General features: G+C 36.7%; 1 protein-coding gene across 1 annotated transcript; it reads right to left on the minus strand.

Annotated features, from left to right (window-relative positions):
* Positions 1 to 41,917: 41,917 nt before the first annotated feature.
* Positions 41,918 to 43,536, minus strand: LOC133779453 (uncharacterized). The gene is made up of 4 exons (XM_062219414.1): positions 43,489 to 43,536; positions 42,916 to 43,010; positions 42,714 to 42,831; positions 41,918 to 42,250 (listed from the first exon to the last, which is right to left on the minus strand). The coding sequence occupies exons 1-4, from the start codon at positions 43,534 to 43,536 to the stop codon at positions 41,918 to 41,920; spliced, it is 594 nt and encodes a 197-aa protein (XP_062075398.1).
* Positions 43,537 to 72,089: the final 28,553 nt, after the last annotated feature.

Consider the following 72,089-nt stretch of genomic DNA (forward strand, 5'->3'; position numbering starts at 1 on the left):
TATGCTTAGTGTGATTATAATGATAATCATTTGATAATGTTTATATAAAGTGTTATGTTTTCTTGCTGGGCCTTGGCTCATGGGTGCTTTATGGTGCAGGTAAAGGGAAAGAAAAGCTCACCTAGCCTTGAGTGGAGAGCTGATGTGGTGGTGTGTACATATACAGCCGCTTGACCACCACGGTCAAGGTGTTCTCAGAGGAACTAGGGGGTTTACCCTATTTTTGCCGCTTAGGTCGGCGGGATTGTAACTTTACAGCAGTAGTGACCATTTTGTACTGAGAACAGCTTGTAAACGTTTTGTTTAGCTCTGCAGAGCAGTTTGTAATGAAATCTCCATTTCCTTTTTATGGGTTTTATGCCTTAACCTGTTAATTACACTTAGAGCACGTTTTTGACCAAAGGACTCAGGTAGTGAGTCAAATTTCAGGTCCACCGTTCACCGTAACTGTTTTGGGGTAGCCAGGGCGTTACACATTTAGTGTCATTTTTCTCGAAGTTAGTGGGTTGTTACACACAGACTTAGTAAATGCATTATGTATCCATTTATGTAATAACAAACATCATTAAGAGAGGAATAATTATAATCAACTCTAATTAATGAGTTTAATCTCCCAAGCTACCTATAAATAGGGCTAGGGCACACTTTGTAAAGGATTCGATTCCCATTTTTTAGAGTGAGCACATACACTTCTTGAAAACCAAGAGAGCTTAAGCTTTGTAAGTTCTTCTTCACCATAAATACAAGTGACTCATGGACTAGGGTTAATTAATAACATGAACCACGTAAAATCTAATGTTCTTATTTAATTCTTTAAGCTTTTATTTTAATTTGGTAGTTGACGAAAAACGCAGTCAACATTTTGGTGCTTTCATTGAGAGCTTGAAGAAAGCAAGAGTTTCAACAATGGTAAAAACTCGAAATCGAACCGTCGTGAATGAAGATCTCCCAGTCGTAGTGGGAGGAGAGTAAGTCCTTCAACCTATCGTAGGCATTCCGGAGGTGGCAAATAACAATGGGTACGACAGAGATGGTGGAGATAGCGAGTCTTCATGTTCAACTCAGCCTAAACAACCACCAGAAGTGGTGGTTCTTAGGAGTCAAGTTGCCTCACAACAAAGAGAGATGGAGGCGCAAAAAAGCAACATCATTGCCTTATAAGAGATGGTTAACACCATGAGGGCCACGTTGGCAGCCCAAGGGCTACAGGTGTACCCCCAAGTCGAAGTGCCACCTGAGCAGCCAGTTGTTGTGCCACATGAACAGCTCGTTGACATACCACCTGTGCAACCAACCCATGTGGGGGAAGAAAGATCTAGGCCCTCCCACAAGCGAAAGAGAGATTGATAGGCTTCTGAGCCTCTTGAAATTCCTCCAAGGAGAATACGTGACCCGAAAGCAGTCCTCAGAGCCTTAGGAGACCCACAGGCCCGCATAGTCTGAGGAGCACAGGGCATTCTGCCCAGGCGTGCCGTAACGGAACGTGTGAGACCACAGGAGAGAGAATCCTTCGTGCCCCAAGAGCCTCAGGGAAACCCAGGGCTGGGAGCCAACAGGAGAGAAGTCTCCATGGACTGAGGAGGCCATTTCAGCATCTTGGTGAACAATGACTTCATTGAGTTAGACGGGGAAACATAAGTATGATTCTCTGAGGAAGGTTGTCGTGGGCAAGTGCAACCTGACTTGCGAGACAATCTCAATGCTCGCAAGAACAGGGTTGTGCCAGAGGACCCCCACTAAAGATACCCACAACTGGACCTCTGGGACAATTTGAATGCTCGAAGAAAAGAGGCGATGCCCGACCACGGGGCATACCCGACACAAAGTTCCAACAACGAACCTCTTCGAGAGGAACTAGAGAGTATGAAGAAAATAATTCTCAAGATGGCCAAGAGGTAGGGCAATGACCCAGACTCTAAAGACAGGGATGGAGAGCCATGTGCCGAGCACATTATTGAAGCCCCACTACCCAGAGGCTTCAAAATGCTTGACATCCCCCCGAAAAGTGAAATGACGGATCCATTCGACCATCTCTCTAAGTTCAACCGATTGATGTTCATGAATCGTGTCTCTAAGGACGCAAGATGTCATCGTTTCCCATTAACCTTGACGTGAGCAGCTGATGAGTGGTTTAAGAAGCACATGCTAGGTTTGATCCATTCCTAGTCCCAACTATCCTTCGAGTTTCGAAGATAGTTCATAGCGGCAAAAAATGTTAGCTTTGAGGTCAACGCCTTGGCCAACATCAAACAAGGGCCTTTCGAGACCTTAAAATCACATCAAGTGCTTCAAGGAAGAGACTGCAAGGACCAAAAGAGTAGATGATGGTAAGCACCTCATGGCTTTACAAGCTAGTATCTGACCAGGTTCTCTGTTATGGGACGACCAAAGGTGCAGATGCCATTGGCTCGACGACTGTATCCGTCGAGCCCAAGAATATATCCATTGGGAAGATTCCCAAATAGGAGCTTTTGGAGGAGTAGTCTCTGTTTCCACTTTAACCATCCCAACGGCTACAACGCTAAATTCCTCCCATTTCTCACCATATACTCCTACACAAACGAGTGTAATGAGTGTCCCGCTGTATAATCTTAATGCCATGCCCATGGGATACAGAGCATCTCCCACTAGATTCAACACTTATCAGCCTACTTTTAGTACTAGAGTAGTTGCTCCCTCCTAGTCAATGGCGCCTAGTGATGGCCCGAACGGTAGTAGACGAGGGAGTTAAAATAAAAGGAGTAAGAAAAAAAATTAAGCTAACGAAGAGAAGTACACATCCCGATACCTTGAATACATTAAACTAGTGGATACTAGGGAGAACATGTACTTATCTACCGAACAACAAGTTCATTACCGGAGAGAACGGGAGAAGAGAAAAGCATCAAAATTTTGCAAGTACCACAACGACATTGGGCACAACAGCAATGAATGCAGACAATTGTGAGATGAGATAGAGAATCTCATCAAGTTCAGGCATCTCCACTAGTACACCAGGGGTGATGCTCGCCCAGTGATAAGGGCATTTTGGATTATATATTTGTGGTCCTTTCTCACTTAGATATTGTTGATTTCTAGTGTTTTTATGTGTTTCAAGCTTTGTTTTACAAGTCTTTGATTTTTAGGCCACAAAGCATTTTATGAGAGTTTATTAACGAATTTTGTGTATTTTGGGGCTAGATATTGATGGGAGACAATAAGACTCAAGAAAATGAAGTTTAGAAAGAGTTTTTAGAAGTCCCTAAACCCGAGGTTTGAGGTGGAGTGTGAAGAAATTGAAGGAAAATGAGGAACAAAAAAACATCCTTATGGTCGCGGCCATTAATATCTCAAGTCATGGCCTCCAAGTCAGTGGGTAATGGCCGCAGCAAGGGAAATCAATGGTCGGGCCTGCCCCCGTGGATTCGCGAAAACACGTTTTATGGCCACGACCTGCGAAATTTTTTTAGCTTTAATTTTATTTTTTAAATGTATTTTCAAGGGGGCTATAAAAGTGAAACACCCTTGATAGCCAAGACCGTTACACTGTGTATTTTAAATAGTGTTAGAATAGCTAATCGAGTCATTTGGCCATAAACGTGCAACTAAACTTGATTAACGGTTTAGGGTTAAAATTTTTGGTCAAAAGGAATAGTTATGTCGTTAAAATGTCAAGTTGTACATGTGATCCCATAATAAACATTTACAAAGTAGTTTACAGTTCCAAAAGGGTAATTACAACTCAAAAAAATTACAACCAGCCAACCTAAGCGGCAAAATTAGGGTTGGACCCTAGTTCCTCTGAGAAACCCCCGCTGTGGTGGTTGAGCAGCTGCATATGTACACATTGCCACCAAAGCTTTCCAACTCATGGATGGTCCAGCTTCCCTTTTCCCTTACCAACACCACATAGCGTCTGTGAGCCAAGGCTCAACAAGAAAACTTAAACATGCTCATAAGCAGATAATAACATGTTAACATATCATAATAAGCATGCTTAGCAGTAATAACCTTACTCATGCATTCATTCCATTCATATAAATGACTACATCGTCATATGGGGGCTAGCTGCCCTAATTAAATGATAATGAATCATACCTGGGCTTGTTGCCCAAAATACATGATTAATGAATCATACTGGGGCTTGTTTCCCAAAATACATGATTAATGAATCATACTAGGGCTCAACCCTAGGATATGGGACTTATAAGTTACCCCGGGGCCCATTGCCCTATCTTCTGTGTAACCAGCCTTGGAGCTAGCCCAGCGTACCTGGCGCTTAATTTTCCATGGCCATTGGGTCGGACAAGCGTATGATACGCTCGTGATTAGGCCTAACCATATCGACCAGTGCTCAGCGCGCTATTGCTGCCCTTGACTTATAAGTCAATGCTTTCGACCAGCGTTCACCGCGCTATTGCCGTTCTTGACTTATAAGTAAAGTCTTTTCAATAAGATAATGCAGACAAGCATATATCATATAACAAATATCTAGATACAGAGCATTCAACATGCTTAATCAATAATCACAGGCATAATCATAATCATGCACATTCTCAGGGGCCCATGCCCTATTCATATCCTTGTTTAATAACCGAGCCAAGCCTTAATCACGTACATCACGTATTGGGTGCAGTTTTCTTACCTCAGGTCTGAGTGTAATGTATATTAAGAACGACCCTCTAGCACGATCCTGATTCTTTGCCCCTAGTGATAACCTAGTTATAACCAAGTATAGAATCTCGTCAATAATGAGCAAATAAAGGCTTTCAGACCAATTCCTAGCCTTCGGGACGTCAAATTCTACTAAATCGGGCAGTAGGATTGATCCCGAGCCCTTAGATTTGAGTTCTGCACTCAAAGCTCCCCCAGGGCTCAAAAACCCTTCAAGCGCTGCGACCCAAAAAAAAGAGCCATTACTTGCCCAAAGACAGAGAACCCAAGGCTCTCCTCTGTTTCCACACGTACTGCAACGCGCCACAACAGGCACCGCAACTCAAATGGGTTGAAGGCACCTACTTCTCCCTGCGTCCATGAGAACCACGACGCCCCAAGAACAAGGCCATAACTCGACATGAAAACTCAGTTTTTCTCCATTCTTCTCAAGCAAAATTCTTCTCCAAAAACCTATTCAAACATAGCTAAAACCCAACAGTAAAGTTCTCAATCACTCAACATCTTAAAACCATCAAAACCAAGTTACAAATGGATCAAAAACTCATCATAACCATAAAATCCAATCAAAGCTCAAGAAACTTAAGGAAACGAAAACTCAGAAACTTAAAGTTTAAATTACCTCTGATTAAGTTGTTTTCCAGCAAAATGCTCAGGCTATTAAGCTTCTAATCTTCCCTATAATCGATATGACTCTAACCCTGCTTGAATTTGAGATCTAAAACTTGAGTTTCCTTCGAAAATGCTAACGAGCATAAATGAGAGAATAAGAGAGAGAGAGAGAGAACGAGAGCGTTGAACATGTTTTTTGTTTATGTCAGATTAGTTAGGGTTCAAGTAACCTTAAGCAAGTCCTAAGGCTCGGGGTTACAAAAATGTCCCCGATGGTAAAATAGTCAAAATCCCCAGAACTCCCTCAAAGTCTCACTAACTCTGAATATATCCTAGAATATTCATTCCCATTGCCCAATATCCCAGTAATGTACTAAATACCCAAAATACCCATTGACTCACCCCAAGTCGAGTATTGGTCCCGTTGTGACTTTCCTGCTAACTTGCTCCTTAGGATCGCCTCGTGCCGAGTAACCCAAATATATCCACATAATATTGTGGTCTCACACATATATCACATATATGCACATATACTCCAAATATACCCATAATGGGCCAAATTATGAAAATTGTCCTTCTAATAAGAAATGGGCTCACCTACATATTTAATACACCTAAGCATGCATATCAAATCATATTATAATATAACTCACATAATCATACAATGATACACATGTATATGACATAAACACATAACATTCCATAGTTTGCCATCCTGGCCCCCTAATCAAGGCCCTAAGCCTTATTAGGTAATTTGAGACGTTACAAAAATTTCGTCCTCGAAATTTCACCTGAAAAGCTCGGGATACTGATTCTGCATATCTGACTCCAGCTCCCAGGTCGCTTCCTTGACCTTGCTATTCCTTCATAACACTTTAACCAAATGTATAATCTGTTGGGGTTTTATGCCCTAATTAAAACCCAATATCTTTGTAATCTCATTTATTATCAATAAAATAATAGAAATCATTTTTTGACTTGGTCAATGACTTTGCTCACAGGTTTTATTTTCATGATTATTTGTTTAATATAAACTTCTATTAAATCCCGTGCATATAGCTAATCATATTTATAGTGGCGTAATCACAATGGAATATAAATATGATTATATGTTCAAAATAAGTTATTCCTAAGATTAGTCTGTGCACAGGATTTACAGTGACTTGCCATTCTACGATATGATTTACTTACACATTGTAGTGTTATGTTCTTTCCAGAACATTAGCAAAGTAGATAAGATCGGATGTATTTGTTACATCGGACAGGATTGACATTGACAGTTGATAGGATAAGTAAACATAGCGTTATTATCTATTCTAGTCATATCATATAGTTGACCATAGGTCAATTCAATCTCAATTCTAAGTGGTTAGTATTATAACTGATTGTATTATTTGAGTTCTTTGACTTGTTCGTTACCAGCTTACCCTATGGACTAGCCAATACTTACATCTTAGGAACTCAGTAGTATAATTGAGTGGGAGTGTTAATCATAGATATGAACATATATAACTTCTGATGAAGAAGTAAAACGATGGTTTCCTTTTAGGTTGGTTCAAGGTGTTAAATGATAGAGATCTCATTTCAGTAATTAATATTAGTTTACTGAAATATCATTTACAAGGAACTAAGTGTTTTAAGGATAAAATACAATAAGGGGTAAAATAGTATTTTAGTCCCATCTCATTGTAGGTCGTCTATAGAGGATTGAGTGATAATTATGGTTGTAACAATGGATAAATAATAGCGTATCTATATTTGTTATAGAGCATTCTATGAATTCAAGAGTGCAATTCCGAGTCTTTAGTGGAGTCATGAGGAATTAATAAGTTAGTACATTTATTTGTTAGATTTATGATAATTTATTGGAGCTTGATTTCATAGGCCCATGGTCCCCACTGTACCTTGGATAAAATCATCTAGATAGTCTCAATTAATTGATTTAATTATCAATTAGAATCATCAAAGTTGATCGGGTCAATTTTGGATAGTTTCATGGAGTTATGTACTTTAGAGAAGAAAAGAGAAATTATGACAGATTTATTAATTAAGATAAATGGTGTTTACCCTAAAAAATACTACTCGCTGACGTGGCAAGATTCGTGTACATGTGGGTTGCACGTGACTGCATAGTGACTACATTCAGGTCAACCAATGACCTGGAGAGAAGTTTCTCGATGGAGTTAAGGATGATAACCGTACGACAAATGTGTTGAAGGTGCGACCAGGACTGGTCGTGGATATGAAGCCATATTCCAAATACAGTTATAAGATGGATATTTTAAAGATATTTAACCCTATTTCTATGTAAAGATTACATTTTCTGTTATCATTCAAATATGCATAAATCAAGGTATATTGGGCCCCGTCGGCCCATAAGTAGATTCTTGAGCCTATAAATAAGACTCAAGGGACTCTTTGAAGGGGGAGGGATTTTTGGAAAAAGAATTAGTGTTTTATATACACAAACTTTTGTAACTTTTTGGAGCTTGTGAAACTCAGTAAACCCTCGCTTGCTGATCGCAAGTTTCATAATACATTAATAACAACACAAAGTGGAAGTAGGTTATTACCAACATCTAGGACTGAATCACTATATATCCTAGTTTTGTTTAGTCATTTGCATTCAACTTACAAATAATTATCGTTTTTGGGGACTCCGTGTCGTTGGCTAATTCTTCAGTAAAAAAATTTGTATCTAAATTAATAAATAAGTTTAAATCAAGGTTCAAATTATAAATAATTAATTTGATAAAGGATTTAAATAATTATTTAATGAATTAAATCAATAGAAAATAATACATGCCTTTATTTTAAGTCCAATGAGCTTATAATCAAATGAGAAATTTTATGCGCCTAAAACCCATGATAATTTCGACCTAGGGCTGTTAATTGACTAATATTTTATTGTTTTTTAATTAAATAAATGACTTAATTGAGTCTATAAAAGGAATGCTAAGAGAGAGTTGAAAACACAAGTTTAGATTTCCGAAACACAAATTTTTGATAGGTTTTAGATTCTCTCTAAACATAAGTCCTTTTTCTAAGTCTTATTGTTCTTTTCTTTTCTTCTCTCTGTATCTATCTCATGTGTTGAGAATTTCCCACTCTAGTCTGGTGATTCTAAGGATACTTTGGAAGGCTGTGAAGAAAATTGAAGATCAGTTTAGTTTCTTGGTAATACTATGCGACGAAAAGGATACAAGGGTTAGAGAAACTGAAGGAATGATTCATTCATTTCGCTGCGTATAATGTAAGTATTCTTATCATTATTTCTCTTTGAATTCAGTTTTAGAAACATGTTCTAGGTTGTCTCATATGATCTTGTTTAATATTAGATCTACATGAAAATAAATAAAGATCATGTATAAGTTTTCCCAACAACTTGCCACAGAGCCTTCGGTAATCTTTATTTTCATGTATGAACATGTTAAAAATTGGATTATTTGATGTGTTTGAATAATTGGATGGTTTTACATGTTTTTTATGATTATTAGAAAATTTTAAGTTATTTTTGTTGTGTTTTCTATGCCATTAATTTTATATATACTTTATCTTATGTAAAACATGTTAAAAATTAATTAGAAAATGGTTTTGGTTGGAATTTTTTTGGCCTGGTTCCCATCCGTGCGCGCCCCGTGCGCACACGGGTATGGGTACTGTTCATAATTTTTTAATTTTTTTAAATTAAAAAAAAATAATAATAAAAATGTGAAAATTGATTATTTATAATCAAAGCCAAAAATATCAGATTTGCTTTTGCATTTAAAAATTGTTTTTTAAAATAAAATATTTTTGTTGATTGAGATTTAAATAATTAGATATTTTCTACAAATATTCAAATTCAAATTTAATTTTAATTTTTTTTAAATACTTGATATTAAAAAAAAATTTAATATATTAAAATATTAGAATTAAGATATCAGATATGTAAGATATTTCCTTTTAAATACTTGATATTTTTATTAAATCTTTATTTGAAAATCTAAATATCTGTTTACTCTATAGTTTTTTTTAATATTTAAATTATTTGAAATTTATAATTTGTTAGTTAGATATTTTCATGGATATTTGAATTTGTTCAGCTGTTTTAAGATATTTTAGGATTGTTATAACTATTAATATACATATTTTTAAAATAGTTAAAATATTAGTTTATAGTTGTAACAACACAAGATATTTTTGAAAAATAGTTAAGATATTGATTTTAAAATTTAAAATTGGTTAAATTTTTTAAAATATCACTTTTTCAACCAATTAATAGAATATTTTTTAATAAATGAGATTTAAATTAATTTTGGTTAATTGCTGATAAATCCTATTTAAATTAAATTAATATATATTTTTTCAAATTAACCTAAAACCAAGTTGATTGTTGACAAATGAAATTTAAATTAACTATTGTTAATTGTTGATAAATTTCATTTAAATTGACTTATTTTTTGTAAAAATTTAATTAATTCAAATTTTTTTGATAAATTCGAGAAATTAATTGCGGTATTTTTGCAAATGAAATAAATTGTGGTATTTTTGCATAAATTCATAGACTTGCTCATATAGTTACATGATTAGGCCCATCAAATTATAACATGTCTGTTTGCACTCTATGTGATATTTTTGCAATTGGGCTTATATTCATATAGTGGCCCATATGTTTGTTAGATATATGGATTTTGCCAAATAAATATTTATAAAATAATAGCTTTTATTTTGGCCCATTAGAAAATGTAAAATTTAAATTCTTCTCTTTTGGGTGATTCCACTTGTGAAGGCCCATTTGCTTTGCATGACTATAGTGGGCCTAATCAATTACTAACAATTAAGAAAATGAATGTTTAAATTTCTGTCTTTTGGACCTTGTATGGAAGTATGGGGGCCTTTGTAGTGGGAACGACATACTGGACGCAGCCCTCCTCCATACAAGCCCAATTGTTAATGCCCATTTACCTGAGATGGACTTAATTGTATAGCTTCGTTATATTAGTTAAACATAAATATTGATTAGCAACAAATTAATTCTAAATTAATTGAATTTGTTTCAATGTGACACTTTAGAATTAATAGGAAATTATAATACTTTGGTTTTAAAAAATTTAATCTTTTCAATTTTTTGGAGAACCTTAGTCATTAATTTTCTAACGATAAATAATAAAAATACTATTTTTAATTTTATAATGAGCTTATTTTAAGAATTATATTCGATCTCCACCGTTAGTTTAACAAAGTCAATAACTTAATGGGGCCTCGAGATGCTTTGATTCGTCCCCCTACGGAAGTGTTCATTAGTTATTTTGACAATGTTAGATTTCAAAAGATAGATAATTATAGGTCAAATTCTACTAGACTCACCCCTACGATGACTACTAGGACTAAATCTGTGATTATCGAAATCGTGTGTCTAGCTCATAAAATAAGAGATTTTTGTTTTCTTATTTTGATCGAATAGGTTGTTAATAATGGTGTCCATTATTAAATTAGTTTACTACTTTATCTAACTAGTGGTATTTTTGACTCTCGGCATCTAGGACAAGGAGATCATATTTTTTTATATATGTTGTGTTAATTCTTGAAATTTGTTTGAATAGGAGTTTTATTGAGAAAATGTGATTGATTTCTATTTTATAGATAATCGGTAGTTTTAAGTATGGCTGTATCTACTCCCATCCTTTGTCAACTTTCGATGGAGAAACTCACTGGAGAAAACTTCCTTAATTGGAAGCAGAATATCAACATAGAGTTGATTGGTGACAACTCTGAGTTCGTCATGATTGAGGAATCCCTAGAACGAGGACCGTGTCCGCACGTTCATGATGGCATCGTCAATGCTTGTGATGGCACCGTAAATGCTTGGATAGCACCGTCCCTGCACATACATGATGACATCGTGAATGCTCGAATGGCACCGTGTCCATACATTTGTGATCAACTCTACTATGGTTTGACACAGCTTATGAACGAGCTTTAGATTATTGAGCCTATCATGGGTGGACCTAGTAAAGGAGGAGAAAATAAGACTACTGCTGTTGCTGCTGATCCAGCTAAGACTAAAGCTAACCCAGCTTCGTCATTGAAAGTTGAAAACAAGATGAAAGGTGGACAAAACAACAACCCCAATCCTGCAAAGGTTGCAAAAACGAGTGCACATACGCCTAAGGGGATAAAGAAGAAAAGCAAGAAAGGTAAAGATAGTGCTTTCACTTCAAAGAGAAGGGGCATTGGAAACAAGATTACCCCAAGTTTCTAGCAGCGAAAAACAAAGGTAATGATTATGGTTCATTTATCTTGGAGACATGTATTTTAGAGAATGATAAATCCGTTTGGATTATTGATTCTGGATCTACCAACCATGTTTGTAACTTTTTACAACTTCTTGAATCGTGGGAGGAAGTGGACGAAGGTGGCTTAAAGCTTAGAGTTGGGAACGGAGCGTTCGTTGTGGTCCAAGCTAGAGGAAGATCTCATCTGAAGTTTAGAAATAAATACTTAATTTTAAATGTATTTTTTATTTCGAATTTTAGTAGAAATTTAATTTCAGTTTCCATGTTGCAATTAGAACAATTTGTTATGACTTCCACAAATTCTAATATATCTATTTACTTCAATGGATCACAATTATGTATTGCATGTTTGGAAAATGGGATTTATATTCTGTGACCTAATGAACCCCTCGCTCTTAACAATGATTATTCAAAGTAGCTAAACCTAGGATCAATAAATGTCAAAAGACCAATAATGATAATATGACGTATTTATGGCACTTGAGACTAGGTCACATTGGCTATGATAGGATTCAAAGATTACAAAGGATAGACCTTTGAGGAAACTCACCTTAGGTGAATTATTTGTCTGTGAATCTTGTCTAGAAGGCAAACTGACCAAGCGTCCATTCTCTACAAAGGGTGATAGGGCCAAATAACCACATGGACTTGTACATTAAGATGTTTGTGGACCTTTGAATGTACAAGCCAGGGGTGGTTTTGAGTACTTCGTCACTTTTATTGACAATTAATCTAGGTACTCATTTCTTTACCTAATGCATAGGAAATCAGAAACATTTTCAAAGTTTCAGGAATTCCTAGCAATGGCTCAGAACCAATTAGGTAAAACGTTAAAGATCTTGCGATCTGATATGGGTGGAGAATATTTGGATATGAAGTTTGAAGATCATTTAACTGAACTTGGGATTTTATCACAACTTACTGCCCCAGGTACTCCGCAACAAAATGGTGTAGTGGAATGCTGGACAGAACTTTATTGGAAATGAATAGATGCATGCTTAGTTACTCAACTCTACCAACTTTATTTTGGGGAAATGCAATTGAAACCGCAAACGACATTCTCAATGTCATTCCATCTAAATCAATCCCCAAAACACCTTTAGAATGCTGGAATGGTTGTGAACCTAATTTACGCCATTATAGAATCTGGGGGTGTCTTGCCCACATCGTGAGGAAAAATGAAGGAAAGCTAGAATCGCGAACTGAAGTTTGCATGTTTGTTGGCTATCCTAAAGGTACTCAAGGTGGAGTTTTCTATAGTCATTCAGAAAAGAAAGTGTTTACTTCTACGAAGGCTACTTTTATGGAAAATGATTATGTCCAAAACTTCAAACCACGCAGCAAAGTAGGTTTAGGGGAGATGGTTCAAGAATTGACTCCAACCAATGTTCCATCGTCATCAACGTGAGTTGATGATGAAATTCCCATTCTTCATGTCCAACCGACGCAAGTTGATTTAAATGAAGATAATACTACTGTTCCTGAGCAAACAATCATGGAGCCTCGTCGTAGTAGGAAGGTTTCGAGGAACCCAGTTCGCTATGGTTTGGATGGTGAAACCAATATGGTTGTTGGTGACACTAGTGATGATGATCCATTGTCTTTCAAATAGGCAATGGCTAGCCTTGAAAAGGAAGTATGGCTCAAAGCCATGAAATAGGAAATGGAGTCCATGTACCCAAATTCCGTCTGGGATCTAGTGGAAGCACCTAGTGACTTTAGGGCCATTGGGTGCAAGTGGATCTACAAGAAGAAATGAGGTGGTGATGGAAATATTGAGACTTATAAAGCTCGATTAGTTGCAAAGGGTTATACTGAAAGAGACTATGAGGAAACTTTCAATCTGGTAGCCATGCTCAAGTCCATACGTATCCTCCTATCCACAGCAGCCGCTCTCGATTATAAGATCTGGAAAATGGACGTCAAGAAAACTTTTCTTCATGGAAAGCTTGAGGAAATCATTTGTATGGGTCAGCCAAAAGGTTTCAAAGTAGCTAGACAAGAAAGAAAAGTTTGCAAGTTGAATAGGTCCATTTATGGACTTAAGCAAGCTTTTCGTTCCTGGAATCTTAGGTTTGATGAAATAATCAAAACCTATGGACTTGAACAAAATATTGACGAGCCTTGTGTTTATGGCAAATCAAATAGTGGTATTCCTGGTTCTTTATGTAGATGATATCTTACTCAATGGAAACAATGTTAAGAAATTATCAGATGTGAAGAATTGGCTGAGCACTCAATTCCAGATGAAGGATTTGGGTGAAGCATGTTTTAGGTATCTAGATCATCAGGGATAGAAAAAACAGACTCTTAGCTCTATCTCAAGCAGCTTAATAGATAAAATGCTTGAGCATTTATCAATGACAAATTACAAGAAATGACGTTTACCATCCCGCCATGGAATTCATCTTTCAAAGAAGCAGTCTCCCCAGACTCCTGAAAAGGAAGATGCAATGAGAAAAGTTCCTTACGCATCTGTAGTTGGAAGTCTGATGTATGCCATGTTGTGTACTAGACTAGATATCTGCTATGCAGTGGGAGTAGTGAGCAGGTATCAATCAAACCCAGGAGCGGAACATTGGATAGATGTTAAGAATATCCTGAAATATTTAAGACAGACTAGGGATTATATGTTAGTCTACAAGGGTGGTGTTCTGAACCCTGTAGGCTACACCGATTCAGATTTTCAGACTGATGTCGATGGTAGGAAGTCTACTTCTGGAATGGTGTTTACTCTTGGGGGTGGAGCTGTGATATGGATAAGCATAAATCAGTATGCAATCTCATATTCCACCATGGAGGCTGAGTACATAGCCACGTCAGAAGCAGCTCAAGAAATAGTCTGGCTAAAGAAGTTCTATTTAGTTCTTGGTGTTAATTCAGAAATGGATAATCTGCTTGTGTTGTTTTGTGACAATATAGGAGCAATAGCCAGCTCGAAAGAATCTCGTAGTCACAAGAGGAGTAAGCATATAGAAAGGAAGTATCACATTGTTCGAGAATATGTGGCCAGGGGAGATGTGAAGGTTATGAAGAATGCATCTGAAGAAAATCTTGCAGATCTATTTACAATGACACTACCAGAAGCTACATTTGATAAGCATATCAAAGAAATGAGATTAGTAGAATTAAGGCATTAGTTTCAATTAGTTCAAGTTGGAGTTTGTTGGAGTTTTATGCCCTAATTAAAACCCAATTTCTTTGTAATCTCATTTATTATCAATAAAAGAAGAGAAATCATTTTTTGACTTGGTCAATCACTTTGCTCACATGTTTTATTTTCATGATTATTTGTTTAATATAAACTTCTATTAAATCTCGAGCATATAGCTAATCGTATTTATAGTGGCGTAATCATAGTGGAATATAAATATGATTATATGTTCAAAATAAGTTAGTCCTAAGATTAGTCAGTGCACAAGATTTGCACTAACTTGCCAATCTACGATATGATCTACTTACACATTGTAGTGTTATGTTCTTTCAAGAACATTAGCAAAGTAGATAAGATCAGATGTATTTGTTACATTGGACAGGCCCGATATTGACAGTTGATAGGATAAGTAAACATACCGTTATTATCTATTCTAGTCATATCATATAGTTGACCATAGGTCAATTCAATCTCAATTCTGAGCAGTTAGTATTCTAACTGATTGTATTATTTGAGTTCTTTGACTTGTTCATTACCAGCTTATCCTACGGACTAACCCATACTTACATTTTGGGAACTCGGTAGTATAATTGAGTGGGAGTGTTAATCTAGTATGAACATCTATAGCTTTTGATGGAGAAGTGAAACGATGGTTTCCTTTTAGTTTGGTTCAATGTGTTAAATGATAGAGATCTCATTTCAGTAATTAATATTAGTTTACTGAAATACCATTTACAAGGAACTAAGTGTTTTAATAATAAAATACAATGAGGGGTAAAACAGTATTTTAGTCCCATCTCATTGTAGACCGTCTATAGAGGATTGAGTGACAATCATGGTTGTAACAATGGATAATTAATAGCGTATCTATATTTGTTATAGAGCGTTCTATGGATTTAAGAGTGCAATTCTGAGTCTTTAGTGGAATTACGAGGAATTAATAAGTTAGTAAATTTATTTGTTAGATTTATGATAATTTATTGGAGCTTGATTTCATAGGGCCATGGTCCCAACTGTACCTTGGATAAAATCATCTAGATAGTCTCAATTAATTGATTTAATTATCAAAGTTGACCAGGTCAATTTTGGATAGTTTCACGGAGTTATGTAATTTAGAGAAGAAAAGAGAAATTAGGACAGATTTATTAATTAAGATAAATTAGTATCTAAATTTATAAATAAGTTTAAATCAAGGTTCAAATTATAAATAATTAATTTGATAAATGATTTAAATAATTATTTAATTAATTAAATCAATAAAAAATAACACAGGCCTTGATTTTAAGTCCAATGGGCTTATAATCAAATGGGAAATTTCACGGGCCTAAAGCCAATGATAATTTCGACCTAGGGCTGTTAATTGACTATTATTTTATTGATTTTTTAATTAAATAAATGACATAATTGAGTCTATAAATGGAATGCTAAGAGAGAGTTGAAAATATAAGTTCAGATTTCTAAAACACAAGTTTTTGATAGGTTTTAGATTCTCTCTAAACATAAGTCATTTTCTAAGTCGTATTGTTCTTTTCTTTTTCTTTTCTCTGTATCTATCTCATGTGTTGAGAATTTCCCACTCTAGTCTAGGTGATTCTAAGGATACTTTGGAAGGATATGAAGAAAATTAAAGATCGGTTCAGTTTCTTGGTAATACTCTATGACAGAAAGGATACAAGGGTTAGAGAAACTGAAGGAATGACTCATTCATTCCGCTGCGTATAATGTAAGTATTGTTTTCATTATTTCTCTTTGAATTCAATTTTAGAAACATGTTCTAGGTTGTCTCATATTAACTTTTTTAATATTAGATCTACATGAAAATAAATAAAGATCCTGTATATGTTTTTCGAACATAATCTGGACTGGTTGTTCCTCATAGGAGAGATCTGCCTGAAGCTCCAGATCCTTGTAACTCAATACATGAGTCAGATCTAATACATATTTCTGAAGGGTCAAAATGTCGAACACATTGTGTACGACCGACAGTGTCGAGGTAAGGCCAATCTATAGGCCACCTAACTGATCCTCTCCAGGATCGCAATTGGTCCTACAAATCTAGGGCTTAGCTTGCCCTTCTTCCCAAATCTCCTCACCCCTTTCCTTGGTGAGACTCTAAGGAAGACATAGTCTCCCACTTGGAACTCAATGTTCCTACGTTTCAGATCAACATAATTTTTTTTCTACTTTGAGAAGCAAGCATTCGAGATCTGATCTTCTCAATAGCCTCATTGGTCCTCTGAACTGCCTCAGAACCCAAGTATTTCCTTTCTCTTGTCTCATACCAATGAATTAGGGATCTACATTTCCTACCATACATCATCTCATAAGGAGCCACTCCAATGGTTGATTGATAGCTGTTATTGTAGGAAAACTTTATCAAAGGCAAATACTTACTCCAGGACCCTTCAAAGTCAAGCATTCATGCTCGCAACATGTCCTCTAATATCTGTATCATCCTCTCAGACTGTCCATCTATCTGAGGATGATAGGCAGTAATAAATTTCAATTGTGTACCCATAGCCTTCTGCAAACTTCCCCAAAACATGGAAGTAAATGTGAGGTCCCGATCTGACACAATCGACCTCGGAGCAAGCACACTATCTCTCTCACATAGATATCTGCGTACTGGTCAACTGTATAAGTCATCTTCACTAGTATGAAGTGAGCTGGTTTGGTGTATCGATCCACGATAACCCACACGAATCATGTTGACCCACGGTCTTGGGTAACCCCACCATGAAATCCATCGTGATGTCCTCCCATTTCCACTTTGAGATGTCCATAGGATGTAATAGCCTTGCTGGTCTTTGACGCTTTACCTTGAACTGCTGACATGTCAAGCACTTAGCCACATATTTTTTCACATCCCTCTTCATCCCAAGCCACCAATATAGTCATCTCACATCCTGATACATCTTCATGGTGCCTGAATGAAAAGAGTAAGGCGTAGTATGAGATTCATCCAGAATCTTCTGTCTGATAACAGTGTCCATTGGAACATAGATCTGACCCTTGTAACAACAAGCCCATATCTGACACTGTATAGTCCCTAGCCACTCCAGCTAGGATGTCCCCACTTATCTTTTTCAGTTTTGGATCACCCAACTGACCTTCCTTTATCCTCTCTAACAGTGTAGGCTGTAGCTTGATGTTAGCCAACTTGCCCACCAGCAACTCTATTCCATCTCTGGTCATATCCTCTACCAACTCCTTGGATATATGTCTCGCACTACATAATTGTCCTGGACCCTTCTGGCTTAAGGCATCTGCCACCATGTTGGCCTTTCCCGGGTGATATAGGATTTCACTATCATAATCCTTTACCAACTCCAGCCAACGCCTCTGTCTCATGTTCATGTCTTTCTGTGTGAAGAAGTATTTTAAGTTCTCCTGGTCAATATATATCTCACATTTTCCCCATACAGGTAACACCTCCATACCTTTAATGCAAATGACACTGCTGCTAATTCAAGATCATGAGTGGGGTACCTATGTTCATACTCTTTCAACTGACGTGATGCATAGGAAATCGCCTTCCCCGCCTGGATAAAAACACAACCTAAACACTGTCTTGAGACATCACAGTATACCACAAACTTTTCCTGATCTGTTGGAAGACTTAGAAGTGGAGCTGTAATCAATCACTGCTTCAGTTCCTATAAGTTGTTCTCACACTTATCTAACCATGCAAACTTCTAGTTCTTGCGTGTCAATTCCGTCAATGGGGTAGCAATTGTTGAGAACCCTTCCAAAAAATGTCTGTAATAACCTGTCAATCCAAGGGAACTCCTGATCTCTGAGGCGTTCCTTGACCTTGGCCAATCTTTAACTGCCTCAATCTTGAATGGGTCCACCTTGATCCCATCTTTGCTGACAATATGACCAAGGAAAGTCACCTGCGGTACCCAGAACTCACATTTCTTGAATTTCGCAAACAGTCTGTGTTCCCTCAGCCTCTGTAGAACCAACCTGAGATGCTGCTCATGTACTGCCTCTAACTAAGAATAAACTAGAATATGGTTGATTAAGATGATCACAAACCGATCCAGATAATCTTTGAACACCTTGTTCATCAGATCCATAAAAGTGGCTGGAGCATTAGTCAAGCCAAATGACATGACTAAGAGCTCATAATGCCCATATCTGATATGAAAAGCAGTCTTTGGTATATCTCCCTCCTTGATCCTCAGCTGGTGATAACCAGATCGAAGATCTATCTTTGAGAATACCGTCTTACCCTACAACTAATCAAACAAGTCATCTATCCTTGGAAGAGGATACTTGTTCTTGATTGTTAACTTGTTCACTTCCCTGTAGTTAATGCACATTCTCAGAGAACCATCATTCTTCTTTACAAACAGGACTGGTGTACCCCATGGTGAGAAACTAGGTCTAATAAAACCTAAGTCTAATAGCTCCTGCAACTGTACCTTTAGTTCATTTAACTCTGCTGGGGCCATTCTGCACAGTGCCCTAGACACTGGCTCTATCCATGGTGCCAGCTCGATAACAAACTTTGTCTATCTGTGTGGCGGCACACTGGCAAATCCTCTGGAAACACATCTAGAAACTCAGAGACTAATCTAGTCTCCTCTAGTCCCACTAGCATGGCCTGAGTGGTATCTACCACACTGACTAGGAATCCTATGCAAGCACCTTGTAATAGATCTCTAGCCCTCAATATTGATATCATAGGTACATGGGGTCCATTGCCAACAAATACAAAGGGATCCTCACCCTCAGGCTCAAAGGATACCATCTTCCTCCTGCAGTCTATGGTAGCCCCATACTTCACTAACCACTCCATACCCAGAATAATATCAAAGTCGAACATAACCAACTCTATCAAATTAACTAACAACTCTTTGCCCTACACTGTCACTGGCAAGGATCTGGCCCATCTCCTGGAAACTACTAACTCTTTAGTGGGTAATAAGGTCCCAAACCTTACAACATAATAATCACATGTCCTACATAGTCTATCAATAATCCTACTAGCAACAAAAAAGTGTGTAGCATCAAAATCAATCAAAATAGTATAAGAGGTTCCAGCATTGGAAAGCTGACCTGTCATTACTGAGGGACAAGCCTCAACTTTTTCCTGTGTCAGTTCGAACACTCGAGCTGGGGTTGAGCTGTCCGTATTTCTTGGTTCTTCCTTTCTTGCTTTCAGGTGATCTTTCTTTAAATGTCCCACTATCCTGCACAAAAAGCAGGCCTTTGCTTGACACTCTCCTATATGGCGCCTCCTACATCTTGAGCAATCTAGAAAGGTCCTCCAACCCTCATTGCCGCCATGGCAGCCTATTTGAATACCACGTTGTCTCCTGTCAAGGCTAGGAGCTGGAAAGGCATCTGGAGTCTTCCTTTTCTGATCATTGGGGCCCCCGCCCATACCTGAACCCATAAATGGAGGCCCCATGCTCCTAGTGTCTCTCCTGACCGCATTCTCACGCCAGATTTTATTCTCTGCGCCCTCAACAGTAAGGGCTTTCTCCACCACCTGTGTATAGGTCGTCACCCTTGACACGGTGGTAATGCGAACATCCCAGGCTATAATAGGTTGTAGTCCCTAAAGGAATCTTTCCTTCCTTGTTCGATTAGTGGGAACCAAGTCTGCAGCGACCTTGGCTAATACATCAAACCTCAGTGCATACTCTGTCACTGACATATTCCCCTGAAGCAGTTTACTGAACTCTTCAGCTTTTGCAACCCTAATGGCATTGTTGTAATACTTTTCATTGAACAGAGTTTTATACTCTTCCCAATCCAGGGTACTAACGTTTCTAGTTTGGGATATCACCTCCCACCAAATTCGGGCATCCTCCCAAAATATGTATGTGGCACAGACCACCCTCTCATTACCAACCACCCTCATAAAATCCAGGATGGTGGTAACCATACTCATCCATTGCTCGGCCTTAGCCAGATCTGCACTGCCCTAAAAAACTTGAAGGTGTTGTTTCCTGAACCTTTCATAAAGTGGTTCCCATCTATTCTCAGCCTTCGACGGCTGTTCTACTACTGGCACCATCATAGGTGGTACCTCTGGCAAAATGTTCCCTGCATGAACTTCTTGTTGTCTTTGGAGGCAGATTTCCTCTTCCTTCCTCAGTAATCTGGCTTGCATATCAGCAAGCATTTGTAGCTAGTTCTCAAGAGTTGGCAAAGGGGTCTGACCCTAATTATCATTCAGATCCTATCTATCATTCTGGCCCTGATCTTCCTAGCCACCTGATGATTATATCTGCCTTGGAAGCATACTTCCAAGCTTATACCTTGCTGCAATAATCAATTCAGCTAGTTAGGTAGTAATAACTAAACCTCTTGCCGCCTCATGATCCAAAACCAAACAAATAACCATTCACATTCAAGAATCATGCTAATAAGCATGTCGATTCATATTCATATCCAAGCATGGTGCTAATAAGCACATCTTGACATTCATAACAAAATAACAATGTTAATAAACATTTTCTGGCATACATGTATCTATGACAATGCTAATGAGCGTGTCTTCACCTACATGTCCATATAACAACACTAATAAGCGTTTCCTTTGCATTCACAAGCAATATCAATGCTAATAAACACATCCTTATTATTCATGCAACAGTCAAGGGCCAGGCCCTATCAGAATATCTCATGCTACCTAATAAGGCAGACATATAAGGCATGTATGCCCTATTTAAGCAGTTAAACACATAACCACATAAATAGTTACCAAAACCTAAGTCGAGCTTGTCTTTAGTGGCGAGTGTACATGCCTAGCCTGTCTTTAGGAATCGTTAACCTTGGCATGCTCTGATACCAAGTTGTAATGCCCTGGATAGCCAAGACCATTACGCTATGTATTTTATATAGTGTTAGGCTCTTTAATCGAGTCATTTGGCCATAAACGTGCAGCTAAAATTAATTAACGGTTTAGGATTAACAATTTTGGTCAAAAGGAATAGTTTTTTCGTTAAAACATTAAGTTGTACATAGGATCCCATAATAAACGTTTACAAAGTTGTTTACAGTTCCAAAATGGTAATTACAACTAAAAAATTACAACCATCCGACCTAAGTGGAAAAATTAGGGTTTGACCCTAGTTCCTATGAGAAACCCTGGCCGTGGTGGTCGAGCAGCTGCATATGTACTCATTGCCACCGAAGCTCTCCAACTTATGGTTAATCCAACTTCCTTTTTCCCTTACCTGCACCACATAGCATCCGTGAGCCAAGGCTCAACAAGAAAACTTAAACATGCTCATAAGCAGATAAAAACACGTTACCATATCATAATAAGCATGTCTGGCAGTAATAACCCTACTCATGCATGCATTCCATTCATTTAAATGTTTATAGCTTCATATGAGAGATAGATGCCCTAATTAAATGATTAATGAATCATACTGGGGCCCGTTGCTCAAAATACATGATTAATGAATCATACTGGAGCCCAGACCTAGGATATGGGACTAATAAGTCACCCCAGGGCCCATTGCCTTATCCTTTGTATACCTAGCCTTGGAGTTGGCCCAGCGTACCTGACACTTAATTTTCCACAACCATTGGGTCGGACAAGCGTATGATGCACTCCTAATTAGGCCTAACCATATCGACCAGTGCTCAGCGTGCTATTTCCGCCCTTGACTTATAACTCAATCCTTTCGACCAACGCTCACCGCGCTATTGTCATTCTTGACATATAAGTAAAGTCTTTTCAATCAGATAATGTAGAGAAGTATATATCATATAGAAAATATCTAGATAATGAGCATTCAGCATGCTTAATTAATAATCACAAGCATAATCGTAATCATGAACATTCTCAAGGCCCATTGTTGGGAAAATTTAACAGGATATTGTTTATTTTCATGTAAATCTTATATTAAACAAATTAATATGAGACAACCTAGAATATGTTTCTATAATTTAATTCAAACAGAAAGAATGATAAGAACACTTAGATTATAAGCATCGAAATGAATAAGTCATTCCTTCAGTTTCTTTAACCCTTGTATCCTTTCTGTCGCATGGTATCACCAAGAAACTGAACCAATCTTCAATTTTCTTCACAACCTTCCAAAGTATCCTTAGAATCACCTAGACTAGAGTGGGTAGTTCTCAACACATGAGATGGATACAAAGAGAATAAGAGAAAATAATATTGAGGCTTAGAAAAGGACTTATGCTATAGAGAGAATCTAAAACCTAGAGCATCAAGAATAGATCTTCTGATATTCTGTCAGATAGTCTTTCTGTCATCTTCAGAAAAAAAAAATCTCACTTAGCATTCCTTTAATATACTCAATTAGGTCATTTATTTTAGTTAAAAAATAAATAAAATAATAGATAATATCAGCCTAATGGTCGAAATTATCATGGGATTTAGGCCCGTAAAATTTCTCATTTAATTATAAGCCTGTTGGACTTAAAATCAAGGCCTATATTATTTTCTGTTGACGCAGTTTTTCGCCAATAGTACATTAAGAAATTAAACGGGTCGATTAGTGCTAGATTATAAACTGTAATTAAATAGTAAACACTCACTCAAAAGCACAAAACTTTTACGTGGTTCAGTGGTTAAAATCCACCTAGTCCACGAGTCAATATTATTACTTTTCTCTCTCTATTTCTGTAGAGTTTCAGTAATACAAAATAATGGCCTCCTTTTCCTGTCCGACATTCCTAGTATTTATAGGGGAATTCCATGGACATATTTGGGTAACTGCGTGAATAAATAAGGTATATAGTCAATACTGATTATTCCCATTTACATTGGGACATGATTTGTATAACAGAATAAATATACTTCTGCTATCTCAGATAATAAATGATAGATATATGATACAACTTGGTCATTAATGAGCGTATAAAGAATCCCTGAATCTCCTGGGATCCTTAAGTATGTGTTTTGTCTAGGTTCTCACTTAGTTGAATGTCTCACCCAAGCTCGTGTTTAATGACTGCCTGAACCTGAGCTCGTAGTAAGTTCAAAGTGCCCAAAGTTGGATCTGACCATTATACGTCTCGAACTCGATTGTTATCCTAAGTGTTGGTCATATAATAACCTGTATACTTGATGCATGTCGTATACCACAACAAATTTAACAATGATTTTTCTTTCAATACTTATAATTATTTTAGTATAATAGCAAGCATAGGTCAAACCCATGAGGACTATCGTTCACTTTATTATTCAATAATTAACACTAAAACTTAAAAGGGGGATTTAGATTTTGAACTCAAAATTAAATAACATAAACTAGAAAGCAAATAAAAATTGATATTATGATATTAAGAAACAGTTAAAGGTTAATCTACACCCTCAACAATCATTCCCAATCACTAATAATAAATATTATTCCAATTTCTCAATTAAACTATTAACCCCGCAGATAACGCTGAAGCAGACAATTATCCCAGTCTCCCTATTACAAGTAATCAAGGCAAGCGCTCAATAATTAACTCTTTTAGCTAAGCAATAAATATATGAAGCATACAATCTATTTAACTTAGATAAAGCATTAAGTCCTATGGAGACAAGTTAATCTAGGATATGAATTAATGAAGCACATAATTCATTTAACTTGGGTTCTATTTTTCATTACAATCAACAATTCTTTTGACATCACTATCAATTGCAATTTATCACTTACACTTAGAATCCTAAACTATTAGGTGAGTAGTAATTCTAAGATGACAACTGAATAATGTAAAACATTAATTAGTTGGCCACCTAACAAGAAATCACAAAATTCATAACCTTCAATTGGAAAAATAGAAACAATTTAATATTGAGAGAAATTAAAGAACAATATTCATTATCAACAATGAAGAATTCATGTCTTGGGTTTTGAATTAACCCTTACCCTAAAAAGAACCTACTCCATAATAGTAATCATAATCACAAACATAATTATAATTAAAATTAAAGAGATTAAGGGAAGAAAAGAAACTAGATTGATGAATAATATTGTTGTAGTGTTGTAGTCTTCTCTCCAGCTCTTTCTGAGTCTTTTTCTCTCAAATTCGTAATAAAAACTTAATCTCCAATCAACCCTAATAATCTTTTATCGTCTCCTTTAAATTCGATTTAAAATGTAATTAAAAATTTGAAAATAACGTCGCAGGCCACAACCTGGAAAATGCGTGCCGCGGCCTAAAGCAGAATATAGGCAAAACTGGCCACGCAGGCAGCGGCTTGAAAAAACTAGGCAACAGCCCAACTTCACTTTTCTACACAACAGGCAGCGACCTGAAAAATGTGGGCAGTGGCCTGTCTAGAACAAAAAAAAATCTGAAATATCAATTCCAATTAAAGTGCCGCGGCCTGAATTTTATGGGCCGTAGCCTATCTTCAATTTCTTCAATTCTCGACCATAGATAGCTTGTACGCTACCGCCACTTCAACATTTCAATCCCGAAAGCCTGGAATGCTCCTAAAACTTCATTTTAACCTCATCTTAGTGAGTCTTTTTTTTTCAACCTATGATTTATAAACTACACTTGCCATCAAAATGTCAGATTTATCATCATAAAATGCAATGTAGAAAATATGTTGTAGATTCACGAAACTAAGTTAAAACTACTAAAAATGCTATCATAACACCATCTAAGCATGGAAAAAATCATCAAATATTAATACAAAAATGAAATTATCAATACTGTGTACGAACTGGATTGAATCTTGACTTGCTCACATCATTAATAACCAGATATTCTACTTGGCTATTTTTCCACATATTTATCTGCCAGCTGTACCCGAGCTAAGTTATTGAACTCGTGCTAATTTTAGGGTACAAAAATTTCCCCCCAAGCTCCTCATCATGCTTGATGTCGTCACTTTCTGACATGCACAGTAGGGGCTTTTAGACTTCTGCCACATAAAATCATGCCTGCCCACTACTCAAGTACTGCACACGTGGCTTACTGCAATTGGCGTATGTTCGAGTTTCGAGGATTGAAACAACTGTCTTGTCAACTTTTTGCTGCCGTGTGGTTCATTTAATCTTGGCCTTCGAATATCGAACTAACCCAATCAGATGGCCCGAATTAGTTTCGTAGTTTACGTATAAATAGGATGATTAGTCCTGAAACTTCTCCACCTTTGCATTCAAAAAATTTCCCTTTCAAAAACCCAAGCTTCCCTTTTTCTTCTCCAAAATCCCCAAAAACCTTCATCACCTTTCAGACCTTCAGAAGCCTTCAAGGAGCTTCCTGTGGACATATCAACATCTTCTTTGAATGAACATATACTCTGTAAGTATTTCATCACCTGGTTTGAATAATTTTTTTTATTCTTTATTCTCTAATGAGTCTTTTACTTCAAAAAATTCTCATTTTTCAATATCATTTAGGCTAGGTCTGAGTGTAAATAGGAAATAGGATTCAGTTTAGGCTAAATGAATGAAATCAGACTTGTTTGGAAATAAGATAGTCATAAATCTAGGAAATTTTTCTAGGTTATTATGAGAAAACTCTAATGGTAAATCAGTTCAAATACTTGTTTGGGGTGTAGACGCCAAAGGGGTTATAGGTTTAATATTAGGTAGCTTAGAGATTACGATTCCTTAGGCGGTTTTGCATTAAAACGCTTTCAAAAGGAAAGTAGTGGGTCTGACAGTTCTGACATGCAGATCCTGAAGTATCTGTGGATTTTATGAAATTGAGGCGCGTGGCCTAGTATCCCGCGTGGGACCACACATTGAGGATAGGGAAAAGCTTTGCTCGTATAAACTTTCAAATTTCGAAAGTAAACCAATTAAACCTTTTCGTCTTCCGTACCTCTACAACTGTAGCTAGAGACCATCTTAGGTTGCCTACTAATAGGCCACTTTCTTGTCAGGCAATCTGAATCATGGAACCTGCCAAGAAGAATGTCGTGAGCTCCTCTGCCCAAAACAAAAATAAAGGCAAGCAGATCACCTCTGATTCTCCCATCCCTCACTTTGGTCCTGTGGTGGAGAGAGAGGTTGTAGTCGACCCCTACGCGTTTTTCGAGGCTGAGCATATAATCTCTCGGATAACGACTCAAGGGAAGGTGAACAAGATCTTGTTGAGTCAGAATATTGAGATGGGAGTTGACGGTCTTATTGCCCGACTTGCATTTGAGGGAGAATGGAGCTGTGCCCCCTTCCAAGACGACTATGAGGCTTAGAGTGATGAGCACCTGAAGGCCAATGCCTTCCTTCCATTGGACCAATATTTCATAGATTTTCTGAACTATGTTAAATTGGCTCCCTTTCAGATCCCCCCAAACTCATACAGGTTTTTGGCGGGGTTAAAATATTTGTTTTTGAGGCACGAGTGGGAGGTCCCCACTCCAGCATACATCCTATACTTCTTCTGCCTCAAAGCCAGTCCCGACTAGAAAAGTCGAGGTGACAGATTTTACTACCTCACTCGGTTTCCGAACTCCACCTTTGTCATCGACCTTCCCAACCACCCAAATGACTATAAAGATTTATTCTTTATGTCAAATGAGTTCAAGAATTGCAACCATCGATACTTCAACTGTGCTCGTAAGTCTTCTATCTTTTAGAATTCAGCACGTGAACTTTTATCACTTTCATTGTAAAATATCCTTTTTATATGTTCTGACTGAGTTCGCTTCTTGTGGAGCTATATTAGCGAGGACAAGGCGATCTGTGACCCTCGGGGGTCAATATGAGACCCTGTATAGTCTTCCTCCCAGGGAAAAAGACTATCGTCAGATCGTGAATGACACCACCATGGTGGCTTGCAAACTGATCAACAAGGGTTAGACATTAGATTTAAGGACCCGAGCTCCTCTTCCTATCATTTCTGAGCTCCCCCCTTCTAAAGAGGCCTTGCCAGCCAATGAGGATGCCGAGGAGGAAGAAGACGTGGCATCGCTTGTGCAAAAAAGGCAAGCTCTTGAAGATAATCAGGGGCCCGATCCTGAGCAAGGTGCATACGGGGTAGCAGCCGGCCCCTCTGGCCAAGGTAACCCATACCCTTTCAAAGAGCTAGATAGGGCTGCTGCCAGCTATAGGCTAATCCATTTTAACCCTAACCAACTCGTTAGCTGTCAACCTACCGATCTGGACCTAAACATAACCGTCCTCCATTGCGTGGATTATTTGGTGGTACGTTATGATCATAGTTATCCCAAAGGCACCGTCATAGTTGATAACACTTTACACTTTAGATCCACCATCTTTGAGGAGTATGGGACAAACCGTAGGACCTGGCCTTCCCAAATCCAAGGTGCATATGCCCCTGGTTTTAGGCAGTACGTGAATGAGTCCAGCCCTGAGGAAGGACCTAAACCCCCTAGGATCCAGGCGGTCATAGCTTTAGGTTCCCCCTCCCTCCGTTAATCATAGAGTTGGAGGTTGTACCTAGCCTGGTCAATACACCCGAGCTGATCGTAATAGATTGCTCCCCTAGCTTGGAGGGTAGGATTCTTGCTCTTTTTTCTTACATTTATAATATTTCTAAAGCATTGCTCTTGTGAACTGAATCCTCTTTTCGCTCTTTTTTCAGGTGAAGAGATGGAGTTGCCGGGAGCTCCAGATTTAAGGGATGCCTTCAAGGTCGGGGGGACTGGAGCTGGTCCCATGGTGAAAAGGCCCAGGTGGAAAAGAAAACCACCCCTAAGATGGGGGGTATCGCAAAGTCCCCTCCTAAGGGTAAAGGTGCTAGCACTGCTCGGGGGCAGCCACCAAGAGAGCTCCCCTCAGCTCCGGTAACAACGGTTACTATTTAGCAAGTTCCTCCTCCTCCTCCTACTCGACATATGACTTCCTCAAATCCTCAAGTGATTCAAAGTAAGGCCCCCATTCAAAGCGAGATTCCCATTGTTCGGATCTTGGTTGAGCCACACGATCTGGACAAGATCTCTGAGGCTTTTTGGGGTATCGTGTATGAGACGGCAAGCCACATGGTGGGCCATGCGTACAAAGCTAGTGCCAAGGATCTGAGGGCCATAGAAGAGCGCAGCCCAGAAGACGTCCTCGAATCTACTATGGGGATGAACCTTACCGTGAGTCCTTTTCCCCTCTACCTTTTCCTTTTTCCTTTTTTATGTTTTATTGGACTTGTTTCGTTATTCTGCAGTCTGTCTTGGCTCAATATCGAAGCACAGCTCGTGTTAAATCCAGGAACAAGGAACTCCGAGCTACCTTAAATGTTGCTCAAGAGAATGAGCAGGCTGCCAAAACCGCCGTGAGCATTGCCCAAGAGAACAAACAAGCTACCAAAGCTGCTCTTATTTCTTCACAAGAGGGCGAGCGGTCTGCGAAGGCCGCCTTGTCCACCTTTCAGGCTCTGGTTGTGGAAGCGAGTCACAGTGCAGATCCGTTTTAGGCTGAAAATGAGGAACTCAAAACGAAACTGATCGAGGCCGAGGCTAAGCCCAAGGAGGAAGCTGCAGTGTCCTCGTTCCAAATGGAGTAGATGATTTAACTCTACTGGGCCTTTAACCAGGACGAAAACTCTTCCTTCATGCAGCCCGAGCTGTGGAACCCGTATCTAGCTAAATTCAAGATTCGGTTTTCGCAGGAACCCTCGGAGACTGGCGAGGCTTCTAGAGCTGCAGAGGGGGATGGTGACGGCGTGACCTCGGTGGAGCATGCTGACGGAGCCCAATGACTCTTTTATTCAACCTTTTTATTTTTATTATTATATTTTTTAATTTCTGTAACTATCCCTTGGGACCAAAACAATTGCCTCCGGGCTTAGTTCAAGGTTTTTTTCTCCTCGAGATGACAATATATTTTTTGAATATACACCTAACTTGTGATCTTTGTCTTTCTATTGGTTTATTATTTTCTCATGTTTCTGAATCCTTAGACTCTTGTAGATTCGAAATCTGTAACGCCCTGGATAGCCAAGACCATAAAAATGTGTGTTTATAAAGGTGCAAGACTTGCTAATCAAGTCATTTAGTTAGAAACGTGTTACTGAAACTATAGTTGAACTTGGGTTAAAAGATTTTTGTCTCAAAAGCGTCATCACTTATAAATATACATTTTATTTTTACATGGGATCCCAAAAGTAATAAGTTTAAGACCTTTTACAAAAGATTTAAGATTTAAATACAGTTGCTAGCCACTCTAAGGCAAAACAGACAAATAGGTTTTTTTTGTCCTGTTCCACTCCTCGGCCGTGGCGGCCGATCAGCTGACTATGTACATTCAGCCCCGCAGCTCTCCATCTCAGGGTTGGTCCAACTTGCCTTTGCCTTTACCTGCACCACGTAGCACCCATGAGCCAAGGACCAACAAGAAAACACAATAATAGAGCATAATCATTCAACAGACAATCAGATAACTCATACCGCATAAGCATGTACTCAACAGTCTAAGCATTCATGTTAATCAAGTATTCAGCATACCAAGTATATCATTTCATATCAATAATCAATTCACATATGATAACTAGGGTTAGTGCCCTTAGGCCGCACCCTCTATTTATCCCACTAACTCCGGCCCGCTTAAACCGAGCTCAGTGAATATTAAGTTGTCCTCAGCTACTAGTGGCCGAGCCGCGCCCTGTGCGCATGTATTATTTACGGCACCCTTAGGCCGTTTATCACATGTCCCATGGCATAATACCATCTATGACATCATACAGATATTGGGAGCTCTTAGTCACATCGCAAATACATAACCGGGTGCAGTTTTCTTACCTTAGATTCGCTAGCTTCGTTTAATTTGATCCTCAAGCACGATCCTGTCTGAGCCCTAGCGTACACCCAGTCACAGGCATAGATCAAAATCATCACCAAACCTCAAATCCAAAACCTAGCCTCGGGAAGCCCTAATTCCACCAAACAGGGTGGTGGAATCAAACCCTGAACCCTCGGGCAAAAACCCTTGAAAATAACCCAAAAACCCCTTTCTGGAAATAGGGTAGCGCTACAGCGCCCTAAGGAGAGCGCTATAGCGCTACAAGAAGAGCCAAAAGGCTCTGGAACTTCAGGGCCTAGCGCTGTAGCACCTAGTGACTAGCGCTATAGCGTTAGTCACAACACAGCCCAGCACAGAGTTTCGCCTTCGAATTTTCCCGAGCCAAATCTTTCCAAAACTCAACCAAACTTCAAAACAAGCCTCCCTACATCCTCAACTCATCCCATAAGTCCCAGCCACAATAAATTCAATTACATGCACCCCAAAACACAAAATTCACCATGGCTGATCCTAGAGCTCAAAATCTCAGCAAAACCACATAATTCACAAAACTTAAACCAGAGTTTCTTACCTTTGATGGATGAGCTCAACTTAGGTTATCCTCCACACTAGCTTAGCCTTCACCTCCTCAAAGCTTCAGGCTCAACTCCCTAGAATTCCCCATCAAAGCTCAGCTCAAAATCCATATCAATACTAAGAACCAAAAACTGAAAAACAACCTTAGACCTTACCTCAAATGGATGGACTACCCTTGCTAACTCCTCAAGCCAAACCAAGGACCCTAGCCTCAAGCTCCTGCCCAGACTCCCCCTGAGTTTTAGCTCCAAGAGACCTCAAGAATTGATGAAGAAAAGCTTAAACCGAGAGAGAAAATAGAGTCTCCCACTTTTCCTTCTTGCCTTTTCTTCTTCTCTTCTTTTCTTTCTTCAGACTTCCAACTCTTTCTACACTATCCACTATGGAATAAAACTTAATAATACTTATCCCTTATAAGCCAAATGACCAATTTTCCCTCCCCTTTATAACTAAACTTTTAAACATCTTAAGGGCATTTTAGTCATTACACCCAATTCCCGCTCATTCCCCGAATGTCTCTAATATTTACCGCTTACTTCTTGACACCTAACTAATCGCCAGCTATATTCCTCAATATCAAAATAAACTCCAATATATTCTCTAAATTCCAAGAATTACCCCCAGGCTCGCCCCGAGCCGGGTATAAATCCCCGTTGTGACTTTTTCGCTGAACCGCTCACTAGGATCGCCCCGAGTCACAGATTACAAATATATCCACATAATAATGTGGTCTTGACAATTTATCACGAATATATCTCGTTATGCCCTCAACGGGCCAAAATTACGATTATGCCCTTCTATCCTAATCAGGGCCTACATGCATACTAATACACATAGTCATGCATCACAGATATTCAAATAATCATATAACATGTTTTTAATCATTAAATCACATATAATCCAGTTATGCCCTCTCGGCACACTAATCAAGGCCCTTAAGCCTTATTAGTAAATTTGGGTCGTTACAACTATCCCCTCATAATGAGAATTTCATCCTCGAAATTTACCTGAATAACTCGGGATACTGACCCCGCATCGCTGTCTCAGGCTCCCAGGTCGCTTCCTCGACCCTACTATTTCTTCATAACACCTTAATAAGAGGAATCGTCTTATTCCGTAGTACTTTGTCTTTCCGATCCAAAATCAAAACCGGTTGCTCGTCATAAGCCAAATCTGTTTGCAACTCCAAGTCTTCATACCTCAACACATGAGTCGCATCTGAGATGTACTTCCGGAGCATAGTAACATGGAATACGTCATGGACTCCTGACAACGATGGTGGCAAGGCTAATCTGTAAGCCACCTAACCGATCCTTTCCAGGATCTCAAAAGGTACGATGAACCTAGGGCTTAGCTTGCCCTTCTTTCCAAACTGCCTCACCCCTCCCAATGGTGAAACTCAGAGAAACACGTGGTCCCCAATCTGGAACTCCACGTCCCTACACTTGGGATCATCGTAGCTTTTCTGTCTGCTCTGAGAGGCGAGCATCCTAGCTCGGATCTTCTCTATAGGTTCACTTGTCTTTTGAACCATATATGGCCTCAAATACTTCCTCTCACCCGTCTCATCCTAATGAATGGGTGATCTACACTTCCTTCCATATAACATCTCAGAGGGAGCTACTCCAATCATTGATTGATAACTATTGTTATACGAGAATTAAATCAACGAGAGATACTTACTCCATGCTCTGAGCATATCTTCCAACACCTGAATCGTCCTCTAAGACTGTCCATTAGTCTGAGGATGAAAGGCTATGCTGAACTTCAGCTGAGTCGTCATAGCCTTCTGCAAACCACCCCAAAACTTGGAGGTAAAGATAGGATCTCGGTCTGACACTATAGACTTAGGAACTCCATGGAGACGTATGATCTCCCTCACATACAACTCTGCATACTGATCCACAGTATATGTCGACTTTACTGGAAGAAAATGGGCTGATTTAGTGTATCTGTCCACTATCACCCACACCGAGTCATAAAGCCCTACAGTTTTGGGTAAACCTCCCACAAAATCCATCGTAATATCCTCCCATTTCCACTTGGGAATACCTAGAGACTGAAGCAACCCCGCCGGTCACTGATGCTCAGCTTTCACCTGCTGACAGGTTAAACATCTGGCTACATACTCTACCACTTCCTTCTTCATCCCGGGCCACCAATATAACGTCCGTAGATCATGGTACATCTTCGTGGTACTCGGATGAAGTGAGTACGGCATTGTATGAGACTCATCCAGTATCTCTCATCTGATCCCCTCATCAGCTGGAACATAAATCCGTCCCTGATACCGAAGCAAACCAACCTTAGAAATAGAATAGTCCTTAGCTACTCCTGCTAAGACATTCTCTTTAACCTCCTGTAACTGAGCTTCTACCAATTTCCCATCTCTAATTTGCTCTAGCAGGGACGCTGCAGAGTAATATTGGCCAACCGACTTACCACCAATTCTATCCCTACTCTGACCATCTCATCAACTAACTTTTTTGAGATCTGGGTGGAACTATATAACTGACCTGGGCCTCTCCGGCTCAATTCATCAGCCACTACGTTGGCTTTCCCCGGATGGTAAAGAATATCACAATCATAGTCTTTCACCAACTCTAGCCAATGTCTCTGTCTCATGTTGAGGTCCTTCTGCGTAAAGAAATACTTTAGACGCTTGTGGTCAGTGTATACCTCGCACTTCTCCCCATACAGATAATGTCGCCAAATCTTTAGTGCGAATACCACTGCTACTAGCTATAAATTATGGGTAGGATATCGTTGTTCATACTCATTTAGCTGATGTGATGCATAAGCTATGACCTTCTCATTTTGTATCAACACACAACCTAAGCCCAACCTCGATGCATCGCAGTAAACAACAAACTTCCATTCCCCCAAAGGAAGACTCAACACGGGCACAGAAATAAGTCATCGCTCCAACTCTTGGAAACTGTCCTCACACTTGTCTGACCAGATAAACTTCAAATTCTTCCGTGTCAATTCCGTCATCAGTGCCGCTATCTTCGAGAAGCCTTCCACAAACCGCCTATAATAACCCGCTAGACCAAGAAAACTCCGCACCTCCGAGGCATTCCTTGGCTTCGACTAATTCCTAACTGCCTCTACCTTAGATGGATCCACCTTAATCCCATCAGCACCCACGATATGTCCAAGGAATGTCACTTCTGATAACCAAAATTTACATTTCTTAAACTTGGCATATAGCTGATGCTCCCTCAACCTCTGTAGAACCTGTCGAAGATGAATCTCATGCTCTGCCTTTGAACTGGAGTACACTAAGATGTCATCGATGAAGACAATAACAAAGTGATCCAAAAAGTCTTTGAATACCCTGTTCATTAGGTCCATAAAGGATGCTGGGGCATTGGTCAAACCAAACGACATGGCCAGAAACTCATAATGCCCGTACCTTGTTCGGAAAGCCGTCTTCGGTATGTACTCGTCCTTGATCCTCAGCTGGTGATAACCAGATCGAAGATCAATCTTCGAAAACACCGTCTTACCCTGCAACTTATCGAACAAGTCATCAATCCTTGGTAGGGGGTACTTATTCTTGATAGTCAACTTGTTCAATTCCCTGTAGTCTATACACATTCTCAAAGTCCCGTCCTTCTTCTTCACAAACAAAACTGGAGCACCCCATGGCGAGTAACTAGGCCCAATGAACTCCAAATCCAGAAGCTCCTGCAACTGTATCTTCAATTCTTTCAATTCTGCCAGTGCCATCCTATACGGTGCCCTTGACACTGGCTCTGTCCCTCACTACAAGAAAAAATGCTTTTAATAATACAAAAAATGTGTTATCAAAACATAGCATAACACTTTTTGATGTGTTAAGACCGACTATGTTATCATAGGTCAGGGTACTTTACATAACACTTTATCATTGTTATACAAATGTGTTATTATACTGTCAACGATAACACACTTTCTGTGTTATTTTAATAAATAGACAAGTGTTTAATTATATTATTTATATTCGATTATATAACACATTTCAATACTTATAAATTTGTGTTATACTACACTTTAGTATAACACATTTTTTGTGTTATACTACACTTTAGTACAACACATTTTTTGTGTTATACTACACTTTAGTACAACACATTTTTTGTGTTATACTACACTTTAGTATAACACATTATTTGTGTTATATAATGAAGTTTGCATAACAAAATTCTTTACATAAAAAGTGTTATTGTAATAGATATTATAACACAATTTTCGTATTATTTTAATATTTAGATAAGTTTAAATTCTCATTATATATTCATTTATATAACACTAATTTATTCTATTATATATATATATTTTTTATATAATTAAAATTAGCTTTATAATATATACTAGCATCATCAAATGAACTTGATTTTCAAATAACAAAAAGAAAAAACATTCAACATTATATTAACAATCCACAAATTAGTTTAAAACATTCAACACTGTCATCAACAACAAAATGTTCTTTAGGTATTCAAGTAGTCTTAAATATTCAACATATTGAAAAGTTACTACTTTCAGCACAAAATATTCTACAGCGGCCCAACACAAAGCCTTCAAAACTAAGTATCATTTTCTATTTCGCTTGTCACATCTGCAAAATAAACAAAGAAATATTTTATTGTTATTATCTAGCATCACAAATTACCTCAAGAAAAATGCTATAGAAATTATTTCCAAGAGAGGACACCACATACAAAATAATGAATTCACAATATTTTGATCCTAAATTATTATAAATTCACTCTTTATCAACATAACTCAAGAAAAATTAAAATTTAAGCATGTCATGCTGTTAAAAACATCTTCTCCAATATAAAATATCATCCAACAATGCCTACATGAATGCAAGCATCATCTTAAGTCCAGCCATTCAGAAAGGAAAGTAGATATAGCATGGTGTTGTGTCTATCAAGAAATAAAAATGATCTATTTTTATTGCCTAAACTGATTAAAGTTCCAACTGCAGCTTTTAAAGCAAAAATAAACAAGAACTCAACATCCGATGACATGCGTTATATGCAAGTACCAAAAGACTTTGGAGGAAAACAAGATATCAAACCTTATGATCTGTCATTGTGAAAAAATAAATAATAAGGAACTAATTGCTACTATTTATAGAACTTAAGGACTTGATAGCTTTTTTTTAAGGGCTGAATTGTCAAACATTAAGAAACTCATTATGCATTTAGAGTGATTAAGCAAACTTTGCCAAAACGACAAAAACAGATGCAGTGTCATCTGTTCTTGGCTGCTTTTACAACGGTACTAAAACATTGTGCACCACACACACAAATAATCATAGCAGAGAATAGTGATTATTAATAGGGTCCTATTGAATATATTTCAGTTAACAGTTAAAAGAGCAAAGAAAATGATGTCGTGGTGGATATGAAAACTGAGAATAATAAGAAGAAAAATATATTCTTCAATGCTTGAAGCTTTGAACTATGAACTTATAATGTCTCTTGTGTGGTGTTTCTTGAATCTGTGAGCTAAAATGAGAATTCATAACCAAACAAAATCTAAAATGCCTTATCAAAATGTTTGACAAACACAAATCTTTAGTTAAGAAGAGGAAGGAAATTAGTATGTAAAACTATTACCTTTTTCATCAGTCTCTTTTTTCCATGTGTCTACCAAAGTGAGCAACGAGCAACTTCCATTTCCTTTATCTAACCATCTATTTCGCTTGAATTAATTCACAAATGGGTGAGAAATACAGTTTTTTCCTGCTATGATAACCATTAACAACCATAAAATCTGAGTTATTGAAAATAATTAGCTTGGCAACAAGAAAATGAAGAAATAGTAGTGAAAGTAATGTAGTACTTTCTTGTAGTTATTGAAAACCATTTCAAGCAATAGCAGTGAAAGTAAACCATGTTACATTAAGGTAAGTAACATCTAATCACATTTATGTCTCATATTCTATTCCATTACCTGTTCGGCTTAGAGTTTGGCCCCGGAAAGAGGCCCAACTTCTAAGTTCTTCTTCCTTGTCTTCAGCTTTCAACGCTTCCAAACTTGCATATTCCATCCGTTCCAAAAAGTTTTTCCATTCATCTGAAAGAAATAAATTTACATGTTATGAGTGTGTTCAAGTTAAAAAAAATAAAATATATTGAAAAGTCTCATCTTTGTAGTTACCTGGAAATATCTCTTGCATGTAAAATATAATCGAAACCTCTCGCTGACTAGAATGAAGCTCTTTCCTTGAAAAGTTTATATCTTCCATGTAATGGGGAGTAAGAACACTGTGTAAATGAGAATTTTATGCACTGGTTATAACTTGTTAGAAGCATATCAATAACGTAGATTGTTATTAGATTCAGAATTTTCGCTTCCTGTAATTGATCATATGTTATATTTCATTACTTCAACTCTGTTTCCCCTTGTGTTATTTCAGCTCAAGCTTTAAGTATAACTAATTACTCAACATTGTTATATCTTCATTTTTCTTAGGTTGTCACATCTTGCATAGTTTAGACACATTATAATCAGAAAAATAATACTCAAAGGCAAGAAATATCACCTGAACGACAACATATTTTGCACTCTGGGAGCAGTGGGCATTTTCATGAATAGGGAAGTAGAAAATAATGATATGCGCCGACGATCATCTATGTTAGTAGGTACATCCAGTGCACCATCTTTGACAGTAAGCAGCAAAATAAGACGCCTGATCTGCTGTGGAAAAGTTTGGTTACTAACATGTGTTATTTCTACACACAATTGCAGGTGTATGTGGCTGTGTTTTATGTGTTTAATTATTTGTTTGTCTTTGCTTAAGTGTAAACTCATCCTATACTTTGGATCAGTTACTCTGACTAGTTGTAATGAACAAGGTCCTATAAAGAAGTGGAAGGCAGACAGTGAATGTTACAAGTTTCATCACTTGCTCTTCCAATGGTGCATTGTCTGGCAAGGGAAACTGGATGGACATCTCACCGGCGTATTTTTCAAATAATTGTGGCTCAATATGTCTGCAAAAATAAGGAGAATCCTCATCCATGTCCTGGAAAGAGCTTAGCAATTCCATTATTCTGTGTGGTTTGAACATGAAGTACGGTAGTATTAGTATATAAAACATGTCAACTACTGATCTTACAAAAGAATGGTAACTCTGAAAGCATCCAACCTGGAAGAATCAACCATCATATCATTGGTTATAATTTCAAACATGTCCTGTAGGACTTTCACTACTTTACCAACATGATCTCCATTTCCCTCACCCTTGAAACATTTAATACCATAGGTTAGTAAGGTTTGGACTTAGACTACGGACTCCTTACTCTAAAAAATCAAGGAGAAGCTAGAAATATGCAGGCTTACCCGAAGTTCAAGCAACTCAGCAAATTTATCTAGCAAATTTGGAAGCTCAATCATTCTAAAGTCCTCAAGAAAACTTGATATTTTAAGGCTTTCTTCAACTTCATTTATTATTTCAGATATGACCCTAGAATGCAACACAGGGATCATCATAGAAGCAGAAACATTAATTGAGAAGCCAACATTGAATGTTCAATCAGGAAAAGAAAGATATCTACATGGTAAGAATTACATGATTTAAATATTCAAATATGTATGCATACAAAACAACATAAATTTTTGCAATAACTTGTCTACCTCTTTTCCAAATCTCTCACAACGAGAAACTTAAGGATGTACTTCAGTGAATCATAGCACTCCTTTACAGCATAGTACATGCATTTGTCTTTTCTAATCTTTTTGACAAGAATTTCATCCTTCCCCACAAAATCCATTGCAATGCATAGTGCCGTGGATAACTAGAGTGTGAATAACAAGACTTGTTTTAGTAGGAAACCAGAGAAAAAAAGAACCATATAAATGAAATAATGTCACTTCTTAAACATACCTTATTAGCTATAAGAAAAACCAGCCAACGGACAGTGCCAGAAAAAAATTATGAAGACATAGGTATTGTCATCAAATCCACCTCCCCATTCATAAGAGAAGACATTTTAATAAGATTTTTTTCCAAAATTACCATGCACAACACATTAGTAAGAGATAAACTCACCTATTGCTGATTAAGTCCTCTGATCTAATATTGTTTATAACTTGGTTCCACACAAGTATGAACTTGGAAACGCTATCTTTTTCATGATCTGCTTTGTTGGTCCTATGAGAGGCTTTATCTGCATTATTCCATTGGCCGCAGTTAACAGTAAGTATGCTTTCATGTTTATATTTAACTCAACATAAGAGTCAGAAAGATTACAATGAACATAAATACTAAGACTTAATTAGCTCTGATTTTATGCCGAAAGCTAAGAGTTAGATAGTACAATGCAATTATAACCGTCCATTAATGTAGTTCTATTGTGAGAACAAATAGAAATTTGTTGAAATGAAGAGCTTTTTTGTACAACAGCCGCTTACATTCATACAATTTCCACTGAAGAAAGATATTTATGGCAATCTAAAATAAAACATTTATTAGTAAATTATCTAATAAATAGTCATGTATTATGGAGTTATTATGTAGTTGCACATGAAAACTTACCTCAAACTAGTAGCTGAAGGAAAATTTGCTCAATAGTACTAGTATCCGGAACAATGTGTACCTACAAGATACACAAATTATAACACATTAGGGGAAAATTATAAGAATAGAGACAAATTAGATGTATGCCTCTCTATAGTACATCATAACAAATATATCATAATCTTAATATACAGTAATAACATAACAAAGATATCCTAGAAATATGTGAAATATTTGAGACACAATCAAAACAATATAAGGTATCCTAATCTTAGCTAGCCAATAAAATATATGAGATGTAATCAAAATAATAGAAGTTATCATAATCTTAATAATTCATGTTTAAATGTTAGACAAATCAGACATATCAACGCTTTTGTTTCTTTACTATAGATCATATAATATTTTGAAAGTGGACAACTAAAAAGAACCAAACAAACTTGAGTTATGATCAACATCTACTAGCTAAATAGTGAAACAATAGCCACTAAGAAAGAAAGAAAAATAATCAATGGAATAGGTTTCAGAATTGCAGCAGTACAAAAATTTCTCTAAATAAAAGAAAAATAGGAGAGAAATTATCTTGATGTTACATTTGTTGCTAATAGAGATGAAACATATGTACCTTTCATTGCTAAAGATGCACAGACCATAACATGACTCAATCTCTCTGCTTCTTGTCATTGTTCTTTTCTCAACAAACCATAACCTTCCAATCATCAGTCTGAAAAAAGAAAAGTGATATACTCTCTAGAAGAACAAAAATAACTTTAATGCAAGGTAAAAAAACGGAGCTGAAATAAAATGACTAAAAATCAATCAAAAGAAAACAGAGTTATACACAGTTATTCATGTATATTATATATACTAGAAACCTAAGAACTGGGCAACATGGTAGTGCTTTAATATTAACTAAAAGATAGCGATATTAATTGGTAAATTATTTAAAAATAATAATAACAAAATATCTAAATAACAGCAAATTAAATTTAATTACTTTCTGTGTAAGTTAATCGTCTAGAATATAGATAGATATAGATGATTAGCACATACTCAAATACTATCACTTGGATAAAGCATTATATACTTTCAAGGCTACATATAAGATTCTCACTCAAAAATAGGGGACCATGCTGTAAAATGTAAGATGGCCTCTAAGCTCTTGATGTAATTAATTCTAAACCACATATGACCTACAATTCCAATGGATGAGAACCATTATTTCTGATACAAAAGTTTGTGCCTAAAGCTAGTTTAGATGGCTTCTGTTGCCAACCTAAAGTAATAATTGTAAGATATACTTTATAAATTTAAACTAAAAGCATCTTCCCTTAGGTACATTTTGAAGGGGCTCCCAATGACCATGATATAAAAAGAGTACCAAAAAATAAAATTGAAAATCAAAGATGCACAAGTTTATCCACCATCTGGAAATAAATAATCTTGATATATTACTCTTATCACAAACAAAAGTCAACTCATCTAATCCCACTATGAAGCTAATTCCATTAGCAAGCAAATACAAGAGTGAGTAAAAAACATTCACAACATCGAAGACTGGGCAAAATACCCACAACATCTAATACCCAGAATGGGTAAAAAAGAAAGTAATAAAACATGACCTACCTGGTCACAACTCACAAATTAACAAGATTAATTTCATAAATCAAAAGAAATACCTCCATTGCAGTATGACCTCAATATCTAGTTCACGATCTAAATCCTCAAGGTCTTTATTGTCATCAACAGTTACTCGACTGGGCTCAGATTTAAGCAGGGAAGCATAAAGAGAGATATATTTTTTGCGCAATCTTGCATACCTCAAAACTTGTTCCCATGGCAATTTTCCACTGCAATGAAGATAAATTTCTAAGAAAAATATGGAAGGAATAAAAAATTACTCAATAAATGTCTAAACAAATAAGAGATGCAGTATGTTATCATTTATTTATTAAATCTATTTCAAATCAACACTTACAAAGCAGAATAGTTTAAACAGAAATAAAAACATAACAAGTAAAAAATTTGCCATATTTTACTCACAAGTTTATATAGTGATAACCCTCAGAAAATTATATCTAAAATCTTTATTTTGTAAGAAAATAACCATCATGAAATGAAGCAACTATTGAATGGGAGAACTAAATCCAACCAAAATATTGGAAATACTAAAGAAGTTACCTCCCCTTCTTCACTTGGTCAGATACAGCTCTATAAGCATACTTCCACCAAGAGCGAGGATCAGATTTCATGGAAACATGTGGACGAAAATGCGCATATTTTAAGCGTTGATTAAAGGAAGAAAAGTTATCAGCTAGCTTTAACATATCCTTGTATCCATCCCGCAACACCAAGATACTAAAAATTTTCAAGGCTAATCAAAACATGCCTCCAAGTATCCAATCACAGTTGAATTATGAAATTAAACCTTTGATAAACAGAGAATGACATCATCCAAATTTATTGTTGCATTCTACAAAGGTTGATCACTCTTAGCCAATTCATTTGCCCTTAGCTTTGTATACTTTGCATTTCGTGTAATTGGTTCCAGAATATAAGTGTACTGTTTGACAATTCTATCAGCAGGTTTGCCTTCTTTAGTGCCATATCTAAAAACCTGAAGCAAATAAATGATCAAAGTTTCATAGTTTGAACATGCCCTCAACATATGTAACTGCAAGAATAAACTAAATATTGGTTCTACCTGGACCCACTCAGGAGGAAGCAAATCCTCCCATGGCTTGTCAATATGCCATGGGGTTATATCAGAATCCAGATAAAGTGCAAGTCGGTCAAGTTCAACAGACTGTAAAAATTAAAAAAAAAATCCTATTATAAACAAGACTGTAATAAGGATTAAATTAGTGATAATCATATTATAATTTGCTGGCTATGTAACAAATTGCTACTTGTTATCATGTCAGAACTTTGGTGTACCATGTATTGCGGGTGAAACTTCAAATATATGCAGGAATGCAACATACTTTAAATTTAAAATATGATAAATGAATACACATCTCGGCCAAGCATTCAATCAAATTTTCTTCCCCTTAAAAAAGAAACAAAGATCTTTTATAACAAGAAAATGAAAATTACAATTGAAGACTTTTATTTAGTAGTTTTGTCAAAAAGTTGCAAGTGTGTGTTTCCTCACTAACTCGTAACTGTGCATTTCAAATTATATATATGAGACCTTCTTAAAGAGAATAAAACTTAAACTTGATTGCATTCATATCAATCCACATTCTATAAGGAACAAAATTAGGAACCTTTTGTATACGGTCTAGTGAACCACCAGTAATAAAAGTCTCATTCCCATTGTCATCAACTGTCACAGCTAAGAGTTTCTCCAAGGTTACACCTGCTGCAAATGGGTGACCAGGATTGCTAGAGAATAGGAAATTAAAATTCAGACAGAAAATAAGAATGTTAAGATTCCAAAATATAAAAATTTAACTTGCTATTACACACCTTTCACCGTCCTCGTATCTGATATGAATATTTGAAATTGAGAGTTTCAAATTTCCAACTATAGTGTTGATAAGGGAACCCAACCATGATTGATTCTTCAAATAAAAATATATACATATTAATATAGTTATAATCATAATTGACAACCAAATATATGTATAAAAATATGTATGGTTCAAAAAGATCAAAAGGTAAATCCTAGAAAAGAATAACATCACAACATTTGAATACTACAACCAAAACTTGATACAATATTTGTTATCAAAGATTAAAAAATAGCACATAAGATGCTTAAGAACCAAATATAAAGTTCATATACACGTACAGACACATAAGAATATAGGCATCACATAATATTTCCTTATACATAAAAAAATGATTACCTATCAATTATGTTAGTCACCCTTTGCTTTGTAAAGAGTCAAGTCAAGTAAATATATCAGATGTATGGATGCTAAGGCACGCCATTGTCTGTATCAGCAGTCAGCACAAATAGTTGCCATGAACCATCTAGTCAAAGATTCACTCTATTATAATTTAAGTTACACTGATAAAAGAATTGTGTAATCTTACCACTTCAGACTTTAATTGTTGAGCCTTCTCTACCAGTCTCATTTCCATTTCCTATTTCCAAACATAACAATTATTCAGAGGATCATTCAAAGGTATATCGGTAGGCACACCATTATTGTCTTACCCACACTCAGCTTTTCTTAGCTTCTTGAATGGCATCTTCACTGGATCCTTCAACTTGCGTTGCAAGTTCAACTAACAAAAAAATACGATCCAGATGAATTACAACTTGGTCCTGACCAAGCTTACTCCATGGTACCTTAATTTGGAAATATCACAAAAACATCATTAGTTAAATGTAAACAGCATCTAGAATCACAAAAGATGTCATTCAAATAGCTTCCAGCAAGAAAATTATATAGGTGATCTCTCAATTTTGTGAAATTTCTAATATTTTTATTCATTACTACAAAGAAACTAATTTTATCTTATTTTTCTTATTTCTTTTTAAAAGAAACGAAACAAATATATGCACAATAAAGGGGGGGGGGGGGGAATAGATACAAAAGAGGGACCTAGAAAATAAATAAAAATGCATAGAAAAAAGAATAAAATCTCATATAAAAAATCCGAGAAAGAAGAAAGTGATGAACTCACAGAGAAGACGAAAGGAAATGAAACGCAGAGAGAAAAGAATTTGTGGAAAAATCAGATTGTATTCGATAATAATATGCCTCTGACTACAAATTTAAGGTCTATTTATACATTTTATTCAAGATATATATATAAATGCATTATCATATACAAGTGGATAATGATTATAGAGAGAAGAATGAACCTAGCATCTGAGAAGATGATAAATAGATGAGAAAGACAAAAGAAAAAAAAACAAGTAGAATGGCTACCTCAAAATCAACCCCATCACCAAACGCAAACTAAAAAAAATGGCAAATCTCAGCTGCACAAGATCAAAAATCAAATATCAGCCATAAATTGGATAACGCCCTGGATAGCCAAGACTGTTACACTGTGTGTTTATAAAGGTGCAAGACTTGCTAATCAAGTCATTTAGTTAGAAACGTGTTACTGAAACTATAGTTGAACTAGGGTTAAAAGATTTTGGTCTCAAAAGCTTCATCTCTTATAAATAAACATTTCTTTTTAGATGGGATCCCAAAAGTAATAAGTTTAAGACCGTTTACAAAAGATTTAAGATTTAAATACAGTTGCTAGCCACTCTAGGGAAAAACAGACAAATAGGCTTTTCTCGTCCTGTTCCACTCCTCGGCCGTGGCGGACGATCAGCTGACTATGTACATTCAGCCCCACAACTCTCCATCTCAGGGTTGGTCCAACTTGCCTTTGCCTTTACCTGCACCACGTGGCACCCGTGAGCCAAGGACCAACAAGAAAACACAATAACAGAGCATAATCATTCAACAGACAATCAGATAACTCATACCGCATAAGCATGTACTCAACAGTCTAAGCATTCATGTTAATCAAGTATTCAGCATACCAAGTATATCATTTCATATCAACAATCAATTCACATATGATAACTAGGGTTAGTGCCCTTAGGCCGCACCCTCTATTTATCCCACTAACTCCGGCCCGCTTAAACCGAGCTCAATGAATATTAAGTTGTCCTCAGCTACTAGTGGCCGAGCCGCGCCCTATGCGCATGTATTATTTACGGCACCCTTAGGCCATTTATCACATGTCCCATGGCATAATACCATCTATGACAACATACAGATATTGGGAGCTCTTAGTCACATCGCAAACACATAACCGGGTGCAGTTTTCTTACCTTAGATTCGCTAGCTTCGTTTAATTTGATCCTCAAGCACGATCCTGTCTGAGCCCTAGCGTACACCCAGTCACAGCCATAGATCAGAATCATCACCAAACCTCAAATCCAAAACCTAGCCTCGGGACCAATCCCGAGCCCTCGGGAAGCCCTAATTCCACCAAACAGGGTGGTGGAATCAAACCCTGAACCCCCGGGCAAAAACCCTTGAAAATAACCCAAAAACCCCTATCTGGAAACAGGGTAGCGCTACAATGCCCTAGGGAGAGCGCTACAGCACTACAAATAGAGCCAAAAGGCTCTGAAACTTTAGGGCCTAGCGCTGTAGCGCTAGTCATAGCACAGCCCAGCACAGATTTTCCCCTTCAAATTTCCCGAGCCAAATCTTTCCAAAACTCAACCAAACTTCAAAACAAGCCTCCCAACATCCTTAACTCATCCCATAAGTCCCAACCACAATAAATTCAATCACATGCACCCCAAAACACAAAATTCACCATGGTTGATCCTAGAGCTCAAAATCTCAACAAAACCATAGAATTCACAAAACTTAAACCAGAGTTTCTTACCTTTGATGGATGAGCTCAACTTAGGTTAACCTCCACACTAGCTTAGCCTTCACCTCCTCAAAGCTTCAGCCTCAACTCCCTAGAATTACCCATCAAAGCTCAGCTCAAAATCCATATCAATACTAAGAACCAGAAACTGAAGAACAACCTTAGACCTTACCTCAAATGGATGGACTACCCTTGCAAACTCCTCAAGCCAAACCAAGGACCCTAACCTCAAGCTCCTGCCCAGACTTCCCCTGAGTTTTAGCTCCAAGAGACCTCAAGAATTGATGAAGATAAGCTTAAACTGAGAGAGAAAATAAAGTCTCCCACTTTTCCTTCTTTCTTTTTCTTCTTCTCTTCTTTTCTTTCTTCAGACTTCCAACTCTTTCTACACTTTCCACTATGGCATAAAACTTAATAATACTTATCCCTTATAAGCCAAATGACCAATTTTCCATCCCCTGTATAACTAAACTTTTAAACATCTTAAGGGCATTTTAGTCATTACACCCAATTCCCGCTAATTCCCCGAATGTCTATAATATCTACCGCTTACTTCCTGACGCCTAACTAATCGCCTGCTATATTCATCAATATCAAAATAAACTCCAATAAATTCTCTAAATTCCTAGAATTACTCCCAGGCTCGCCGCGAGCCGGGTATAAATCCCCACCGTGACTTTTTCGCTGAACCACTCACTAGGATCGCTCTGAGTCACAGATCACAAATATATCCACATAATATTGTGGTCCTGACAATTTATCACGAATATATACAGTTATGCCCTCAAGAGCCAAAATTACGATTATGCCCTTCTAACCTAATCAGGGCCTACATGCATACTAGTACACATAGTCATGCATCACAAATATTCAAATAATTATATAACATGCTTTTAATCATTAAATCACATATAATCCCGTTATGCCCTCCCGGTACAGTAATCAAGGCCCTTAAGCCTTATTAGTAAATTTGGGTCGTTACAAAAATCTTAGGGATTTGACTTTTAGATCGAGGTAGATTTTATTGATATCTTAGTTGTATCCAAGATTTTGCTTGCTTATTTGTGTCATACTTGTTAAGAATCAGGCCTCAGACTTGGTTATATCCAGGGTTTTTAATAAACTTAATAGCATTATAGCGGTTAAGAATCCGGCCTCGGACCCGGTTATATCCAGAGTTTTTAATAAACTTAATAACATTATACCGGTTAAGAATCCTGCCTCGGACCTGATTATATCTAGGGTTTTTAATGATTTTTTAAACTAAGTTCGAGCTAGGTTGATTGAAAACTTGAGCTTTACAAAGATGGTGAATAATCAATTTTTCCAAGCTTCTAAGTTTTTAATCTTTATCCGAGTAAGCTTAATTTTCTCAAAACTCTCCTCGGTTATGTGCCCCCCAAGTAACCAGAGCGTATAAACATTCCTGGTTGCTTTTAGAATGTGAGAACACGAGCTCATAATAATAAAACAAAGAAGTGGTTATTTAATAATCCATATGTTATTTAATTGAAATGGCTTTTATAAATATGCCTTACATTAATGGTAATACTATTGATAATACTTTTTCAGATGGAGAGCATTTCAGGTCCAAGGGACTATTTCCCCATTTAGTCAGGCTAGCTTAAAAGTTCCTTCGCATAAGACCTCTACGATCTGATACGGTCCTTCCTAGTTCGGGCCTAACACACCATCCTTGGGATCTTTATTCACCAAAAAGACCCTTCAGAGAACCAGATCGCCTAATCTGAGTCTGCGTCCTCTGAATTTTGAATTGAAATAGCAAGTGATCTTTTGTTGATAATGGGTGAGTTATAATTGCGATTCCTCTCGTTTTTCTTCGATTAGATCGAGGGATGCACTAAGTAACTCGTTATTCTAATCTTGATCAAATGTCCTTTTCTAGTGAGTATCCACCATTGCCTCAATTGGAAGCATGGCCTCGCTTCCAAAGGTTAGGGAAAATGGAGTATGTCCCGTGGAGGTTCTATGCGAAGTTCGGTAGGCCCAAAGTCCTTGTGGGAGCTGCTCAGGCCATAATCCTTTGGCTTCATCCAACCTTTTCTTCAGACTTACCTTGAGGGTCTTATTTACAGCCTCGACCTGCCCATTGACATGTGGGTATGCTACCGACGAGAAACTCTTCATTATGCCGTATCTTTCACAAAAGTCTGTGAAGAGGTCACTATCGAAATGCATTCTATTGTCTGATACAATCTTTTTAGGGAGTCAAAATTGACATACGATATTCTTCACTATGAAATCCAAGACTCTCTTTGAGGTGATGGTTGTCAGAGGTTCGGCCTCTAACCACTTTGTGAAGTAATCGATCGCCATTACTGCATGTCGAACCCCTCCTTTTCCCATAGGTAGGGAACCTATCAGGTCAATTCCCAATGTTGCAAATGGCCAAGGGGATGAAATCATTGTTAGCTCGACTGGAGCATGCTAGGTTTTGCCCCCCCAGTGTGATCTCCACAAAAAACCTTCGTGTATTTCTTGTAAAATGGTTTTGGCTTCCTCGAGCAAAACACACCATAGGAGGGAAAGCGAATTACCTCGCCGATATAGGATTCCATCAACTATTACATATTGTGGAGCTTGATAAAGCAGTTTTCTTGCATCTTTCCTTTCATCAGATAACTTTCTAGTCATGAGATATTCCATTATAGGAGTCCTCCAGGTCGGTCTTATGTCAATCATTTCGACCTCCACCATTTCTCTCGCTACACTTGGGCTTTTCAAAAACTCCACTTGTACTACATTCAATGTTTCAACCTCTTTGGTGGTAGCAAGTCATGCCAGAGCATCAACGTTAGAGTTCTGCTCGCGGGGTATCTGTTCAACAGAGCTAAACTCGAATTCAGAATATTTCCCCTTTGCCTTAGCTAGGTAGGCCACCATCTTGATGCCTCGAGCTTGATACTCTCCAAATATCTGATTTACCACAAGTTGGGAATCACTATAGCATTGAATGGCTTTTTCCTTCAGCTCCTTTGCCACCCTCAGCCCTGCCAATAAGGCCTCATACTCTAATATAAATCACTATAGCATTGGATGCTTCAATTTTGAATCTAAGAGCTGTATGAAACCAATGTCCTTCAGGCAAGATTAAGATTATCCTAGCTCCCGATTTGGTCTCATTTGACGATCCATCAACGAATATTTTCCATAATTATTGTACTGGCTCCCTCATGAGCTCATCTTGAAAAAAAATTCACTTAGCCATAAAATCAGCAAGGGCTTGACTTTTGATTGCAATTCGTGGCATGTATAATATCTCAAACTGGCTTAGTTCGATGGCCCATTTTAAGAGACGTCCCAATGTTTTAGGTTTTCGCAATACATGCCTTAATGGTTGGTCAGTTAAGACGTTAATAGAATGGGACTAGAAATATGGTCGGAGTTTTGTGGAAGTTAAAATTATACAGAATGCCAGCTTCTCTATCAATGGGTACCGTGATTTAGTTCTGAGAAGCCTCTTGCTTACATAATATACTGGTTTCTGCGTACGGTTTTCTTCTCGAACTAACATGGCACTAACTGCATCTTCTGTCACGTCCAGGTAAAGAAATAGAGGCTCTCCAGATGTCGGTTTGGATAGTACATGGAGTTCAACTAGAAGCGGTTTCAGATTGTGGAATGCATGTTCGCATTCTTCGGTCCACTCAAGTTTCTTGTTTCCTCTGAGCAAGTTGTAGAATGGCAGACACTTGTTAGTGGATTTTGAAATGAAGCAATTTAAAGTTGCCACCCTTTCAGTTAGGCTTTGAACTTCTTTACGCGACCTGGGTGAAGGCATGTCTAACAACGATCTGATTTTTTCAAGATTTGTCTCTATCCCCCTTGTGTTGACTATGAACCCCAGAAATTTTCCAGATGCTACCCCAAAAGTGCATTTCTGGGGATTCAACTTCATGTCATACTTTCTCAATATTTCAAAGCATTCTTCCAGATCGGATACATGGTTATTGTCAGTCTTTGACTTGACGAGCATGTCACCGACATACACCTCCATGTTTCTCCCGATCTGGTTAGCGAACATTTTGTTGACCAAGCATTGGTATGTAGCCCCGAAATTTTTCAATCTGAATGGCATAACTTTGTAACAATATACATTATGTTCAGTCATGACACTGGTATGCTCTTTGTCTACAGGGTTCGTCGTGATCTGGTTATATCCAGAATATGAGTCCATGAAAGACATGAGCTCGTAACCTACTGTGGCATCTACCAAATGGTCAATCCTTGGCAGTGGGAAACAGTCCTTAGGACAAGCCTTGTTTAGGTCAGAGAAGTCAATACAGGTTCTCCATTCTCAGTTTGGCTTCGGGACCAACACGGGATTAGCAACCCAGATTGGGTATTTTTCTTCGTTGATAAACCCACATTTTAGTAGCTGAGCTACTTCTTCCTCTAATGCTTCAGCTCGTACTATCCCTAAAAGCCTCCATTTTGGGATTTTGTAGGCACGCTATTGTCCAAGTTTAAGGTATGCATTCTTATACTTGGACTGATTCCCACCATATCCTTATGCGACTAGGTGAAAACATCCAGGTTCTTCCGTAAAAAATCGACCAGCTCCTTTTTTCTTTTGTCGTCAAGATTTTTTCCACTTCTTACAACCCTTGAAGCTTCTTTTGGGTCGATGTTTACTTCCTCGAGCTCTTCTATGGCTTTGAGCTCAGACCTGTCTTCGCCTATCCACGGATCGATGTTGTCACGTTAGGTGACCTCACCATCTTCTTCTTGAGGTTCTTCTGTCCCACGAGTGATTCCTATTTCCTGGGACTCCTCACCTCCCTCACTTATGACCATCGCCTACTGCCCGGGTTGTGACTTTCCGTTCATAGAAATGATATAGCATTCTCTGGCAACGAGTTGATCTCCTCTGACTGTGCACATCCCCGAAGCTGAGGGGAATTTCATTGCCAAGGGTCGGATTGAAGTTACGACTTCGAATGCCATCAGTGTGGGTCAACCCAAAATCGCATTGTATGCGGCAACATAATCGATTACCACATACTCGAGTATTTTGGAGACAGTTCGTGAATCTTCTCCCGTTGTCACCGCTAGTCTGATTGCCCCTATGGCCGTTGTTCCTTCACCCAAAAACCCGTACAATGTCATTGAGGTCGCCTTCAAATACGGAGCTTTCGTTATCCATCAGTACTCTTTGTACCCTTCGGTTGGCAAGATGCACGGTTACCACTAGCGGATTATTGTGTGTGAATTAAACGTGGCTAGCATCATCTTCTGTGAAAATGATTGGTTGTTTTTCCAATCGTTGTTATTTCGATAAACGCTGCTTCGGGATGAACTCCACTCCATTATGAGCCTTCAACTCATTTGATGTACCTCTTTTGGGCCCCGCTGCTCGTGCCTGCCAAATGAGGTCCTCCGACAATAGTGGTTATATCTCCTTCTACTATTGGAGGAGGATCGACCTGATTTGCCTGAGCTCCAGGTTGGCCTATCGGAGCTTTTGGGACTGACTAGGAATTCTGCTTGGCAGGCTGATTGGGAAGTACCCAATTTCGAGTGTACTGGGCCAATGGTCCAGCTCGAATGAGAGTCTAAATTTCATCCTTCAGCTGCCAGCAATCATTAATGTTATGACTGATGTAATTGTGGAATCGAATTTTTTTTAAGAATCTCTCTTCGACCTTTGGTTTCTTAAAGGTTTCAGCTTCTTCCATGGGAGGCAATTAGAATTAGCCAGAAAGATACGTTCTCTGGTGTCTGTTAGGTTGGTATAAGTGGTGTAAATGGGCTTAAACTTCTCCACAGACTTGTTCTTCTTCGTCCCACTCTGGTCGCCCTCACCATTCCCCTTCCTTTTATTATTCCCTCCTTGTTATTCTGGGTAATGACTTAAGTCATAGCTGCAACATCCGTTATCGCTCCAACGGGTTGAACAGGGGTCTGGCTGGTTCTCACGACAGAAGCTCGTGCCTCCACCAGATTTATCCATTCTGGAGCTCGTGCCAGAAATTCATCTACAATTTTAACTCATTTTCTTTGGATTTCTTTCCACAGATCGCCCCCATAAGGATTCCCGATCTCATTGCCATGAGCTTGGAGCTGTCATCCGCGTCCCTAGCTCGTGCAACAACATTGGAAAATTTGCTCAGGTATGCTTTCAATGTCTCGCCAGGTTGTTTCTTTACATTGGCCAATGAATCGGCTTCAACATGAGCTGCCTGTGAAGCTCGGAATGCTCTTTTAAACTCGGAGGAAAATTTCTTCCACGAGCTTATCGAATGCCTCTTGTATTGTTTAAACCACTGCCTAGCAAGTCCAACCAGAGTTGCAGGGAACAAGATACACCTTAGATCGATCCCAAAATTGTGGGCCATCATCATTGTGTTAAACATTCCGAGGTGATCTGATGAATATCCGTCTCCATCGGCATACTAAAGCCAATAGGATATGTTCTCGCTGCAATGTTTGGAACAAAAGGTTTTAGCTCCTCATCTGAGTCACAATCGCCCTTTTCCTTCCTAGATAATAGCCTTTTCATTTGCTCTTCCATTAGGGCCAGTATTTCAAGGGTTTGATCCCTAGGTTAGCGAGGGGCTGTTAAAAAACTCCCATCCTTTTATACACGTTTGACGGGTTATTGTCCCTCCAAGTTCGAGCTTGGTTATGTGGGACATTCCCATTGTTGCATACAGACCTCCCCCATGCTGAGTATAGTTAACATCCTCATCCTGAGTCAGATTCCTTCTTTGTGAGTGCAAATGATCATGAAGGTCAGACTGTGGATCATATTGAGGACTTTGTACTGAACTCAAATGATTTCTTAGGTCGCTCTCAGACCTGCCTCCATGCTGACTCTCTGTCCAATAACTTCCATTTGCAAAACTTATAGCTCGCGGTTGAGATCGAGGACCTGGATTCTCAGCACGTGTTCGTGGGACGTAAGTATTTATGGACGGGGGAGGATTTCTCTTGTTGTTCCCATGAACTGGAACATCCTGATGAGGGGGAGGTGGAGTTGGATGTCTAAGAGGTGACGGAGGATGCCTTATTGGCGAGGCTATCCTCGTTCCATCAGGATGGATTAAATTGGCCTGCCTTGGTTCTATTCCAATGTCCCTAGTTATCTCTGCCTGGGGCTCTGACCGTGGCACAGAGGGATTCACCAGAGCATTTTGCCTTCGTGAGCTTGTCCTAGCCCCTCCCCGCGAGTTGTTATGGGCATTTTTGGGAATCTATGAAGAAGGCACAGAACTCGGGGTCGCAGTCCTGACTGACCGACTAACATGCTGATGACCCCTGTGATGATTAGATGGCTGAGCATTCTGGTGGTTTCCCCTTGAAGGCATAGAACTCAGAGTGGAAGTTCTGACAGATCGACTCAGTTTAGACCGGTTATTCCTGTGGGACTTATGAGACCCACTTTGCCTCTTTCCGACATTAACATCGGTTGCAAGAGGGGGTAACCGAGCCAAGACCTCCTCAATCCGCCTATTTTCCCTAGCGAGATGGCTCCTTAACTGGGCATTTTCCATCTCGACGGTAGTCAGGTATCCTGGATTAGGATTTGGTGGTAGTGACGCTGAATTCCTAGTATCGTCCTAACCCGCCGTTTGTTTTCCCGGATGTTGCTGAACATTCAGACCCCTTTCGTCGGGAATAGTGGTATGATGGGCCTCTTGTTCACTAGGATGTTTCGTCTCATTATCATGCATTGATTAAGTGAACACCATGATGAAAGTCGAATTGAACTTACGAAGCACTAATTTCCTCTCAATGAAAGCACCAAACTAATGACACAGTTTTTCGCCAACAGTGTATTAAGAAATTAAAAAGGTTGATTAGTGCTAGATTATAAACAGTAATTAAATAGTAAACACGCACTCAAAAGCACAGAACTTTTACGTGGTTTAGTGGTTAAAATCAACCTAGTCCACGAGTCAATATTATTACTTTTCTCTCTTTATTTCTGCACAGTTTTGGTAATACAAAATAATGGCCTCCTCTTCGTGTCCAACATTCCTAGTATTTATAGGGGAATTCCATGGGCAAATTTGGGTAGTTGCATAAATAAACCACATGAATAAATAAGGTTTATAATTAATACAAATTATTTCCATTTACATTGGGATATGATTCATATAACAGAATAAATATAATTATGCTATCTCAGATAATAAATGATAGATATATGATACAGCTTGGTCATTAATGAGTGTATAAAGAATCCCCGAATCTCCTGCGATCCTTCAGTGTAATGACCCAACTATCTATGAGACTTAGGTCATTAAACCTACTAGACCTAACTACAACTTTAGAGAAAACATACATAAGAAAATTCATAACTTTATTGAAACTTTAAGGAAATAATATTTGTAATACATAAATGAGCTCATTGTTTTAAAATAAAACATAACTTTAAATAAAATTGTTTACAAAGCTTAATGCGGAAAAATACATAAAAACGTAATTTAAAGAGACTAAAACAAAAAAGCGTTGTCCTCAAATCGACACACAGCCCATCCACTCCATTCACCTCTATACACACACCAAGCTTCCAAGAATCCTTCCACCTTTGCATCTATTTTCCTGCATCACACTAAAAGAAAAGGAGCGAGCCTAATGCCTAGCAAGGAAAAACTACTAACAACATAAACATACACATAAAATCATATCATAACATATGCTATAAACATATCATAACATATACTATAAACATATCATAACATATTCCATATAAGACTATTCTATGGCCATTATGACATGTGATAAACCATCTACATCCCCTGTCTAATATTTGAGGTAGGTTAGATCACATGTAGTGTATGATAACCCATCTACGTCCCCTATCTAATATTTGAGGTAGGGTAAATCATAACATAACATATTAAAACATAAACTTATCATAACATATTATACATAACATAACATAAAAGCATAACATATCATACATACATACAAGATCTAGCCTATTTTCCTTACCAAAAGAACCGGGATATGAGAAAAATGCAGGACTTGGAATACTCCTAAAACCAGCAATAGAATAGTGAGTATTTCTAAAGGAAAGAGATGAAAAGAATAGAACTAAACCACCAAGAGAAAACTTACCGAAAAGACACCTTAAGTTCAAAGAACTTAAAAACCTAACCACAAACCATAACAAACGTTAGAAGCTGAATGAAAACTAAAGAGACTTAAGGAATCAAACAGAATTGAACTTAAGAATAAGGGTACCTTTGTTGACCTTATAGATTGGCCTAAATCCAATACCGAAATACTCTAATCGTTACTTCCCAAGTGTTTGATAAAGTTTAAGAATGATAAAGCTTTTTCTTTCCGAACCCAAGTGTATCACTTTTATGTTCTCACTAGCACCTTGGAGTCTGATCACAGCTGAAGAGTAAGTGAAAGGGCTGGTAACTAGGTCCTATTTATAGAGGTAAGGAGTGAAACTAGCCCCCTTTTGATTTGAATAAAAATAATGAATATAATTGAAGATAATTGATTTTTCATCAATCAGAGGCTGAAGACTTGGTCAAAACTAGCAGAGGTAGGTCTAAGGAGTCAAAGGTGGTTTTTAAAAATTAAAACAAAAATAAAAAAAATAATTAAATATGGGCGATATATCACCCCTATGTGGTGATATATCGGCTGGACCCTAATCCCGAGCCTCCATTCGTACGATCGTGCAACGTCAACGTGTTTTCCGTATTCAGTGTCAGGCGATATATCGGCTCTAGTGCTGCGATATATCGGCATACATGATTATTTTAAACACATAATTGAACTTTTTCAGCATAATTAAGGTTAGATAACTACTTTGACTGAGTCAAATTACGACCCTAATGGATTCTGGTGAAGACTAAGTTTTATATTCCCTTATTTTATCATTAAAATAATAATTCCTTAATAATCATGCATATGACAAGTTTCATAATCCTATTGGCTCTATCTAAACCTTAGGAATAACCATGCTCATGACAAGTGTCGTATTCTTATTGGCTCTATCAAAACCTTAGGTTATAATAAATATCATATTTATAACTAGCAGTATTAATCAAACCTTGTCATAGAGCCAATAGGATTATGACACTTGTCACATGCATGATTATTAAGGAATTATTATTTTAATGATAAAATAAGGGAATATAAAACTTAGTCTTCACCAGAATCCGTTAGGGTCGTAATTTGACTCAGTCAAAGTAGTTAGCCAATATTAATTATGCTGAAAAAGTGCAATTAGGTGTTTTAAATAATCATGTATGCCGATATATCGCAGCACTAGAGTCGATATATCGCCTGACGCTGAATACGAAAAACACGTTGACATTGCACGATTGTACAAACAGAGGCTCGGGATTAGGGTCCAGCCGATATATCGCCACATAGGGGTGATATATCGCCCATATTTAATATTTAAAAAAAAAAAAAAACCAACTTTGACTCCTTAGACCTACCTCTGTTAGTTTTGATCGAGTCTTTAGCCTCTGATTGACGAAAAATCAATTATCCTCAATTAAATTCATTATTTTTATTCAAATCAAAATGGGGCTAGTTTCACTCCTTACCTCTATAAATAGGACCTAGTTACCAGCCCTTTCACTTACTCTTCAGCTATCATCAGACTCCAAGGTGCTAGTGAGAACAGAAGAGTGATACACTTGGGTTCGGAAAGAAAAAGCTTTATCATTCTTAAGCTTTACCAAACACTTGGGAAGTAAGGATTAGAGTATTTTGGTATTGGAGTTAGGCCAATCTATAAGGTCAACAAAGGTACCCTTATTCTTAAGTTCAATTCTGTTTGATTCCTTAAGTCTTTTTAGTTTTCATTTAGGTTCTAACTTTTGTTATGGTTTTGTGGTTAGGTTTTAAAGTTCTTTGAACTTAAGGTGTCTTTTCGGTAAGTTTATGTTTTAATATGTTATGTTATGATTTACCCTACCTCAAATATTAGACAGGGGACGTAGATGGGTTATCATACACTACATGTGATCTAACCTACCTCAAATATTAGACAGGGGATGTAGATGGTTTATCACATGTCATAATGGCCATTATTAGTATAGTCTTATATGGAATATGTTATGATATGTTTATAGTATATGTTATGATATGTTTATAGCATATGTTATGATATGATTTTATGTGTATGTTTATGTTGTTAGTAGTTTTTCCTTGCTGGGTGTTAGGCTCACTACTTTTCTTTTAGTGTGATGCAGGAAAATAGATGCAAAGGCAGAAGGATTCTTGGAAGCTTGGTGTGTGTATGGAGGTGAATGGAGTGGATGGGCTGCGTGTCGATTCGAGGACAACATTTTTTTGTTTTAGTATCTTTAAATTACGTTTTATGTATTTTTTCGCATTTAGCTTTGTAAACAATTTTATTTAAAGTTATGTTTTATTTTAAAACAATGAGATCATTTATGTATTACAAATATTATTTCTTTAAAGTTTCAATAAAGTTATGAATTTTCTTATGTATGTTTTCTCTAAAGTTGTAGTTAGGTCTAGTAGGTTTAATGACCTGAGTCTCATAGATAGTTGGGTCGTTACATTCAGTATGTGTTTTGTCTATGTTCTCACGAGCCGAATGCCTCACCCGAGCTCGTGTTTAATGACTACCTAAACCAGAGCTCGTAGTAAGTTCAAAGTGCCCAAAGTTTGATTTGACCATTATACGTCTCGAACTCGATTGTTATCCTAAGTGTTGGTCAAATAATAACCTGTACATTGTGTACGAATTGGATTGAATCTTGAGCTGCTCACATCATTAATAACCAGATATTCTACTTGGCTATTTTTCCACTATTTTCCACATATTTATTTGCCATTGTACCCGAACTAAGTTATTGAACTCGTGCTAATTTTAGGGTACAAAACTTTCTATTGATTAATTAATTAAATAATTATTTAAATCCTTTATCAAATTAATTATTTATAATTTGAACATTGATTTAAATTATTTATTAATTTAGGCACAAATCTGCCCTAAAATATGTTTTCTTCTCTAAATTGTATAACTCTGTGAACTATCAAAAATTGACCTGATCAACTTTGATAATTCTAATTGATAATTAAATCAATTAATTGAGACTATCCAGATGATTTTATCCAAGGTACAGTTGGGACCATGTGCCTATGCAATCAAGCTCCAATAAGTTCTCATAAATTTAAAAAAAAATTCACTAACTTATTAATTCCTCGTGACTCCACTAAATACTTAGAATTGCACTCTTGAATTTATAGAACTGTCTATAACCAATATAGATACATTATTATTTATCCATTGTTACAACCATAATTGTCACTCTATTTTCTCAAGAACAGTGGTACTTTCTTCATATAAATCGATTTGCATCGGTTGGACATGAAGAGTGGAAATTTTATCATCAACTAACGTTGATGACGATGGAACATTCGTTGGAGTCAATTGCTTAACCATCTCCTCTGAAACTATTTTGCTGTGTGATTTGAAGTTTTGGACATAGTAATTTTATAGAAAAGTAGCATTCGTAGAAGTAAACACTTTCTTTTCTGAATGACTATAGAAAAGTCCACCCCGAGTGCCTTTAGGATAGCCAACAAAGATGCAAACTTCGATTTGCGGTTCTAGCTTTCCTTCCTTTTTCCTTAGGACGTGGGCAGGACACCCCCAAATTCTAAAATGACGTAAGCTAGGTTCACGAACATTCTAGCATTCTAAAGGTCTTTTGGGGATTGATTTTGACAGTACGAAATTTAGAATGTCGTTCATAGTTTCTATTTTATGTCCCCAAAATTAGGTTGGCAGAGTTGAGTAACTAAGAATGCATCTAACCATTCCAATAAAGTTTTGTTCTGATGTTATGCTACACCATTTTGTTGCAGAGTACCTGAGGCAGTAAGTTGTGATAAAATCCCAAGTTCAGTTAAATGAACTTGGAGTTGCATATCCAAATATTCCCTGCCCCTATTAGATCGCAAGATCTTTAACATTTTACGTAATTGGTTATGAGCCATAGCTAGGAATTCCATAAACTTTGAAAATGTTTATGATTTCCTATGCATTAGTTAAATACATGAGTATCTAGAGTAATCGTCAATGAAAGTGACGAAATACTCAAAACCACCCCTGGCTTGTACATTCAAAGGTCCACAAACATCTGAATGAACAAGTCCAAGTGGTTCCTTGGCCCTATCACCCTTTTCAGAGAATGGATGCTTGGTCAATTTTGCCTTCTGGAAAAGATTAAAAGATAGGTAATTCACCTAAGGTGAGTTCCCACAAATGTCCGTCCATTGTAAGTCTTTGAATTCTATCATAGCCAATGTGACCTAGTCTCAAATGCCATAAATACGTTATGTTATCGTTATTGGTCTTTTGACGTTTATTGGTCCTAGGATTAGCTACCTTAAATAAATCATAGTTAAGAGTGAGGGGTTCATTAGGTCGCAGAATATAAAGCCTATTTTCCAAACATGCAATACACAATTGTGATCCATTAAAAGAAATAGATATATTAAAACTTGTGAAAGTCGTAACAAATTATTCTAATTGCAACATGGAAACTGAAATTAAATTTCTACTAAAATCCGAAATAAAAAATAAATCATTCAAAATTAAATATTTATTTCTGAACTCCAGGCGAGCTCTTCCTCTAGCTTGGACAATAATGAATGCTCCGTTCCCAACTCTAAGATTTAAGTAGCCTTCATCCACTTCCACCCACGATTCAAGAAGCTATAAAGAGTTACAAACATGGTTATTAGATCTAGTATCAATAATCCAAACATATTTATCATTCTCTAAAACACATTTTTCTAAGATATATGAACTATAATCATTACCTTTGTTTTTCGCTGCTAGAAACTTGGGGAAATCCTGTTTCCAATAACCTTTCTCTTTGCAGTTAAAACATTTACCTTTACTTTTCCTGTTTTTCTTTTTCTTCCCCTTAGGCATCTGTGAACTAGGTTGTGCACTCGTATTTGTAGCCTTTGCAGGCTTGGGGTTGTTGTTTTGTCCATCTTTCCTCTTGTTTCCAGCTTTCGAAGACGAAGCTTTGTTAGCTTCAGCCTTAGCTAGATCAGCAGCAACAACAATAGTCTTCTTTTCTCCTCCCTTGCTTGGTCCACCCATGATAGACTCGAAGGTTTGAATCTCGTTCATGAGTTGCGTCAAACCATAGTTGAGTTTATTCATCACACAGTTTGTGGTAAATGGTAGGAAAGCTGGGGAGAGATTGTTAAGGATTAAGCCGACTTGAGTCTTCTCATCTGTAATTTCTCCATGCAGTTTAACTTCCTGAAATTAGTTGGTAATCTTGATCAAGTGATCACGAACGTGCTGAGACGGTGCCATCCAAGCATTGGCATATTTCTTGGTGGCCTCAAAACGAGTCTGCACAGACTTTCCACCGAACATGTCTTGGAGCTTATCCATAATTTTGTAGGCCAACTCGACATTCTCTATCTTTTTCTTGAGAGTGTCGACCATACTAGTCAACATGTAGTATCGTGCCTTGTTATTAGCTGTCGTCAACACTCATACTTTTCTCTTACAGAATTTGTAGCTCCTTCAGCTGGAACTTCTGAGGATTTCTCAGTCATGACGAACTTGGAGTTGTCATCAATCAACACTATGTTGATATTCTGCTTCCACTTAAGGAAATTTTCTCCAGTGAGTTTCTCCATCGAAAGTTGAGAAAGGATGAGAGTTGACACAACCATACTTAAAACTACATATTATCAATAAAATAGAAATCAATCACATTTTCTCAATAAAACTTCTATTCACTCTAATTTCAAGAAATATCACAACATATACCATAAATATGTAAGATATGGAAAAAATACCAAAATACTCATATCTCTATTTCTCTATGTTTTTAACTATTCTATGATATCGTTGTCCTGGTTGGCGAGAGTAAAAAAATATCATTAGTTAAATATAATTGTAAACTCATTTTATAATGGACACAATTATTAACAACCTACTATTCGATCAAAATAAGAAAACAAAATCTCTTATTTTATGAGCCAGACTCACGGTTTCGATAATCAATAGATTTAGTCCTAGAAGTCACCGTAGGTGTGAGTCTAGTAGAATTTGACCTATAATTATCTATATTTCAAAATTTAACCTTGTCAAAATAACTAATGAACACCTTCCATAGGGGGACGAATCAAAGCGTCTCGAGGCCTCATTAAGTTATTGACCTTGTTAAACCAACAGTAGAGATTGAATATAATTCTTAAAATAAGCTCATTATAAAATTAGTATTTTTATTATTAATTTTCAAAAATTAATGACTATGGTTCTCCAAAAAAATTGTTGAATTAAATTTTTAAAACCAAAGTCCTATAATTTTTTATTAATTCTAAAGTGTCACATTGAAACAAATTAAATTAAATTAGAATTAATTTGTTGCTAATCAATATTTAGGTTTAACTATTATAATGAACCTATACAATTAAGTCAAACTCAAGCAAATAGGCCTTAACAATTTGTATGGAGGAGGGCTGGGTCCAGTATGTCATTCCCACTACTAAGACCCCCATACTTCCATACAATGTCAAAAAGACAAGAATTTAAACCTTCATTTTATTAATTATTATTAATTGATTAGGCCCACTATAGTCATGCAAAGCAAATGAGTCTTCACAAGTGGAACCACCCACAAGAGAAGAATTTAAACTTTACATTTTCTAATGGGCCCAAATAAAACCTATTATTTTATGAATTTTTTATTTAGAAAAATCTATATATTAAGCAAACATATGGGCCACTATATGCATCTAAGCCCAATTGCAAAAGATACCGCATATAGTGCAAACAGACATGTTATAATTGGATGGGCCTAATTATGTTATTATATGAGCAAGTCTATAAATTTATGTAAAAATACCACAATTTATTTCATTTGCAAAATTACCACAATTAATTTTCTAGAATTTATCAAAAAATTCGACTTAATTAAATTTTTGCAAAAATAAATAAGTCAATTTAAATGAAATTTATCAACAATTAACAAAAGTTAATTTAAATTTCATTTATCAACAATCAACTTAGTTTAGGTCATTTTGAAAAATATTAATTTAATTTAAATAGATTTATAAACAATTAACCAAAGTTAATTTAAATCTCATTTATTAAAAAAAATATTTTATTAATTTGTTTGAAAAATGTGATATTTTTAAAATTTAAGCAGTTATAAATTTTTAAATAAACATCACTAGCTGTTTTTGATAAAAAAATATCTTAAATAATTAAACAAATTAAAATATCCTTAAAAAAATATATTCAACAAATTTTCCATTTTCAAATTTCAAATTTCAAATAATTTAAATATTAAAATCCATAGAATAATCATATATTAATATCTTCAAAGATCAGATTTAAAAAAAATATCAAGTATTAAAAAATATCTTTAATATCTGATAACTTAATTCTAATATTTAATATATTAAAATATTTAAATTTAATTAGTTAACCTGTTTTTAAATTTGAATTTGAATATTTGTAGAAAATATCTATTTATTAAAATATCAAACAACAAAAATATTATATTTAAAAAAAGATATTTTTAAATAATAGAAAAGATCTGATATTTTTGTATTAACCCATTAAAAAATACATTCAAAAATCAAATTTTAAGAAAAATTTATCGCAGGCCACAACCAATGAATATGTCCATTTATGGACTTAAGCAAGCTTCTCGTTCTTAGAACCTTAGGTTTGATGAAATAATCAAAACCTATGGCTTTGAGCAAAATATTGATGAGCCTTGTGTTTACCAACTGAAGGCAAATCAAATAGTGGTATTCCTGGTTTTTTATGTAGATGATATCTTACTCATTGGAAACAATGTTAAGAAATTATCAGATGTGAAGAATTGGCTGAACACTCAATTCCAGATGAAGGATTTGGGTGAAGCAAGTTATGTTCTAGGTATCAAGATCATCAGTGATAAAAAGAACAAACTCTTAGTTCTTTCTCCAGCAGCTTACATAGATAAAGTTCTTGAACGTTTCTTAATGAAAAATTCCAAGAAAGGACGCTTACCGTCCCGCCATGGAATTCATCTTTCAAAGAAGCAGTCTCCCTAGACTCCTAAAGAGGAAGATGCAATGAGAAAAGTTCCTTATGCATCTACAGTTGGAAGTCTGATGTATGCCATGTTGTGTGCTAGACCAGATATCTGCTATGCAGTGGGAATAGTGAGTAGGTATCAGTCAAACCCAGGGTCAGAATATTGGATAGTAGTTAAGCATATCCTGAAGTATTTAAGGCAGACTAGGGATTATAAGTTAGTCTACAAGGGTGGTGTTCTAAACCCTGTAGGCTACATCGATTCAGATTTTCAGACTGATGTCGATGACAGGAAGTCTACTTTTGGAATGGTGTTTACTCTTAGGGGTGGAGCTGTGATATGGAGAAGCGTAAAGCAGTCTGCAATCTCACACTCCACCATGGAGGCTGAGTACATAGCCGCGTCAGAAGCAGCTAAGGAAATAGTCTGGCTAAAGAAGTTTTATTTAGATCTTGGTGTTATTCTAGATATGGATAAACCGCTTGTGTTGTTTTGTGACAGCACATGAGAGATATCCAACTTGAAAGAACCTCATTGTCATAAGAGGAGTAAGCATATATAAAGGAAGTATAAAATAATTCGAGAATATGTGGCCAGGGGAGATGTGAAGGTTATAAAGATTTCATGTGAAGAAAATCTTGCGGATCCGTTTATAAAGACACTACCAGAAGCTACATTTGATAAGCATAGCAAGGAAATGAGATTAGTAGAATTAAGACATTGGTTTCAATTAGTGCAAGTGAGAGTTTGTTGGGGTTTTATGCCCTAATTAAAACCCAATTTCTTTGTAAACTCATTTTATTATCAATAAAAGAATAGAAATCAATTTTTGACTTGGTCAATCACTTTGCTCAAATGTTTTATTTTCAAGATTATTTGTTTAATATAAACTTCTATTAAATCTCGAGCATATAACTAATCATATTTATAGTGACGTAATCACAGTGGAATATAAATATGATTATATTTTCAAAATAAGTTAGTCCTAAGATTAGTCAGTGCACATGATTTACACTTACTTTCCATTCTACGATATGATCTACTTACACATTGTAGTGTTATGTTGTTTCTAGAACATTAGCAAAGTAGATAAGATCAGATGTATTTGTTACATCAGACTGGACCAATATTGACAGTAGATAGGATAAGTAAACATACCGTTATTATCTATTCTAGTCATATCATATAGTTGACCATAGGTCAATTCAATCTCAATTTTGAGTGGTTAGTATTCTAACTAATTGTATTATTTGAGTTCTTTGACTTGTTCGTTACCAGCTTGCCCTACGGACTAGCCCATACTTACATCTTGGGAACTCGGTAGTATAATTGAGTGGGAGTGTTAATCATAGATATGAACATCTATAGCTTCTAATGAAGAAGTAAAATGATGGTTTCCTTTTAGGTTGGTTCAAGGTGCTAAATGATAGAGATCTCATTTCAGTAATTAATATTAGTTTACTGAAATATCATTTACATGGAACTAAGTGTTTTAAGGAAGAATACAATGAGGGATAAAACATTATTTTTAGTCCCATCTCATTGTAGACCGTCTATAGAGGATTAAGTGACAATTATGGTTAACTATATGATATGACTAGAATATATAGTAACGGTATGTTTGCTTATCTACTGTCAATATCGATCCAGTCCGATGTAGCAAATACATCTGACCTTATCTACTTTGCTAATGTTATGGAAAGAACATAACACTACAATGTGTAAGTAGATCATATCGTAGATTGGCAAGTTAGTGTAAATCATGTGCACTGACTAATCTTAGGACTAACTTATTTTGAAAATATAATCATATTTATATTCCATTGTGATTACGTCACTATAAATATGATTAGCTATATGCTCGAGATTTAATAGAAGTTTATATTAAACAAATAATCATGAAAATAAAACATATGAGCAAAGTGATTGACCAAGTCAAAAATTATTTCTATTCTTTTATTGATAATAAAATGAGATTACAAGGAAATTGAATTTTAATTAGGGCATAAAACCCCAACACCCATGCCCTATTCATATCCCCGTTTAACAACCAGGCCAAGCCCTAATCAAGTACATCACGTATTGGGTGCAGTTTTCTTACCTCAGGTTTGAGTGTAATGTATATTAAGAACGACCCTCTAGCATGATCCCGATTCCAAGCTTTGAGCGATAATCTAGTCACAACAAAGTATAGAATCCCATCAATAACGAGCAAATAAAGGTTTCTGAACCTAGTCCTAGTCCCCGGGACGTCGAATTCTAATAAATCGGGCAGTAAGATTGATCACGAGCTCTTAGGTTTGAGTTCGTGCACTCAAAACCTCCCCAGGGCTCAAAAACCCATCAAGCGTCACGGCCCAAACAAAAGAACCGCGACTCACCCCAAGTCAGACAGTCCAAGCTCTCTTTGTTTCGACACGTACCGCGGCACGCCACAACAGGCATTGCGACTCAAATTGGCTGAAGGCACCTGTTTCTCCCTGCGTCCATGAGAGTCGCGGTTCCCCAAGAACAAGGTCGTGACTCGACATGAACTCCCTCCTAATCCATTTTTCTCAAGCCAAATCTCTCCAAAACCCTATTCAAACATAGCTAAATCCCAAAAGTAAAGTTCCCAATCACTCAACAGCTTAAAACAATCAAAACTCAAGTTACAAATGGATCAAAAACTCATCAAAACCATAAAATCAAATCAAAGCTCAAGAAAATTAAGGAAACGAAAACTCAGAAACTTAAAGCTTAAATTACCTCTAATTAAGTTTTTTTCCAGCTAAATTCTCAGGCTATTAAGCTTCTAATCTTCCCTAGAATCGTTATGACTCTAGCCTTGGTTGAATCCGAGCTCTAAAGCTTGACTTTCCATCGAAAATGCTAACGAGCATAAATGAGAGAACAAGAGCGTTGAACGTGTTTTCTGTTTATGTCACGTTAATTAGGATTCAAGTAACCTTAAGCAATTCCCAAGGCTCGGGGTACCAAAAACGTCCCCGAGGGTAAAAGAGTCAAAATCCGCAGAACTCCCTCCTAATCTCACTTACTCTGAACATATCCTCGAATATTCATTCCCATTACCCAATATCCCGATAATGTACTAAATACCCAAAATACCTCTTGACTCACCCCGAGTCGAGTATTGATCCCATTGTGACTTTCCTATTAACTTACTCCCTAGGATCGCCTCGTCCCAAGTAACCCAAATATATCCACATAATAATGTGGTCTCACACATATATCACATATATGCACATATACTCCAAATATACCCATAACAAGCCAAATTACGAAAATTGCCCTTCTAATAAGAAATGGGCCCACCTACATATTTAATACAGCTAAACATGCATATCTAATCATATTATAATATAACTTAGATAATCATACAATGATACACATATATATCACATAAACACATAATTTTCAATAGTTTGCCATCTCAGCCCCCTAATCAAGGCTCTAAGCCTTATCAGGTAATTTGGAACGTTACACAAAGGGTTTAGGGTTAACTTTTGGAATAAATATGGATTACAAATTTTGGAGATTAGAGGGGAAGAGGAGAAGAAAAGGCATCGTTACTTTTACCATTCAATCTAGTTTTTCTTCCTCTCTAAAATTTCTTTATTTTCAATTCATGTTTATGTTTATGATCATGTTTGAGATTATGGAGTAGTTTTCTTTTAGATAAGGGTTATTTCAAAACCCTAGACATGAAATCTTGAATGCATTGAGAATTTTATTCCTTCTATTCCCTTATATTAAATTGTTTCTATTCTTCTAATCGAATGCTATGAATATTGTAATATCTTGTTTAGACGATCGCTAATTAGGGTATTGCATTGTTCTACTATCATCTTAGGATTGCTATTCACCTAATAGTCTAGGGTTCTAAGTAAAATGATAAATTGCAATTAAGTATTGTGATGATATTTTAATTGTGATGGAGAATAAGACATAGGTTAAAAGAATTGCATGCTTAATGAATTTGTTGCCTAGATTAACTTGTTTCCACTGAATGTAATGATTTTCCAACACTAAATATATCACATGCTTAATGGGTTTATTGCTTGGTAAAAAGGATTAATTCATGAGCGCTTAGCTTTAATTATAATAGGGAATTGGGATAATTGACTGCTTAAGTGTTATCTGTAGGGCTAATAGTTTAATTGGGAATAAGGAATAATATTTTGTTAGGATTAATGCCCTAAAAGCATGTAAAGGCATTTTATTGAATAAAATAAAAAGAACAATTTCATTATATTTGAATATTATTATTATTGTTTGAATAAATTATATGATAATATAAAGAAATCCTTATTCATTCATTAGAATATGATCTTGTATTAGTACGAGAGAATTAAGATCATATATAATAAATAAAATAGTCCATAACATATTAAAGTAAGGAATCTTTAATGAATGGTTACTAGTATGGTTTACTAAGCATATGGGATGCAAGTGATCTAGATTCAGATTACTGATGTGAATAGACATCTTAGTAAATGTGTTGTATATAATAGATATTATGACAAGACCGATAAGAATTAATTATCTTTATAAACTTTCCATTTGACAAAAAGATTTGACTCTTATCATAATAGATGATCATTTGTAGATCAGTCTAAATCCTGAGTATTCATGAAATCTTGTTTGTGTTTATTGGATCTTTTGATTCATTCGTTAAGGTTTCTTAGTATAACGATGCTAATGACTTTTGTTTTGGAGATTCAATATCATAAATGATTGAGAACATGAATTATGTGAAATATTATTTTGATAAATGATACTATATGAACTTGTGATGATTCGTGAATTTTATAGCACCTGTAATGATCCGGTATAGGATCTAGCTTTATATAAAGAAAGATTGGTCTCAGACCAAGGAATAAACCATAATGGGAGAAAAATCTCGGAATAAAGAAAATATGAAATACTATGGCATAAAAATATTAATTTTGTCTGGCAACTGAGACTTTATAGTCGAACCAATAAGTTTAAGAAAAATTGATTGATGTTTGAATATTCCAATCTACCGGGCTTAAGAATGAGAATTTCTTACTCAAGCATCTAAGGGCATTTTGGTCTATTTGATAAAATTACCAAAATTATGTGATATTTGATAATTTTGTTTTTTGGTCACATTTAATCTAGTTAATTAAGCTTGGAGATATTTAAAAACTATAGGTTAAGAGTTATGGGAAATTTAGAGCACAAAATTCTTAAAAGGCCCTTAGATTCCTTAAATCTGAGGAAAAATAAGCAAGGGCATAAAAGTAATTTCCAAGGGTAGAGAGAGAGAGAGAGGGGTGGGCAGCGAGGCTAGGTCCTAAGGCTCTCAAGAGCTAGGACACATACCCCAAAGAGAATAGGAAGAGTCTTACCCATTCACAAGTTAAGGGTTTAATCATTTATTTTTTCAAAACAATTTTTTCTCTACCATTTCCCCCCAAAACCGAGGCACCCTTTCTTCCTCTTCCCTTTTCATTTTTCTAACTCCCAAAAAGAGAAAAAAAATCAGAGGCTCTCTCCCTCTCATTTCGTCCCTCTCCCTTTCTCTCTCAAGGAAGGACTTCTGTGAAGCTAGTATACCATCCTAAGCAAGACCAAGCTCAAGGTAAGTGAAATCCTCTCTTGTGATTCATTCTTTCTTCTTATTCTTCAAACCCAAAACCCTAGGGTTCCTTGTGCATGCATGTGATCTAAACATCATGCATGACCTTGTTCTTGTGTTCTAGGGTTCAAGAGAAGCCTTACTAGTTGGATCTCCAAGTTGAGCACCATTGTGATCAAATAAAGCAAGATAAGAGGTTTTTGTGAGCTTGCATGTTCCTGTCCCTCATCTAGTTTCTTTGTACCCTAATATTTTCTTGAAAATATGCATGTGGGACTTGGGCCTCGTTTTTGAGAGTTTAGAGCACCAAGGGAATGTTTTGAAGAGCTAAGGAATACATCTCCAAGCTAGGGCTTCAAAAGGTAGAATCTATGGTTGTTTTCTTTATGTTTTGTGGTGATTCTTGTAGACCTGGTTGTAAAGGGAATTTCAATATTTATTGACCTTATTTTATGCTTAAGGTTGAGATTTTGTGTGGTATGATTATTTGCATGCATGCATGTGGCTAGGGTTTATGCTAGAACGTTTCTTGTTGTTGAGTGTAGTGAAAATGCATGCTGCCAAAATTTCATAGTCTGGCTCCAACGGGTCAGATCTCACTCCTCTACCTCTGTTGGTGAACCTTATTGGTGTATTTGCATATTTTTTTGTGATTACTTGATTATAGGCTTTGGAAAATCATAAAAAGGTATTTTTAAACCCAACTTATGCACGTTTTGGCATTGTGATGTAAATCTGAAAAATTTCTGGGCAGCATGCACTGCCCAGATTGTTTTGACATTTCAATGGGTTATACTAATTAAAAAGCTATGAAATTAGGTAGGGTCTTATTTTAAACATGTATAAGGGTCACTGTAAATTTTTAGAGGAAAATGTGTTATGTTATAAGAGATATGATTTTTTAAAGTTTTCCCTAAAATCTGGAAACAAAACTTCTGGATAGCAAGCACTGCCATGATTGATTTAAATATTTTGATGAGTTATATTTCTTCAAAAACAATGAATTTAAAAAAAATATATAATTTATACATGTATAAAGATCTCTATAAAATTTCAGAAAGATCTAGGTTACGGTATAAGGAATATAAATTTTGAAAACTACCTTAAAATCTAGGAAAAACTTCTGGGCAGCAGGCACTGCCCAGATTGCTTTAAATATTTGAATGAGTTTAACCATCCCAAAAATTATGAAATCGTGAGGGTAATTAGTTAAGATTTTTATAAGGACTCCTGTAAAATTTTAGAGAAAAAAATGTCAAGGTTTAAGGGAAATGATTTTTCTAAGTTTTCCCTAAAAACTTAAAGGTAGCAATTTTGAACCTTAACGAAAAGTAATTTTTGGGAGGTTAGTTCTCCTAAGCTAAAACAAGTTTTGATGCGAGGCTTTCGCCTAGTTCCTATCGTTATGACATGGAATACATGAACGATAGTTTAAGGGTTTGGTTAAAAAACTCAATTGAGGGAAAAGGCTTAAAAATGAGACTTTATCACTTGGAAACATATAACGACCTTAAAGTTTTGGAAATGATAAGAAATAATCATTTGCAAAGATAACTAAGGATTTGGAGATTTAACCAATCACAAATCAACTTGAGTTAATTTAAAAGTTGATTTTTACCATTTTATAAGTCCAATTATCATTATTTTAAAAAATAACATAAAAAGAGATCCTAGGTTATGAAAAAAAATGGTAAAAATGGGAGTTTGGGGTTTTGTAGAACTTTAAGAGAACGAGATAACATTGTCGGATATCATTGGTAAAGGGTCAAAAAGTGGTATTTTGGTAAATGATAGAAAACGGTAAACTTTCATAATAGGACAACAAGTTGGTATTTTTCTAAAATTATGAGTTGAGTAGAACTCCTTTTTTTTTTTTTTTTCTAAAACCAAAATACGAGTTATCTAATAAGAGAGTTCTTTAGTTAAAAAATATTAAGATGCACAGCACGATGAGCGTGTTGCGGTGAGGCCGATTTTCTCATGTTATTGTAAAACTAAAACCAAATTCGGTCTTATACACTGTAAGGTGTATAAGAGGCTATAGTATAGAGTCTCTAAGAGAACTATATTGCTTGTAGCTATCATAGAATATTAACTATAAGAGTATGCCACAGTTTAATCTGAGTACAGTGTATTAATTACAGTAATTGCGAAAGGGAAAATGAATAGCGGTATTAAAGATCCAGCTAGGAGCTAAGAATTCCAAGTAAGTTAGCCTTTCTCTTTGTTGGCTACATATTGAATATACTAGTGTGTGCTTGTAGTAGTAGATTACACTAGTTTTATTTGGGTAGTTAAGACCAGGGTATGCTTGATGCCTACCTTTGCAATGCTTATGCATTCTGCGGCTTAATGGTAAGTGAGTTTGGGTTGGAGCCAGGATATGGTAAAATTATAGTCCGGGTTGGAGCCTGGACATGGTAAAATATAGTCCAGGTTGGAGCCAGGACATGGTAAAATTGTTGTCTGGGTTAGAGTCAGGACATGGTAAGATAAAGTATGGGTTGAAGCCAGGATCCTGTATGTTTGTTGAGTTGATTCAATTTCGTAATTATATGTCTCGAATGTTCTGGGATTTTCTGAGTGCAGGTTATCATGATATGTGTAACGTTGGTTGTTAGGTACAATCAAAGTATTTGATTCTAATTTGGCTATTGTTTGAGAATTGTATGATAGGGTTGTAATTTATCCAGTACCCAATGACTGGTAGCGATAACTACCTTAGGTCAACCCATTACTGGATTTAGTATACTTGTGTGTAAGACTATTCTTACTAAATGTTTTTGCTTACCTAGTTGTTTCATGTTGTAGGTAAGTGCAAAAACATAGTGGAGCAGTGAGCCCTGGAAGTTTGCTTGCGGATATGTACATGTTTCCTGGCCTGGGGAGGTTTTTGATGGATCATCATTTTGAAAAGAAAAGGATGGAAGTTTGTTATTTCTTTTATGACATTGGTTTTGCTATAACTCCCTAAAAGAGTAATTGTAATTCTGTTTGCTAAACTAAAAGTGTGTGCACACGATCTTTCTAAAAGTTTTTTTATATGGATTTTTGGTAGAATGATTTAAAGTAAAAGTTTAAATTTCCGCATGATTTTGGTCTTGTATGTTTTTAGGGTTGTTATAAGTGGTATCAGAGCTCGAGTTGAGCCGATTCTGTAGACAAACCCATATGTACATTCTGCAAGATAGACCGACACTCATTGTAAGTATTGTCTTTTCAAATCTGTTTCCTCTGTTCTCTTTTATTTACCTCGATTCTATAAATTGTAGGTTATGGCTGATATACCTAAGATAGGTGACCCTGTGATAGAGATCCTACCCATGACTCTTAAATAATGAGAATCCTCGACGCTTCGAGTACGATCAACGACGTCAGCATGTCATTTGGCAATGGGCGCATTACATGATAGAAATATTTGATAGGGCCAACATACCCGAACGATGGAGAATGCGATATGTCAGCACTTGTTTGAGAGGATCGTCACAGATATAGTTCTGTCATAGATGTTGGCAAATGGTTCACGACATGTGGGATGACTTCCATATGAAAATCGAGCTAGCGTTTGGGCCATGGATTGACCTATCTCCGTGGTTGAAAGTGTACCTTGAGGCAGGGCGGTAGATCCTGCG

The sequence above is a fragment of the Humulus lupulus genome, chromosome 5, assembly GCF_963169125.1.
Source record: "Humulus lupulus chromosome 5, drHumLupu1.1, whole genome shotgun sequence".
In the NCBI taxonomy this organism is placed as follows: Eukaryota; Viridiplantae; Streptophyta; class Magnoliopsida; order Rosales; family Cannabaceae; genus Humulus; species Humulus lupulus.

What these genes read in the sequence shown, in the direction of transcription:
- LOC133779453 (XM_062219414.1), bottom strand. Translation starts at nt 43,536, where the DNA reads ATGGAAATGAGACTGGTAGAGAAGGCTCAACAATTAAAGTCTGAAGTG. An exon ending in AGATACGAGGACGGTGAAAG is followed by an intron (nt 42,832 to 42,915) that starts GTGTGTAATAGC and finishes CCTATTCTCTAG; the next exon opens with CAATCCTGGTCACCCATTTG. An exon ending in CACTAGACCGTATACAAAAG is followed by an intron (nt 42,251 to 42,713) that starts GTTCCTAATTTT and finishes TAATTTTTACAG; the next exon opens with TCTGTTGAACTTGACCGACT.